Source organism: Thalassophryne amazonica, chromosome 19 (assembly GCF_902500255.1).
Source record: "Thalassophryne amazonica chromosome 19, fThaAma1.1, whole genome shotgun sequence".
In the NCBI taxonomy this organism is placed as follows: domain Eukaryota; kingdom Metazoa; phylum Chordata; class Actinopteri; order Batrachoidiformes; family Batrachoididae; genus Thalassophryne; species Thalassophryne amazonica.
Window position 1 is genome coordinate 2465587 of NC_047121.1, and position 72089 is coordinate 2537675.

The 72089-nt window shown below is 45.2% G+C and overlaps 1 protein-coding gene across 1 annotated transcript; it reads right to left on the reverse strand.

Moving 5' to 3' along the window:
- Positions 1 to 5843: 5843 nt before the first annotated feature.
- On the reverse strand, positions 5844 to 46532 carry LOC117500920 (tripartite motif-containing protein 35). The gene is made up of 6 exons (XM_034159707.1): positions 46016 to 46532; positions 38675 to 38770; positions 32406 to 32636; positions 25911 to 25933; positions 17022 to 17140; positions 5844 to 6469 (listed from the first exon to the last, which is right to left on the reverse strand). Exons 1-6 carry the CDS (start codon positions 46511 to 46513, stop codon positions 5901 to 5903), a joined length of 1536 nt encoding a protein of 511 aa, XP_034015598.1. The 5' UTR covers positions 46514 to 46532; the 3' UTR covers positions 5844 to 5900.
- Positions 46533 to 72089: the final 25557 nt, after the last annotated feature.

A 72089-nucleotide genomic window follows, 5' to 3' on the forward strand; every position in this document is an offset into this window, starting at 1 on the left:
CACGTAACACAATGTGGGTGTGGTTTAGTCTATATGTTACTGGCTCTCACAGATAGGGGGAGCCCTCCCTGTGTCTGACACTTGCACATGCGTGATGGAAGTGAAACTTAACATGTTTAAACTTTAAACCAGATCTCAGAGACTTCCAATCAAATAACAAAGGCTAATATTTGATCACTAACATAAAATAAGGAATTAGCACAGATATTATCTAACAATACTAACTAACTAACTAATTATATATATATATATATATATATATATATATATATATATATATATATATGGTTGCTGATGATTACACAAAATTTGTATCAATGTTGATTAAAGAATCATAATGTTTAGAATTGTTTGTCCCAGTGAGATCTGAGTAATTGAGAATAGAAGGGTAGAATGTGTCAAAGTACAAAAAGAAAGAAAGGAAATAAATAGCTAATCATGGCAGACATGAAGGTTACATTGTCTGGAGAACAAAAATAAGGAAATGACAGAGACGTTCTATTAAGCCATCTATGTGCGGTCCACATAACTTGTGAGTGGTAAGATGGCTGCCAGTTTGCTTCAGTGGTTTGTACAAAGTGTGTGGGCCAGTGAGTTGTCCAGTGTTATATACAGATCAGTGGTCCAAACCATCTCAGTCACCTCTCGGACTTTGTCTCCAAACCGTCCCACCTGAGCTGTCCCTCTGATATGTTCATTCCTAAACCTGTCCATCCTCGTCACTCCCAAAGAGAATCACAACATCATCTTCTGCTCTGCCACCTGTCTTTTTGTTAGTGCCACCATCTCCATACAACAGCCATACAACATTAAAGTTGTATTCTCTCAAAATACTTTTTTCATCCTTTACTGGACTCTAACTCAGTCCCCGGGATCTTCGGCCCTTTAAGCACAAGTCTCAAACCCATGTCCTCTATCATATGATGCCAGATTGTCTTTTGTCCATGGGGAGTTGGGGTTACTTCACTGTATAGCACCACCTGCTGGCTTACATGAAAAATGGGACATGATTTTGAATAAAACTAAGATTCTTCATTATCAAGTTTGTGATAAACGACAAAAATCTGTGACTGAGTTAAAATACTCCAGACTGCTACCAGCTGTGGACATCTGGGGAGTGACATCACAGCTGAAATGTGCTGGAAGCTGCTTTAGAACATCAGTCTTTGAAGACCAAAACTAAAATCCTTATTTTTCCCCTTTTTTACACAAATCAGAAATCTTGGTCCAGTAAGGACCTCAGCTGTCTGGAAGATTTTCATCAATGTTGTCTTTGCAACATCTTGAAGAACAGCCCCCAGGATGACAGAATCCATTTCAGTCTCCCTGATGAAGCCAAGTTTACCAGGACTGGAGTGATCTTCAACAGGAACAACAGCAGTCCACTTATGGCAAAGCTGTGTGATGGTCCGCTGAAGGAAGGAATCCCATGAAGCAGTATGAGGATGTCCTGAACCTCAGGGATCCATGGACCCCAGAGGGTTCAAGCCACCAGTGGCGGTCCTAGAGTGATTTACTCCCCGGGTGAAACCCCCTGCGTGCGCCCCACCGCACACACTAACGTGGCCACCACCTCCGCCCCACCACCCATGAAAACACTAACTTTGTCCAGAACACACACAGTCCCACAAATTAACTCACAACAGCTATTTTCAAGAACAAATTTCCAGTTTTAATGACTACTGCAATAAAACACAAAGAAATTGGCACAATCTAATGTGTCATCATCCATGGACTTATCTGCAATGATCATCTCAAAAGTTTGCAGGAGGCATCATAATTGTTTGCCACAGTGCTCACTATCCGTGATGTGAAATTCCATCCAGTTGGAGCATTTCTGGGCAACCTTGAGCAGCCTGCAGACTCAAGAAAAGACATCCTCTTTGTGGATTTAGAGAAAAATGTGACAAACCCAGAGAGTGATGCAAAAAAATATTCTGCACTCAGATAAGCATTTAGCCCCCTGAGACAGAACCAGATTCAGTCTGTGTGCAGAGCAATGCACAAACATTGACCTGGGGGCTATTGCTTTAACTTTGGCCTGCAAACCATTGAGAGCTGAAGTCATGACAGCAGCCACGGCTTCTTCTTAAGGAAGACTATCAAATGGCTTCACCAAAAACCACAACATTCAAACTGTCTGCCATTATGTGCAGCTTGCTAGCTGGGACTGGCGCGAGGCTCGTGTGAAGTTTGTCCGCCTGTGAGCGCTTTGTGACGGTGGAGGAGCTCAGCAGCACCCGCTGCTCGGTAGGAACAGAAACTGAGATAGAAGTCAGTCTCCAAACACAAGCAGCTACAAAAAAAACACCAGAAATAGAAGCTCGATTTGTCGCTAGTCGTTTTTAACAAAGAAAATGGCACTAAGAGGATTAGGAAAGTCTCCGGTTCAACTCAGAACAGAATGAAAATTAAAAAATGCTCCCACGGATGTTTACACCAAGAGATCGCTGATTCGCTCATTTCGCTGTCAATCAAAAAGGGATTCAGCCTCAGACAGATCATCCAATCATCATGCAGAAGCTGAGCGTCCGGGCCGGCCGAGGCCCTCCCACTGCCCCATAGACCCCCAGACACGCTGAGCGTCCGATGGGCGGGACAAAGCCCAGCATTTATCCAATGACTCGTCTCGTTTCGCTGCAGTCTTTGTGTCGCTACTGTTTAAAGCACTGTGAAGCTGCGGGAATGAGTGAGAGGAAAGCTGCCATGGGACGGGAAGGTGGGGGGCGCCGCTCTGCCGTAACGTAACGTAACCACGAACCCCCCCCCACCCCGTTTTTTTTTTGACCGTTTTTTTTTCCGCACGGTCGAGCCGCCCCCCCCCCCCCCCCCCCCTGCGATGCCGCCCCGGGCGGTTGCCCGGTCGGCCCGCCTCCAGGATCGCCCCTGCAAGCCACTGTCAGGAGCAGCAACAATACCAGCTGGGAAGCAGTTGGTAAAGAGAGGTCCACCTGGAGACTCCTCATCCAGGAGTGGATCACTGTGAACAGCTCAAGTCTCCTTTGAATCTTAGACTCAAAGACAGTGGATGACAATGACAATCATCTTCAGTCCTGATTGATAATCAAGATGGAGGCATTATTTTGAGCCTGAGAAAAAATGAGATGGGATGGGCAAGTGTAAGTTCTTGAAGCTGTAAAAAGTCACTGAAGGTACAAAAGCACAGAGTGAGGAGCATTCTTCTAGAAACATAACTCTGACGTGAGCTTTAAAGATCCTGATGAGTCCAGCCTGGTGACACCAGCTGAAACAAACAGCAAAGTCCACCTATGGACATCAGTCAGACTGCAGAGGACCACCACTGGATCAATATGTGAATGTAGAAACGTTGATGTGGCTTACACAACTTGAATTTGACATGTCGATATGATGTACAGTTCGGATATCATCAGTTGCTTTTTACTTTCCAAATTTGAGTGAGACTTGTGTTCCTCAGCACCACTCAGGGTTCCAGAACTTTATTGTTACTGGAAGCAACACATGAAATTGAGCTTATCAACACTCAGCAAAGGTGCAACTGAAAAAAAAAAAAACCAACACTCACCAGCCACTTTATTAGGCACATGCACTCAATTACTTGTTAACACAAACAGCTAATCAGCCAATCACGTGGCAGCAACTCAGTGCATTTAGTCATCTAGATGTGGTGAAGACGACTTGTTGAAGTTCAAACCATGCATCAGAAAGAGGATTTAAGTGACTTTGAACGTGGCGTGGTTGTTGGTGCAGACAGACTGGTCTGAGTGTTTCAGCAATTTCAATTTCAATTTACTTTTATTTATATAGCACCAAAGTTGCCTCAAGGTGCTTCACAGAAGTAAGGTCTAACCTTACCAACCCCCAGAGCAAGAACACAGGTGACAGTGCTAAGAAAAAAAGCTCCCTCTGATGATTTAAGGAAGAAACCTCAAGCAGACCAGACTCAGAGGGGTGACCTTCTTCTTGGGCCATGCTACCAACACAATTTACACAGAAACGGCTGATCTGCTGGGATTTACACACACAACCTTCTCCAGGTTTATAGAGAATAGTCCAAAAGAGAAGATATCCAGTGAGTGACAGTTATGTGGAGGAATATGCCTTGTTGATGTCAGAGGTCAGAGGAGAATGGGCAGACTGGTTTAGTGGACAGACTGGTTGAATGGACAGACTGGTTTAGTGGACAAATTAATTGAATGGTTGACTGTGTGATGAATGTCAATATGGACCAACATCTCTGAGGAACGTTTCCAACACCTTGTTGAATCTCTGCCACAAAGAATTAAGGCAGTTCCGAAGGCCACATGGGGTCTGACCCAATAGTAGCAAGGTGTACCTAATAAAGTGGCCGGTGACTGTGTTTCCCTGTTAAACAACAAAGCAGCAACAATGCTGAGTTAAATCACTCAGAGTGCGACAGTGAACGAGATACGAGGGTTGTCTGAAAAGGTCGGCCTCCTCCCTGATTATTTTAATAACAAACAACACATTGACATGAATCACGTCTACTTAAATCCTCCAGTGCTGATACTTCTCCAAGTCGCCACCTTCTCTTTCCACACACTCGCACATCCTGTCAGTGATGAAGTCTTGCATCTTGTACACGGCTGTGCACAGCTGCTTGCACCTCTGCATCATCAGGGTGTCTCCGCCCCTTCAAGTCGGAGGGCATTAAATGCAGACTGTACTACGGGTGCAGTAAGATTTGAGCTGCTGCAACGCATCCTGTGTTTGTTGACTCGTGTCTTAATGAGTGAGTTAAGATATGAGTCTTTTCCAGGACGAACCCGCTTCAAGCATGTGCAGCTTTTGCAAAGCATCCACATATGGGTCAGAGTTAAGAGTGTTACTGTGTTCCAAAATCTCTGTGAGGACTATGACATCACACCCACACGTGATGCTGTTCATCTGTGGCGGTTATGGAGCGCCCCCTGTGGGCCTGGTCATGCAGACTTCCTGGATTTTTACCCTTCAAACTCCTCCAACCTCCTGATTGTATAGAGACAAGACCACAGACATCATTAGTCTGTTAGTTTGTTGTCTGTGTGACAGCGTTTGAAAAGAGGTGTCATTTGATTTAAAGTGGTGATTCGTTTTGAAGTTATTAATTCCGGTCGGACTCTAACGTGACTCGGCAGAGAGCGGCGCAGCGTTTGGAGCTGTGCCAACGGAACGCAGGACAATTCTCGTTGCTTGTCTGCAACACGACAAGAGTCCCAGTTAGTGACTTTAAGCCACAGTAAAGTGACTCACAATTGACATATTTTAATGGCTTTGAGAGGGGATAAGAAGCAGAGTTGCCACTTCTGAAAAGCCAAAAAAGCACTGCTTTGTTGCTGCAGAGCCACTGCACAAGTGGTTGATTACAGACCCGCTGCAGTGTCTATAATCAGTGTAGAGAAATGATCATTTTCCTGACAAACACCCTCAAAAACAACAGCTGCTCTGAAGGACTGATAAGGGAATCGTTAAGGAAAAAGGCTGCTGATGTCAGTGGATCAAATAATTTCTTAACGATTCTGGAAAAGAACCGGTTCCTGATACCCATCCTTAGTGTACAATGTAATATTTTTTGTCTGTGACTGCTGTGTGCACGTGTTACGTTGAAAGTGATTCTGCTCAGGTGAAAATGGTTTAGTGCAGCAACGGACAGTCAGTAAAGGTTTATTCTTGTGACAGTTTCACTTTGATGTCTTGCTTGTTGAAATAGTGGTGCTGGAGGCAGAACTTTTCAGTCGACCCTGGTCAATCTCTCCAAAAGCTGAGTGAGAAGATGATAATGAGAAGAAAAACACCACAGCAGGTCGTACTGTATGAGCTGTATAAGTGAAGAGCGGATATGTTTGCGTGTGGTTAACAGCTGCTGGATATTTCTGAAAACATGACATTGTTCTGTTGGCATCTGATGAACACACACGGTGTCACTCCAAGCTAACAGTCACCTTCCCAGCGGCAATCTTCAGTGGGTGTTGGGAACATGTGGTGGACAGGTAGGGCTTCAGGGTGCCGCTCCACTGGTTTTTAAACCTGTAGATCAGGCTGTTGTCATTGGTGTCGAAGAAGGTCAAAGAACCTCGTTCCCAGTCCAGCTGAATCCGGACTCTCCGCGGCCGCCGCCTCAGTTTTAGCGGACTGTTGTGGCCAGGGGATGCACGGTACTCTCCAGACGAGAGGGACACAATCCACAAGCCACTACTGGGTTCTGTGTTTGTGTTCAGTGTCACACTTGGATCCAGATTGGTGTCAGACCACGGCTTTCTGTGGACCATCTCACTTGCCACGCCCAGAGCCCACTGGCTGTTTTCACCCACCTCCACCTCCCAGCTGTGTCTTCCTGAGGTGTAACCTTCTGATCCCAGGATGCTCGGTGGGGACACAAACCTCTCTGGATTGTCTGGAAGAGTCTGCTCCTCACAGATGTACACCCTGGACAGGTCACGTGACATGCCTAAACACGCCGATGCCGTGTTAGGGTCCAGGGTGACCGGAACTGGGGACAGAGAAAGATGAAAACAGAGGAGCAGAACTCAAATCAAACAAATAACCAAATAAGACAAAGACATGTTTAATAAAAGACAGAACACATGAACTGCAAGTGAAAACAGTAAACTTATAGTGGTGCCGCTCAGCTCAGACTTCCATAATAACTGTGCATTTTGTGATGCAAGCAAAGAATAGTCAAAGGTATTTCAAATAAAACTGGACATTTCAATTCAATTTAATTTCATTTATATCACACCAAATCACAACAGAGTTGCCGCAAGGTGCTTAACACAAATAAGGTCTAACCTGACTAACCCCCAGAGCAACAGTGGTAAGAAAAAACTCCCTCTGAGGAAGAAACCTCAAGCAGACCAGACTCAAAGGGGTGACCCTCTGCTTGGGCCATGATACAGACACAAATTACAGAACAAATATACAGGAAATGCTGTTGGTGCACAGGACAGGAGGGTCTCCAGCACAAATATCACACCCACCTCTGGATGGAGCTGCACCTTAAACAGAGAGAAAAAACAGAATCAGGCATCAGAAAGACAAGAAATACAGTATAATCTGTCAGCATTAAACAACAAGAAAAACAGAGAAATACTAAAGTGACATTGAGCCATCATGAATGTTCAGTAGCAGCCATTTGTTGAAATGAAAACTTAAAGATGCTCTAATCATATTGAAAACGACACCACATTATTTGTCTGATCACAGAGATTCTAAAATGCTATAGTTTGGACTATTTATGACTGAATGTTCAGGAGTTATGGGGTGAAAACAGCAAAAAGGATGACAAAGGTCAATTTCAGTTTGTACAGGGGTCAAAGGTTAAAGTTGCTCTAATTTTGGTGAAAAAAAAGGTGTAAATTATTGGTTGAGTTAATAGCATTTTAAAAAGGAATAGTTTGGCCCATGTATCATGCTTAGTTATCATGTTACAGGGAAACATATGTCACATGTTATAGAATCCAATAGATGTCGACCTTGTTTGACCTTTACCTTGCAGAGCAAACATTCAACACAGTCAAAACTATTCCATTTATTAATTCTATTAACCAATAATTTGCATCACTTTTTAACCAAAATGAGAGCAACTTTAACCTTTGACCCCTGTACAAACTGAAATTGACCTTTGTCTTTTGTCACCGTTTTTGCTGTTTTTTTTACCCCATAACTCCAGAAGATTCAGTCACATCATCCACACTAGACCTCTGTGGGATCTTTATGAACAGACAAATAATGTAGTACTGTTGATACTATTCAATACCAACATATCTGCTGCCTTGGAAAGACCGATGACAGCTCCCTGGAGGACTCCAGCAACCTCAAAGACACTAAATCTCAACTTAGCACCTGGCTCAAGGTCATTGACGCCAGTCAGCCGCTAAGACGCTTCAAGGTGTAGTGCCTTCAGTATGGCATCGTACACAGACTGCAATGGCCATTTCTACTGTACGACTTTCCCATGTCACAAGTGGAAGCAATGGAGAGGCTCTGCAGGAAAGTTCTCAATAATGCCTTTAGCTCAGTGAACCTGTACAGCAAGTCTTCCAAGCTCTGCTTACCAGTTTCATCAGTGGCAGAAGAATTTAAAGCCACCAAGGCAAGACCAGTCAGCACACTGCTCCTGTTCAATGATGGGAAAGTCAGACACTGTTGTGTGGGCCGCTGAAGAGGAGGTACTGCTGGCCCACCACCACCAGTCGGCACCCTGCTTGGAGTGCGGGCTTCAAGCATGAGAGGGCGCCGAGACAACAGAGAGTGACAGCTGTCACTCATTTACACCAGCTGTCACCAATCACCACCGTCCCTACAAAAGCCGGATTATTACTCCACCTCCTCGCCGAGAAATCAGCTACCGTCTAAGGTAATCTTCTCTGCTGTGATTATTGTTTGATCTAACATTGTTCTGTGTGCAGCCGTGTTCCTGCGGGCTCTGTCTGAAGCTGGATTGGCGGATAGTGGGAGGGCGACGTTCGTCGCCTCTCACTCCATCCAGGGACGAGACTAACAGGAGCTGCACGGGTGAAATTGTTTCTGGAGGTGGAGGTTTTCCCTCCTTGAAGATCTGTAGGTGAAGGAGTACTGGGTGTGTGGATACACACTCACCATTAACTGTTTTTCATCTTCTGCCAGCAGTACCAGGGTCTGCAACAGAAGACGGTGACCACCTGGGGACTCAGGACTTGGCGGCTCCAGTGTTCTTCAGGCCGTTGGTGGTGGAAGCTGTGTGGGTCCCAGCTCTTCGATCGCCAGAGGTCTCCTATCTTCGAGCCTGCCCGCACGTCACCTTGTGTTTAATTGGCATTATATCTTTGTCTGTATCCAGTTGTGCGTTTCACAACATTAAATTGTTACTCTTTGTCTTATCCATTGTCCGTTCATTTGCGCCCCCTTGTTGCGGGTCCGTGTTACGACACCTTCCCAACAGGGTTTCTCGGCCATTCGTCATGGATCCCGAGGGGCGTCAACCACAGCTTGAACAGCCAATGGGAGAACAAGGAGCACAGGCGTCAGCAGGAGGCGTGGTAAGTGATCTGCAGCAAATCCTTACCGCTTTCACCGCTCAGTTAAATCTGGTAGCCGAGCAGAATGCAGTCCTCAATCGGAGGGTGGAGGCTCTCACCGCCAGAGTGGAAGCGCGCGACTCGAGCGCTGCTGCAGTGACTCCTCCTGCTGGCTCTGGGCCACAGACAGACGTTCCACTGGCCGTTCAACAAACCCCCCCACCGTCCCCTGAAGCTTACATAAGCCCTCCAGAACCGTACAGAGGCTGTGTCGAAATGTGCGCAGACTTCTTAATGCAGTGTTCGCTCGTTTTTGCACAGCGTCCAGTTATGTACGCATCAGATGCCAGCCGGGTGGCTTATGTGATTAATTTGCTTCGAGGTGAGGCACGCGCCTGGGCTACGGCGCTTTGGGAACAGAATTCGTGGCTCCTGATGTCATACGCTGGGTTTGTATGGGAATTCAAACAGGTGTTTGATCATCCCAACAGAGGCGAGACCACCTCGAGCGTGCTGCTGTCAATGAGACAGGGGCGCCGGAGCGCAGCTGATTATGCAGTCGACTTCAAAATCGTGGCTGCGAGGTCCGGCTGGAATAATGTTGCGCTCCGCGCCGCCTTCGTAAACGGACTGTCTCCGGTCCTGAAGGAGCATCTGCTGGCTAAGGAGGAACCGCAAGATTTCGACGGGCTTATCAATTTGGTTGGTTGAATGAACACCATCGGGAGCAGGCTGGGGGGCGTGGTCAGGCTCAAGCCGTCCCTCTTTCCTCCGGGTCCGAAAGGGTGTCGTCGTCCCCACGTTCCACTGCCAGAGGGCTCCGTGTGACAACAGCTCCCCCTGCTGACGAAGCTATGGACACGAGCAGGGCCAAATTAAAATCAAATATCAGACAAAGGAGGCTGGCCCGCGGGGAGTGTTTTTTCTGTGGCTCTTGTGAGCACAGGTTAAAAGACTGCCCCAAACGATCAAACTCCAACGCCCATCCTTAGGAACTGGGTTAAGGGTGGGCCATAATATGTACATGGGGAAAACCCATAAATCAGCACGAATCCCAGTAACAATCCTGAGTGGGGATTTAACCCTTCACGCCCCAGCACTGGTAGACACGGGGTCAGAAGGGAATCTGCTGGATAGGAGATGGGCCAGGGAAGTAGGGCTTCCTCTGGTGGCTCTGCCTTCACCATTGAAGGTGCGAGCACTCGATGGCACTCTACTCCCGTTAATTACACATCAGACACAGCCCGTGACCTTGGTTGTGTCTGGGAATCACAGGGAGGAGATCGTGTTTTTTGTGACACCTTCTACCTCCCGAGTGATTCTGGGATTTCCATGGATGGTGAAGCACAATCCCCGGATTGATTGGCCGTCTGGGGTGGTGACGCAGTGGAGCGAAACCTGCCACCGGGAGTGTCTTGGATCCTCGGTTCCACCCGGAATCACAGCTAAAGAGGAGGTCAAAGTCCCCCCCAATCTGACGGCGGTGCCCGAGGTGTACCACGATCTTGCTGACGTCTTCAGCAAAGATCTGGCACTCACTTTTCCCCCGCACCGACCGTACGATTGTGCCATCGATTTGATTCCGGGCGCTGAGTACCCGTCCAGTAGATTGTACAACCTCTCACGTCTGGAACGCAAATCGATGGAGACCTACATCCGGGACTCCTTAGCTGCCGGGTTGATTCGGAACTCCACCTCCCCGATGGGTGCGGGTTTCTTTTTTGTGGGTAAAAAAGACGGCGGACTCCGTCCATGCATTGACTACAGAGGGCTGAACGAGATTATGGTTCGCAATCGATACCCGTTGCCCCTGTTGGATTCGGTGTTCACGCCCCTGCATGGAGCCAAAATGTTCACCAAACTAGATCTTAGGAATGCGTACCACCTGGTTCGGATCCGGAAGGGAGACGAATGGAAGACGGCATTCAACACCCCGTTAGGTCATTTTGAGTACCTGGTCATGCCGTTCGGCCTCACTAATGCCCCTGCGACGTTCCAAGCATTGGTTAATGACGTCTTGCGGGACTTCCTGCACCGGTTTGTCTTCGTATATCTGGATGATATACTCATCTTTTCTCCGGACCCTGAGACTCATGTCCAGCATGTACGTCAGGTCCTGCAGCGGTTACTAGAAAACCGGTTGTTTGTGAAGGGCGAGAAGTGTGAGTTCCACCGCACTTCTTTGTCCTTCCTGGGGTTCATCATCTCCTCCAACTCCGTCGCCCCGGATCCGGCCAAGGTTGCGGCGGTGAGAGATTGGCCCCAACCAACAAGCCGTAGGAAGCTGCAACAGTTCCTCGGCTTTGCAAATTTCTACCGGAGGTTCATTAAAGGTTACAGTCAGGTTGTTAGCCCCCTGACTGCCCTGACCTCCACTAAAGTCCCTTTCACCTGGTCGGATCGGTGCGAAGCCGCGTTTAGGGAGTTGAAACGCCGGTTTTCGTCTGCACCAGTTCTGGTGCAGCCTGATCCTACTCGCCAGTTCATAGTGGAGGTGGACGCCTCTGACTCAGGGATAGGAGCTGTTCTGTCCCAGAGCGGGGAGTCCAACAAGGTTCTCCATCCATGTGCCTACTTTTCCCGCAGGTTGACCCCCGCTGAACGCAACTATGACGTGGGCAATCGGGAACTCCTCACGGTGAAGGAGGCTCTTGAAGAGTGGAGACACCTGTTGGAGGGAGCTACGGTGCCTTTCACGGTTTTCACGGACCATCGGAACCTGGAGTACATCCGGACCGCCAAGCGGCTGAACCCCAGGCAAGCCCGCTGGTCCCTGTTCTTCGGACGCTTTGACTTCTGGATCACCTACCGTCCCGGGACTAGGAACCAACGATCCGACGCACTGTCCCAGGTGCACGAAGAGGAAGCCAAGGCCGAGTTGTCAGACCCCATCGAGACCATTGTTCCCGAGTCCACTGTCGTGGCCACCCTCACATGGGACGTGGAGAAGACCGTCCGGGAGGCCCTGGCAAGGAACCCGGGGAACGGTCCTAAGAACAGACTCTACGTCCCACCAGAAGCCAGGGCTGCCGTCTTGGACTTCTGCCACGGATCCAAGCTCTCCTGTCATCCCGGAGTGCGTAGGACCGTGGCAGTGGTCCAGCAGCGCTTCTGGTGGGCGTCACTGGAAGCCGACGTCTGGGATTATGTCCAGGCCTGTATCACCTGTGCTAGGGGCAAGGCGGATCATCATAAGATCAGGGGCCTCCTCCAGCCCCTGCCTGTGCCTCATCGCCCCTGGTCTCACATCGGCCTGGACTTTGTCACGGGCCTCCCGGCGTCCCAGGGCAACACCGTCATCCTGACGATAGTGGACCGGTTCTCCAAGGCGGCCCACTTCGTGGCCCTCCCGAAGCTCCCGACGGCCCAGGAGACAGCAGACCTCCTGGTCCACCATGTCGTGCGTCTGCACGGGATACCATCGGACATCGTTTCGGATCGTGGTCCCCAGTTCTCCTCGCAGGTCTGGAGGAGTTTTTGTAAGGAACTGGGGGCCACCGTGAGTCTCTCGTCCGGGTATCACCCACAGACGAACGGCCAGGCAGAGCGGGCGAACCAGGAGTTGGAACAGGCCCTCCGCTGCGTAACCTCCGCGCATCCGGCAGCTTGGAGTGACCATCTGGCCTGGATCGAGTACGCCCACAATAGCCAAGTCTCATCTGCTACCGGCCTCTCCCCTTTTGAGGCGTGTTTGGGGTATCAGCCCCCATTGTTCCCACTTGTGGAGGGAGAGGTCGGGGTCCCCTCGGTCCAGGCCCACCTGCGGAGGTGCCGCCGGGTGTGGCGCCTGTTCTGCCCTGTTGCTGGCCCGGACGAGGGCTAAGGCCCATGCAGATTGCCGGCGTTCCACGGCCCCTACATACCAGCCTGGGCAGGAGGTGTGGTTGTCAACTAAGGACATCCCACTGCAGGTTGAATCACAGAAACTCAAAGACCGGTTTATCGGACCTTTTTCTATAGTCAAGATCCTCAGCCCGGCCGCAGTGAAGCTGAAACTCCCAGCTTCACTGCGGATTCACCCAGTGTTTCATGTCTCCAGATTAAAACCATACTACGCCTCACCACGCTGCACCTCTGGACTCGTACCACCTCCTGCCCGTATCATCGACGGGGAGCCGGCATGGACTGTTCGTCGGCTCCTGGACGTCCGTCGGAAGGGCCGGGGTTTTCAGTATCTGGTGGACTGGGAGGGGTATGAACCCGAAGAACGCTCCTGGGTGAAGAGGAGCTTCATCCTGGACCCGGCCCTCCTGGCCGATTTCTACCGCCGACACCCGGACAAGCCTGGTCGGGCGCCAGGAGGCGCCCGTTGAGGGGGGGGTCCTGTTGTGTGGGCCGCTGAAGAGGAGGTACTGCTGGCCCACCACCACCAGTCGGCACCCTGCTTGGAGTGCGGGCTTCAAGCATGAGAGGGCGCCGAGACAACAGAGAGTGACAGCTGTCACTCATTTACACCAGCTGTCACCAATCACCACCGTCCCTACAAAAGCCGGATTATTACTCCACCTCCTCACCGAGAAATCAGCTACCGTCTAAGGTAATCTTCTCTGCTGTGATTATTGTTGGATCTAACATTGTTCTGTGTGCAGCCGTGTTCCTGCGGGCTCTGTCTGAAGCTGGATTGGCGGATAGTGGGAGGGCGACGTTCTTCGCCTCTCACTCCATCCAGGGACGAGACTAACAGGAGCTGCACGGGTGAAATTGTTTCTGGAGGTGGAGGTTTTCCCTCCTTGAAGATCTGTAGGTGAAGGAGTACTGGGTGTGTGGATACACACTCACCATTAACTGTTTTTCATCTTCTGCCAGCAGTACCAGGGTCTGCAACAGAAGACGGTGACCACCTGGGGACTCAGGACTTGGCGGCTCCGGTGTTCTTCAGGCCGTTGGTGGTGGAAGCTGTGTGGGTCCCAGCTCTTCGATCGCCAGAGGTCTCCTATCTTCGAGCCTGCCCGCATGTCACCTTGTGTTTAATTGGCATTATATCTTTGTCTGTATCCAGTTGTGCGTTTCACAACATTAAATTGTTACTCTTTGTCTTATCCATTGTCCGTTCATTTGCGCCCCCTGTTGCGGGTCCGTGTTACGACACCTTCCCAACAGACACATCAGTAAGTCCATCAGATGTGGCAGAAAATGGAAGCAGTGTCGGACGCAGAAGCATATTGGAGGAACCAAGAGAGTGTCTGCGCGGTCTGCTAAGGTCACATGGGCCTTGGGAATTACATCATCAGGAGCTGGTGCAAGGCCATCACTGAAGATAAGAGACAGCTCGTGACCCAGAGGGTCTGAGAAGCTACAGAAGAGGATCTCCAAGTGAAAGCAGTGGGGCTTGCTTCTCAGGGACAATGGATGAGTGGGAACAAGCTTTTGAGTGACCGCTGTCCTGGAAGGAGCTCTGGGGCACTGACCAAGGCAAGCTGTCCTTCCTGCTATGAGCTGACCCTTTGCCAACACCAAGTAATCTAAAAAATATGGGGGAAGGAGAAAGATCCATCAGTGTGCCGCAACATTTTGTACATTGAACCACATCTTAGCAGGATGTCCAAAAGCACTGGCAGAAGGCTGTTACAGATGGAGACATGACCGAGTTCTGGCAGAAATCCCCCAATGGTTGGAAGTGCAGAGAGTCAGCCAACAGCAGCAGGTCACCCCCTCCTGCAGCCACCAATTCCCAACGCCAAGGTAACCAGGCTCCCAGGATGAAGGCAGCGGCCAAGAACCCACCATCCATTCTGCAGTGTGCAACTGACTGGGAGATGCAGGTGAGCTTGAAACGTCTTTCCGCAAGATGTGGCAGCAACCTCGCTTCGTCCCAACATGGTTTTAATATCCAGGAGCACAAAGACCATCTTAGTAGAACATACCATGCCTCGGGAAGACAGGCTGGCTAGTTCATACCAACTGAAACAAGCCAAGTAGGACTTGCTCGACGATGTTCTCACCAAAGGATGGCACCCAGCCATTTTTCCCATTGAGGTTGGCTGCTGAGGCTTCCCAGCAGCATCACTGTGCCATTTCCTGCAGAAAACCGGTTTAGAGCCAAAGCAGTTGAGGATGGCCATCAGAGAAGTTGCCCTGGCAGCTGAAGCCAGCTCAAGATGGTTATGGTTGAATAGCGGTCACAGTTGGAACCCTTCTGCAGCTGAAGGCTGACCGCTCTTTGCTGCCCCACTGAGGCAAAGCGTACAAGTTAACCGGCAAAATGTTAGTGAACCTGAGATACCTGCTGATGATGCAGGGGGGTTCTCAACAGTGTGGGTTTTCAGACCCCTCCATTTAGGAAGTCCACCAGATGGATATTGTCTCACATATCTTAGTAGCTCCTGCATTTTCTGCTTTTCACAAAGCATTTTAATGTTCACCTCAACTTCAGCACGACTGGAGCAGTTTTCAATTTTACATTTTGAGGGTGGTGGCCAAGTGGTTAATGCGCTTGGTTTCAGTGCAGAAGGTTCTGGGTTCAAATCCCACCCCTGCCACATTTCTCCATGTAATGTGGAGTTGCGTCAGGAAGGGCATCCGGCATAAAATTTGTGCCAATTCAACATGCAGATCCACCTTGGATTTGCTGTGGCGACCCCGAGTACAAACAAGGGAGCAGCCGAAGGGACTTACTTATATTTTGAAGAATGACTGCGGGGTGACATGCTGAAAATTCATGATGGCCCAACATCCAACTATATTTTAAATATCTTTGGCTACATCTGTACCAAATCTGGTGCTTTTATCACAAAATGTACTTTTTTTTTTTTTTTTGCTATGCTGCCCCACTAATAGTGTTTTCATGCTCAAAGTGCTTTATGGTGATGCCTCACATTCACCCATTCACACACATACAGCGTCTTCACGTAATCACCCAGCTTTCATTTCTTCTTATGATTCGTCCATGCAGACCAATGCTTGTGGTGGTTTACCTGCATCTCTTTCTCCAGCCTCCTATGGATTTGGTTGCTTGACAAGTCAGTTAACTGTTCCTCACCAACAGAGACATCCCAGGGGCGTGGCATGTGTGTTCCTGGGACTGCACTCTTCTGGACAGAGACCTCTGATGTTGCTCCTGGAATCTGCTGGAGCCTCTCTTCCAGTTTGGGGGTTACAGCTCCTCGTGCTCCTGTTACCACAGGGACCACTTTGGACATTACCTTCCACATCTGCTCCAGTTGTTCCTTCAGCTCTTGGTACGTCTCTATTTTTTCATGCTCTTTCTTTCTGATGTTGCTGTTGGCTGGGATTGACACATTGATCATTTTCTTTGGGAGGGGAGCTGCCGGGATCAGATCCTCTGTGTCGTCCTTTAGGCCGGACTTTTCTAGCCACTGGTAGGTCTTCTTGATGTCAGCCACGTCCTCTATCTGTCGATGGTACATCCTGTGGAGGGGCTTGGTCTTCCATGATATATATATATATATCTATATATATATAGATATATATATATAGATATATATATATATATATCTATATCTATATATATATATATCTATATCTATATATATATATCTATATCTATATATATATATATATATATCTATATCTATATATATATCTATATCTATATATATATATATATATATATATATATATATATATATATATAGATATATCTATATATATATATATCTATATATATATATATATATATAGATATAGATATATATCTATCTATCTATATCTATATCTATATATATATATCTATATCTATATCTATATCTATCTATATATATATATATATATCTATATCTATATCTATATCTATATCTATATATATATATATATATATATCTATATCTATATCTATATCTATATATATATATCTATATCTATATCTATATCTATATCTATCTATATATATATATCGTGATTGTTATAAAACAATAAGCAATGTGTAAACATCCACGGGGAAGACCACTTTTGAAGAGCAGACTGTGATCCAAAAAGAGGCTTGTATTTGTCTGTACACTAACAAGACAAGTAATTCTGGCTTTTATAAGAAAGTGTTTTGTTTTCTAAGTAGAAACATGGCAAAGTTTTGAAGCAGTTTTAACTTACAGTACTGGATGATACTCTGCATCTTGTCCCAGACACGGTGCTGCAGACAGCCGTGGTGTTTGGCCACATCCACCAATGCTTCATATTCATCTCCAGGCTCCTTGATTCTGCGCCGAACCCTGTGACGATCAGCAGAGCTGATTTGAGGGTTTATGAAATGTGCCTGTGTATCTTACAAATGTTATTCAGACTTATGTGCCAAAACATGTCCTGCAGGCTCAGGAAGCAGCTTTACTCTGTGCTTCTTGGGTTATGAAGAAGTCAGCAAGTCGTACAGCTTTTGTTTTCAAAACCTGCTTATTTAGGGTCTGCTGCTTTCTCTGCCCCTGACCAAGGTAGCGTCTCTACATCTAGAGTTGGTCCCAGGGCTCTGGTCTGTGGCTGACCACTGCTCTCAGTGGTTGAACTTTGTCTAACTGCAGTTAGGATGTTTAAATGCAGAGGACAGTTTTCACTGTGAGTCCATTTATGTGCCTTGACAATAAAGGGCCCTTCTTTTCATCATCTTCTTGCCTGCTCCTGCCAGATGGACAGATTATGTGAAATTTTTTAAAATGAAGTTTAAAATATCTCTTTTCTGGAATTTAAAAAGAGTTCATTCTATTTTTTCTGTTGGCTGATCCTGGTTTTGTTTGGGTTCACGACAGTGGATCCTGTTTGGATCCACATACAGATTTTATTTTTATGTTGATACCAATGTTGATTAATTGTGATTTAAAATTTTTATGTGCACTTTTGTTTTTATTTCTCTGGTTATTGCATGTCTTTCTGATGTGATTTGTTGTTAAGAACAAGCACAAACTGAACAGTGCCTGCAGTGGACTCAGACGCCACTACAGTGCCACTACTGTTAGATCTCAGCGCTGCGTTTGACACCGCGGACCATGGTATATTATTGGATATGCTTGAGAACCACTTTGGGATCATGGAAATAGCCTCTTGTGGTTGACATCCTACTTAAGTAGTTGCTCTCAGTGTGTCTTGTACAATAACATGTTGTCAGATCTCATCCCAGGAAATACACGGTCCCACAAGGGTTCATGCTCTTCTCCCTTTATATAGTGCCCCTAGGACAGAAATTGTGAAGCTATGGGATTACTTTTCACTGTTATGCTGATGACACTCAGCTGTATGTGTTGATAACTGCAGGAAATATCACAGACATGAAGACTTTAGAGGATTGCCTGACTTCAGTGAAAAGCTGGATGTTGAGTTACTTATTGCTTTTAAATTCAGACAAGACTGAAATGATGGTCCTGGGTCCTGTGAGACATAATTTGAACAGCTAACAGTAAACCTAGATTTGTGTGTAATACAGTAGTGTTCAGAATAATAGTAGTGCTATGTGACTAAAAAGATTAATCCAGGTTTTGAGTATATTTCTTATTGTTACATGGGAAACAAGGTACCAGTAGATTCAGTAGATTCCCATTGCTATATTGGATGATGTTGAAATTGAGGATGGCCCAGTGGTTGTTCCAGCTATAGCAAAGATTTTGTGTCTGCTACCTACAACCCGCGTGGAATGTCTCAAACCTACACCTACTTCTAGGCATCTTATATATGCTACTCTGGAACCACCCCTAAATCCAAACAGTTCAACTGTCAACCCCACTGAGGTCCTTAGACTGGGTCTCATTAACATAAGATCACTGTCCTCAAAATCATTGTTGATCAATGATCTAATTATTGATCATCACTTAGATATGATTGGGCTATGTGAAACCTGACTTAAACCTACAGCTGTCCTCCCCTTAAATGAGGCCTGCCCATTAGCATATACATTTAGTCACGTCCCTCGTGATGTGAAGCAAGGCGGGGGTGTTGCTGTTTTTTTTATAAATTTAGGTTTAGCTTATTAGCTGTTGGGGGTCACAAATATCACTCATTTGAGCATCTGATTCTCCGCTCTGCTCAGGATATTATGCACTGTCAAGGTCAGAAGAATAAAAATCAGTCGTATTACTTTGTCACTGTATATAGGCCTCCTGGCCCATATTCTGAATTCTTAGATGAATTTGGTACGTTCATCTCTAACTTGTCAACTAGTGTACATAACATTCTGATCATTGGTGACTTTAACATTCATATAAATAAGCTTTCTGATCCTCTCTGCAAATCATTTATGGAAATTGTGGATGCATTAGGATTTCGGCAATGCATTCGGGATTCGACGCACATTAGTGGAAATACCCTGGATCTGGTTCTCGCACGTGGTATTGCTGTCACGAATATTGACTTCATGCCTATTGCATCAGTGGTCTCTGATCACTCACTTATTAAGTTTACAGTTTCACTGCCGTGTTTAGCGGAACAACAACCTTATATATCATTACGGTGATGCATCAACTCCTCAACTAAGACTGAACTCAAAGCTAGGCTGCCTGATGTCTTAGCTTCACATCTGGCAAATACCCAGTCAGTAGACAGACTTGTGGATAGTTTAAACTCAGTGCTCAAAACTACATTCAACATGATTGCACCACCTGTGTTACAACCACGCTCCCCCAAATCACAGTCACCTTGGTTCAATGATTATCTGTGTGACCTCAAGCATAAAGCAAGAGGTCCAGAACGGAAATGGCGTAGTTCAAAATGAGAAGTATTCCACCTTGCGTGGTGTGATGCTATCTTAGTCTATAAGCATGCATTACTGGCTACAAAGTGGACCTACTACTCTAATTTGATCAACAAAATCAAACATAACTCAAAGTTCTTGTTCGACACGGTGGCAACACTTGCATGGACAACCACCTGTAGTTCGCGCTCCTTTTACACCACGAGATTTCCTGGATTACTTTGGGAAGAAAATAGAAGACATCAGGTTAAACATATCCATCCATCCATCCATTTTCTTCCGCTTTATCCGGAGTCGGGTCACGGGGGCAGCAGCTCAAGCAAAGCCGCCCAGACCTCCCGATCCACACCCCTCCCCCAGCTCCTCCGGGGGAACCCCAAGGCGTTCCCAAGCCAGCCGAGAGATATAGTCCCTCCAGCATGTCCTGGGTCTTCCCCAGGGCCTCCTCCCAATGGGACATGCCCGGAACACCTCTCCAGCGAGGCGTCCAGGGGGCATCCACAAAAGATGCCCAAGCCACCTCAACTGACTCCTTTCGACGTGGAGGAGCAGTGGCTCAACTCCGAGCTCCTCCCGAGTGACCGAGCTCCTCACCCTATCTCTAAGGGAGTGCCCAGCCACCCTACGGAGGAAACTCATCTCGGCCACTTGTACTCGCGATCTCGTTCTTTCGGTCATGAGCCAAATCTCATGACCATAGGTGAGGATCGGAACGTAGATCGATCGGTAAATCGAGAGCTTTGCCCCCCTACTCAGCTCTCTCTTCACCGCAACGGTCCGATACAACGACCACATCACTGCAGATGCTACACCGATCTGTCTATCTATCTCACTCTCCATCCGTCCCTCACTCGTGAACAAGACCCCGAGATACTTAAACTCCTCCACTTGAGGCAAGGACACTCCACCGACCTGAAGAGGGCAAAGCACCCTTTTCTGGTCGAGAACCATGGCCTCAGATTTGGAGGTGCTGATTTTCATCCCGGACGCTTCACACTCGGCTGCAAACCGCCCCAGTGCACGCTGAAGGTACTGATTTGATGAAGCCAACAGAACCACATCGTCCGCAAACAGCAGAAGAGATTCTGTGGTTTCCAAACCAGACCCCCTCTACACCCTGGCTGCGCCTAGAAATTCTGTCCATAAAAATAATGAACAGAACCGGTGACAAAGGGCAGCCCTGGCGGAGGCCAACGTGCACTGGAAACAGGTTTGACTTACTACAATGCGAACCAAGCTCCTGCTGCGGTCGTACAGGGACCGGATAGCCCTTAGCAAAGGACCCTGGACCCCGTACTCCTGGAGCACTCCCCACAGGGTGCCCCGAGGGACACGGTCGAACGCCTTCTCCAGATCCACAAAACACATGTCGACTGGTTGGGCGAACTCCCATGAACACTCGAGCACCCGATGGAGCATGTAGAGCTGGTCCAGTGTGCCGCGACCAGGACGAAAACCACACTGCTCCTCCTGAATTCGAGGTTTGACCATCGGTCGAATTCTCCTCTCCAGTACTCTGGAATAGACCTTACCGGGGAGGCTGAGGAGTGGGATCCCCCTATAGTTGGAACACACCCTCCGGTCCCCCTTCTTAAACAGAGGGACCACCACCCCGGTCTGCCAATCCAGAGGCACTGTCCCCGATCGCCACACAATGTTGCAGAGGCGTGTCAACCAAGACAGTCCCACAACATCCAGAGACTTAAGGTACTCAGGACGGATTTCATCCACCCCAGGAGCCTTGCCACCGAGGAGCTTTCTAACCACCTCGGTGACTTTGACCTGGGTAATGGATGAGTCCGCCTCTGAGTCCCCAGTCTCTGCTTCCTCTTCGGAAGACGTGACGATGGGATAAACATATTAAGGCATGCCTTAATCCAGCCACTACACCCTGCTATTGATGTGGGCGCCACTACTGAGGTATTACCTAGATTTACAGAATTTGATAGTATCTCACTAGGCGTGCTGACGAAACTCGTAATGTCAACACAACCTGTTTATTTGATCCTATACCAACAAAACTCTTTAAGGACCTGTGGTCCACTCTTGGGCCGACTGTGCTGGAAATGATTAATCTTTCTTTAACTTCTGGATCTGTTCCTAAATGTTTCAAATCTGCAGTGATTAAACCATTACTTAAGAAACCTAATCTTGACCCCAGTGTATTGACAAATTATCGGCTGATATCAAATCTATCATTTTGCTCTAAAACTCTGGAATAAGTGGTTTCACTGCAGTTCATGGACTATCTTACTGAGAATAATCTCTTTGAGCCACTGCAGTCTGCTTTTAGAAAATATCATTCCACAGAGACGGCTCTCACTAAAGTGGTGAATGATCTTCTGCTTACAATGGATTCGGACACCACTACGGTTCTGTTGCTGTTAGATCTCAGTGCTGCATTTGATACAGTGGATCATCATATTCTACTTGATAGGCTGGAAAATCATTCTGGGATTACTGGGAGTGCCCTTGCATGGCTGACGTCATACTTGTCCAGTCGTTCTCACTGTGTTTTGTACAGTAACACTACCTCTAACCTTAGTGACATGAAATTTGGGGTTCCACAGGGGTCTGTCTTAGGCCTCCTGCTTTTCTCCCTTTATATAGCACCCCTTGGGCACATATTGTGGCGTTTTGGGATTACCTTTCACTGCTATGCAGATGATACTCAATTATACATGCCGATAACTGCTGGTAATCTCGTTCACATAAAATCCTTAGAAGATTGCCTTGCAGCAGTGACAAGTTGGATGTCTAGAAACTTCCTACTTTTAAAATCTGATAAGACTGAAATGATGGTTCTTGGTCCAGTGAGACATCGGCATCAATTTGACCAGTTAACGCTCAGCCTCGGCTCATGTGTCATACATCACACTGACAAAGTGAGGAACCTTGGGGTAATTTTTGCTCCTTCGTTGTCCTTTGGCCTCCACATTAGAAATATTACTAGGACTGCTTTCTTCCACCTGCAAAATATAGCGAAGATTCATCCCATCCTGTCTATGGCTGATGCTGAGACCCTGATCCATGCATTTATCTCTTCTAGATTGGACTACTGCAATGTTCTATTTTCTGGTTTACCGCAGTCTAGCATTAGGGCTCTCCAATTGATTCAAAATGCTGCAGCCAGACTTTTGACACGAAGCAAAAAGTACAACCACATTACACCCATTTTGGCGTCTCTTCACTGGCTTCCTGTCCCAGTGAGATCAGATTTTAAGGTTCTGCTACTAACCTATAAAATTATTCATGGACTGGCACCTTACTACCTAGCTGACCTAATTAAACCTTACGTACCGGACTTGGCTTTACGTTCTCAGGGTGCAGGACTACTTTGTGTCCCTAAGGTGAATAAGACGTCTGTGGGTCACAGAGCTTTCTCTTATCATGCCCCTGTTCTGTGGAATGATCTCCCTGCATCAATAAAACAGTCAGATTCTGTGGAGACTTTCAAGTCCAGACTTAAGACGCACTTATTTTCCCTTTCATATGGCAGCATACTGGTACAGTTTTGTTTTACGCTTTTTACTCTTTTAATTAATTTATTAGTAATTGGAGCGGGCTGCGCCCTCAACTTTACCTAAATTCTGGGTCTTTTAGTGAAGTTTAGGGCTAGCGGCCGGTGAACATCTTAGTAATTCCTGTTTTTCTTGTTTTTTAATGCTGGCAAATTATACAGTATTTTTTTTGTCTTTCTGATGCCTGATTCTGTTTTTTCTCTCTGTTTAAGGTGCAGCTCCATCCAGAGATGGGAGTTGTATTCGTGTTGGCGATCCTCCTGTCCTGTGCGCCAATAGCATTTCTTGTATATTTGTCCGAGAATTGTTCTGTAAATTATGTTTGTATCATGGCCCAAGCAGAGGGTCACCCCGTTGAGTCTGGTCTGCTTGAGGTTTCTTCCTCAGAGGGAGTTTTTCCTTACCACTGTTGCTTTGGGGGTTGGTAAGGTTAGACCTTGCCTGTGTGAAGCACTTTGAGGCAACTCTGTTGTGATTTGGCGCTATATAAATGAAAATAAATTGAAAAAATTAAATTGAAATTGAAATTGAAGACCAAGCATTCATGATATGCACACTCTTAAGGCTATGAAATTGGGCTAGTAGTAAAAAAAAGTAGAAAAGGGGGTGTTCACAATAATAGTAGTGTGGCATTCAGTCAGTGAGTTCGTCAATTTTGTGGAACAAACAGGTGTGAATCAGGTGTCCCCTATTTAAGGATGAAGCCAGCACGTTGAACATGCTTTTGTCTTTGAAAGCCTGAGGAAAATGGGACGTTCAAGACATTGTTCAGAAGAACAGCGTAGTTTTAATAAAAAGTTGATTGAGAGGGGAAAACTTATACACAGGTGCAAAAAATTATAGGCTGTTCATCTACAATGATCTCCAGTGCTTTAAAATGGACAAAAATCCAGAGACGCATGGAAGAAAACGGAAAACAACCATCAAAATGGATAGAAGAATAACCAGAATGGCAAAGACCCATTGATCAGCTCCAGGATGATCAAAGACAGTCTGGAGTTACCTGTAAGTGCTGTGACAGTTAGAAGACGCCTGTGTGAAGCTAATTTATTTGCAAGAATCCCCTGCAAAGTCCCTCTGTTAAATAAAAGACATGTGCAGAAGAGGTTACAATTTGCCAAAGAACACATCAACTGGCCTAAAGAGAAATGGAGGAATATTTTGTGGACTGATGAGAGTAAAATTGTTCTTTTTGGGTCCAAGGGCCGCAGACAGTTTGTGAGACGACCCCCAAACTCTGAATTCAAGCCACAGTTCACAGTGAAGACAGTGAAGCATGGTGGTGCAAGCATCATGATATGGGCATGTTTCTCCTACTATGGTGTTGGGCCTATATATCACATACCAGGTATCATGGATCAGTTTGGATATGTCAAAATACTTGAAGAGGTCATGTTGCCTTATGCTGAAGAGGACATGCCCTTGAAATGGGTGTTTCAACAAGACAATGACCCCAAGCACACTAGTAAACCAGCAAAATCTTGGTTCCAAACCAACTAAATTAATGCCTCGCAGATGTGAAGAAATCATGAAAAACTGTGGTTATACAACTAAATATTAGTTTAGTCATTCACAGGATTGATAAAAAAAAAGCAGTTTGAACATAATAGTTTTGAGTTTGTAGCATCAACAGCAGATGCTACTATTATTGTGAACACCCCCTTTTCTACTTTTTTTTACTAATAGCCCACTTTCATAGCCTTAAGAGTGTGCATATCATGAATGCTTGGTCTTGTTGGATTTGTGAGAATCTACTGAATCTACTGGTACCTTGTTTCCCATGTAACAATAAGAAATATACTCAAAACCTGGATTAATCTTTTTAGTCACATAGCACTGCTATTATTCTGAACACTACTGTACATCACAGTGACAAAGTGAGGAACGCTGGGGTGATTTTCAATCTCACATTGTCCTTTGACCTACACATTAAAGTAATCACTTGGACTGCTTTGTTTCATCTTTGTAATATAGTGAGGATTTGTCCCATCCCATTTATGTCTGATGCAGAGACTCTGATTCCTGCCTTTGTCTTTTCTAGACTGGACTATTGTAATGTCCTATTCTCTGGCTTACCTCAGTCCGGCATTAGAAGTCTCCAACTGGTTCAAAATGTTGTTGCTTTGACTAGAAGCAAAAAGTCTGAACACATTACTCCGATCTTGGGCTTGCTTGATTGGCTTTCTGTTCCTATGAGGTCTGATTTTAAGATTTTATTGCTAACTTATAAAATTATAAGTTAGATTTTCCTGTGTAGCAGCCTTATTCAGTGAAGAACGTAGATTAATAATCTTTAGCTTTCTCATCTGAATTATTTGATGGTTGTGTGTGGTGGATGTTTTATGTTTTGGATGTATAGAAGTACAAGATCATGAATTAGCATTAGATTCTGCTGTTGGGAGATTAAAAGTAAAAATCACAGGATGCATCACATCACGAGTCTGAACAAACCTGTTTTTGCCTCCAGTGGCCAAAGACTTTGGAGCCACAACACAAGTCTGACAGGCAACACAGAATCAACCTTTATAAAAACCAAAGAACATTTTAAAACATCTTTTTAAAGACTTTGGGCCAAATGTATTCAAGGGTGGCATGTGAAAAAAATTTCTACAAACATGAAAGTTCCTGCAAAAAGACATACATGCTGAATTACTGATGGTGCGCACAGAGGAAATGCTGCACAGCGGTATGTGAGAGAGTGGGTCGGGCTCTAACAAGTCACCGTATGAAATCATGACATCTGTTGAATTCATGCAAAACCAAAGCCAGATTAGGAGCAGGCGGGCTCACCTCGCAGACGTCTTCTTGTAGTTCTGTGAGAAGAAAGAAGAAAAGTTCATATTCAGTCACTGAACAAGATGATAAAAGTCTCACAGCTGCTGTTGGACAAACTGCAGCATTTCTTCTGTATTTGTATGAATACAATAAACACAAAGACACCCAGTGAAGTGCAGTCCACCGCCACGGCACAAAGTATCATTTATTCCACTGTTCGAAACAAACACAGATCATTTCCTGGATCCAGAACAAAATCCAGACTCCTACTGCAGACCAGGTTCACAGGTTTTCTGAGGGTGAGTTTGATCCATAAAAAATAAGCCACTTTTATCAGAATCTGTCATAAACTGTAACACTGTAACATTGTAACATTGTAACAGACAATAAAGTTGTAGGTGCTCGATACCTTTCCAGAGCCAAAAACATTTTGAAAGACTCTTCACATCCTGGACAAAAAATATTCAACCTTATGCCCTCAGGCAGGCGGTACAGAGCCATAAAAACACACGAACAGACTTTTGAACAGTTTTTACCCCAGAGCCATACAACATTTAAACAAATTACAACCACACTGACAACGTTGGGACAATATAGAATAGGGACTGTGCAATAATGGTTTTTTTAACCTATTAGTTTTACTATGTCTAATCATGCATTTGACACTTAAGTCTGTATTATTTATTGTGATTGTTATTATTGTATTATGTGTGTGTGGGTGTCATTATGTGTAGGTGTGTTTGTGCGACGTCTGTGTGTGTTGCTATGCCACTGTGATGAGTCTCAATTTCATTGTATCACTTGTACAATGACAATAAAGCCTATTCTATTCTAACAGAACTGAATTATTGCAGAATAGCACCAAATACTTCATTGTACTCAATGATGATCATTTATGAACATGTGGGATGGAGAAGATTAAAACAGTTAATGTTTTTTGGATTTTTATAGAAAGAAACCTGTTCCTGCATCAACTTGCAGAAATTTTACAGCCAAAGTGAATCAAAATCTCTCGTCCAACAACAAACAACGAACAAAAAAATAAATACATCTCAACAACAATACATGAGCTCCTGAATATGAAAAATCAACCTCTGCATTTTTATCGTCTTTGTGGTCGTTTTGTCGTTGTTGATGTCAGATATGTGTCCACAAACATTTGAAAGCAGAGAGCAGGGTGGACCTTATGTCAGCTGTTTGTACATCTGTGGACACGACAATGACAACACAACATGATTGAGCTTTCTGAGATTTTTATTATTATACTACATCAAATCTACCATTTATTCTGGTTGCAGTGGCAGTAGACCAAGCAGCTCATCCCACACTTCCCTATCCTTGACCAAGTCCTCAAACATCCCAGGGGATCCCGCAGCATTCACAAACCAGATAGGAAATATAATCCCTCCAGTGTATCCTGGGTCTTCAATTCAGCCACATGGGGTGTGCAGCGAGTACACTCTGAGTGCCGTCCCCAAGCCCGGATAAATGAGTAGGGTTGCATCAGGAAGGGCATCCGACATAAAACAAGCCAAAATAAAAATGCAGAGTACATGTCAAATTTCCATACCAGATCGGGCGAGGCCTGGGTTAACAACGTTTGCCACCAGTGCTGTTGCCCAACAGGGTGCCTGCAGAAATTGGGCTATGGCTGGACGAAGAAGAAGAGGAGGAGAACGTATCCAGAGACAGCAGGAGATGAGGAAAACTAGAAGGGTGGAAGTGAGAGTGGGGACTTTGAATGTTGGCAGTCTGACTGGTAAAGGGAGAGAGCTGGGAGACATGATGGAGAGGAGAAAGGTAGACATACTGTGTGTGCAAGAGACCAAGTGGAAGGGAAGTAAGAGCAGGAGCATCGGCGGTGGGTACAAGTTGTTGTACCATGGTGAGGACAGGAAGAGAAATGGTGTTGGGGTCATTTTAAAGGAAGAGTATGTTAAAAGTGTGTTGGAGGTTAAGCGAGTGTCTGACAGGGTGATGAGTGTGAAGTTGGAAATTGAAGGGGTGATGATGAATATCATCAGTGCATATGCCCCACAGGTAGGTTGTGAGATGAAGGAGAAAGAAGATTTCTGGAGTGTGTTAGATGAGATGGTGGAGAGTGAACCAAAGCATGAAAGAGTGGTGATAGGAGCAGACTTCAATGGGCATGTTGGTGAAGGGAACAGAAGTGATGAGGAAGTAATGGGTAGATATGGTATCAAGGATAGGAATGGGGAAGGACAGATGGTAGTTGATTTTGCAAAAAGGATGGAAATGGCTGTGGTGAATACCTACTTTAAGAAAAGGGAGGAGCACAGGGTAACATATAAGAGTGGAGGAAGGTGCACACAGGTGGACTACATTCTTTATAGGAGATGCAAGCTAAAAGAAATCACAGACTGTAAGGTGGTGGCAGGAGAGAGTGTCACTAGACAGCACAGGACGGTTGTTTGTAGGATGACTTTAGAGGTAAAGAAGAAGAAGAGAGTGAGAGCTCAACAAAGGATCAGATGGTGGAAGCTGAAGGAGGAAGAGTGTTGTGTGAAATTCAGTGAGCAGGTGAGAGAAGCACTGGTTGGAGGGGAAGCAAGTGGAAAAGTACTGCAGATGTGGTGAGGAAGACAGACAGGATTCAGGAAGGTACGAGGTGAGACATCTGGACAGTGAAAGGGAGACAAGAAGACTTGGTGGTGGAATGAAGATGTTCAGGAAAGCATAAAGAGAAAGAGGTTGGTGAAAAAGAATTGGGATAGTTGGAGAGATGACGAAAGTAGGCAGGAGACAAGCAGATGCGGCGTAAGGCAAAAAGAGATGTGGCAAAAGCTAAAGAACAGGCAATTACCAAGCTATACAAGAAGTAGAACAATAAGGAAGGAGAAGAGAACTTGTACCGATTGGCCAGACAAAGGGACAGAGCTGGAAAGGATGTGCAGCAGGTTAGGGTGGTAAAAGAAGCAGATGGTAATGTGCTGACAAGTGAGGAGCATGTGTTGAGAAGGTGGAGGGAATATTTTGAGGAGCTGATGAATGAAGAAAATGAGAGAGAGAGAAAAGGCTGGATGATGTGGTGAGAGTAAATCAGGAAGTGGAAGGGTGTGGGTCTGTCCGGTCGTGTGCATTTATTCATCTCTGTGCCGTGGTTGCGTGTGTTGGTCAGGTCTGTCTCTGGTGTGGCGTTCTGTTGTGGTGTATGGGTGCTTGTATGTGTCTCTGTGTCCTCAGGTGTGTGCATGTGGAATCTTGGAAAGTGAGAGGATGCCTGAGGAGTGCAGATGAAGTGCACTGGCTCCAGTTTTTAAGAACGTAGGTGATGTGCAGCAACTACAGAGGTATAAAGATGATCAGCCACAGCATGAAGTTCTGGGACAGAGTAGAAGCTTGACTTCGAAAACAGGTGAAGATCTGTGAGCAGCAGTATGGTTTCATGCAGAGAAAGAGCACATCAGCTGTCTGAATGACCCTGGACCTGAGCAGTGAAGCCCAAAGCCTCATGTCCTCACTCCTACATCAGGAACACACAGGATCTGTAGAAAGGATTCACTCCTGCTGCAGAGGAGAGATACATTTTAAAAATCTGAGTCAATATCATGTGACTGTATAGAGGTGGAGCAAATTACACATGAAGCACTGCATCATGGCAACAGACTCCAACGAGCAGCACGTGTGATCTGGCTGACAGGTGATGTCACAAGTTAGCCACTCCCTCCAGGAACACCTCCACAATGACGTCAGCTACAGCAGATGTTAATTATTGCAGGTTTAAAAAAAAATGGCTGAAAAACTGCTGAAAATGTGACTTTTAGTAAAAAGGAACCTTAAAAAAATGGCTTGAGAAGAGTGACTTGGCATCTCTGCCTGTGCTGATCAACTGAGCCAAGCTTGTTCAGAATGCAGCTCTGTTAATCTGGATCTGAGCTCCAAAGTCACTCCTGTAACCCAAAGCTGGGCCGATAGTCATCCCCCTCTTCCCTAACCCCTAACCCAAAGACCAGTTTAGCAACAGGCTGCATGTCAGAGGCATGAAACCAGAGCCGAGGTCAACACCTCGTTCTCAGGTTCCCTCCTTCAGGACAACAAACGGTCACAGCAGGAACCTCACCGACAACAACAAACCACGTCTCTGTGTCTGACGGTCTCCAAGTCCACCGATGAGGACAGAAAACGAAAGTGTTTGTAAACGTGCACGAGGTGCTGTGATTCAGTTTGAGTTGGGCTGTTTGGCTCCTGAGAGATATGACGGGGTCGTACCTGGTGCCACCTGTACAATCAAAGTGCTTCACCCTCCAAAACATGCTTCAAGTCATTAACACTTCCAGACAAATTAAAAAAAATGTTGTTTTGCATAAATATTTGTTAATAAATAACCTGAAATGATGTGATGTTTTTAAAATGTGCACCTCATGGTGATCTTTCCAAGAAAAACATGTGAGGACGTTGATGTGATAATCAGCCAACTTCTCAGGTTACTTAGTGGTAATGTGATGAGTCAACTCGCCAAACATGACCCTGTTGTTTAATGTCAAATCTGGAAGTGGGACACATAAAAGCCCCCCCGGATGTTGGTCTGAGTGAAGTGAAGCTGTAGTTAGTCATTAGACTGAACAGTGAATGACGCCACAGACAGCTGATGCCCCGCTGCACGCTCCCCACACCACAATATAAATATACAACCAAATATACATCTGTCCATAATAATGATAATAATAATAATAATTCATTCATTTTCTACACCTGCTTACTTCAATTAAGGGTCATGGTGCAGGTGGTGGTGGTGGGGGGCGCTGGAGCTGTGGTACACGCTGACAGGACACCAGTCTATCAGAATAATAACAACAAGCATCATCATCATTAATGTGTATATGTGGTGGACATGAACGAGTGAAGCTCTTCATCATCTCACCGTGTCATTTAGGTCCTTTGTCAGTCACTGCTTCTGAGGAGCATTATTATGCACCTTCAGATTCTGCAGGGCTTTGCTCCCCCCAGACCCCCAAATCACTCACTGTCAGTCAGTCAGTACAGACTGTAACACACAAACTGCACAATAAACAAAAACTGCTACCACAGTTCCACTGAAGTTGGGACGTTGTGTAAAATGTAAATAAAAACAGAATACAATGATTTGCAAATCCTCTTCAACCTATATTCAGTTGAATACACCACAAAGACAAGATATTTAATGTTCAAACTGATAATCTTTATTGTTTTTGTGCAAATATTTGTTCATTTTGAAATGGATGCCTGCAACATGTTTCTAAAAAGCTGGGACAGTGGTATGTTTCCCACTGTGTTACATCACCTTTCCTTCTAACAACACTCAATAAGCGTTCCTTTCTTAGAAAGGAGCTAAAAATGCTCCCGTATGTTATCTTCAACCTGGTCTCATGGCAAGTCCTGATTCAGCAGCACAAAATGTACATTAATCTGTTGGTTTGTGATATTGTGAAGAAAAGTGCCTCATTTTCATCACAGCAGCACAAACTCATTCTAATTCATGCTGTGGTGGCTGCATGAAATTAAAAGTGAAGTGGGGGGGTCAGGTGGTTAAGGTTAGGGTTGGGGGTAGGAGTAGGGTTAGTAAAAAAGTAAGACCCTTCAGCTGCTCCCTTGTTTGCACTCAGGGTCACCACAGCAAATCCAAGGTGGATCTGCATGTTGAATTGGCACAAATTTTATGCCGGATGCCCTTCCTGACGCAACTCCACATTACATGGAAAATGTGGCAGGGGTGGGATTTGAACCCAGAACCTTCTGAACTGAAACCAGGCACTTTAACCACTTGGTCACCACCCCTGCAATAGGAGTAGGGTTAGTAATAGTGAGCTAAAAAAAACCATCACAAAAATTTGACTCATTTTGTCATGGAAGCACAAAAACAAACAAACCGTGAGGCTGTGCTGGTTATCTTCAGCCACGTCTTCATGTCGTCCTCCTGCCTCTCTGTATTTGTAGACAGCGGGATTGTTAATGTTGTAACAGCTGCTGTTTACGTCTCTACGCCTCGTAGAAAGTGGATTTGCGTGAAGAAGCTTCTGCGGGTATTTGTTTTTGCTCTACACAACTACAGGACTTCATAATGGTCAAAAACACCACTCCAGACAGGTGTTTATTTACTGATAGAGCAGCGACCCTCTGACGCCTTTCACTTCATGTTCCTCAGCTTTGCTAACAGCACTGTGTGGATCACAATCCCTCCATTCAATTTTCAATTTATTCAATTTATATCACACCAGATTGTGACAACGTCGCCTCAAGGTGCCTCACATAAAATAATAAAATAGAAAAAAAAAAACCCCAATGTAAAATAAATTTAAAACATCAAAAACACAAAAGTTCACAATAAAACACAATAAAGAGTAAAAGAACTTAAAAGAATTAAAAAGGGATGTTCGCCATGAGCCGTAATCACTCTGCTTCTTCAGGGTACAAAGACTTTTCATGAGTCTGACTCCAAATCAGACCACATTAAACACGTGTCACGCACTGAGTCCACAGAACCTGAGGACTGTACTGAGTAAAGGGGCCTACCTTCAGAAGGAGAAGGTCCCGGCAGCCCAGACTGTCTTCTGTCTCTCTGATGATGTCTGTCAGCAGCTTTATGTCATCACTGATTCTGCTGATCTTCTCGTTCATCCTCTGATCCTTCTCCTCCTCTTCCTGCTTCACTTGTGACATCAGAGCAGCTTCTTCATCGTGTAAGAACTGATGCATCTTCTCAAACTCCTCCCTCACAGTCCGGGATGTTTGCACGGACTGGTCCTGAGAACAGGTGCACCAGGTAGCACAGTCAGACACTTCAAAACACCAAAGCTCACACGTGCTCACACTGGAACCAGAACAGGACCGGAAGATTAGCTTGACTTGTTTTTTTGTCCAAGCTTGGAAAAAATGAGTAAAAAGCTTGATGCAAACCTCAGGAACATACGTGAAGTCTACGTGTGCCTGCTTTGAGCTTTTCAGTTTGAGTTGAGCTTCACGTTGATGGTTTTCCACATTGTTTTAGGACACGGTGAGAAGAATCCAGACACATCCCGTTTACGTACACTGCATCACTGATTAGTGAAATAATCACATATCTCCAATAACATCTCCATTTTGATGTCAACCTGGAGGAGGACACGCTGGGACATTTACCAAGTTATCAAAGCTGCTGAGAGAAAATCTGCCAACAATTATCAGCTTTTTACAGCTTTTTTTTTTTCTCACTTTTGGTTCATGTTGCAATTTAATACAAAAATGTAATATTTTATTTATAAATATTGAACACTTTGCTTTCATTCAGTGCATTCCTTGTTTTCAGTGTTTTAAACGTTTTTATGAAAGGAAAATGAAATTTGTCTCCCCTCTTTTTTTTTTTTGCTGGTGTAAAAATTGATCTGATCCATGACTTTGTCAGTGATTTTAGTGTTTTTAGTCATGGACGCTGTTTGTTCTGTCACCTGATCCATGACTAAAATCACATCTGGTTAGATTTACTGAAGAATTGTAAAAACATTTGAAATACACATTCTTCAGTACGGTTTTCAAACACAGTGTGTGTCAGGTATAATAACAATGTGTGATGATGTCAGATTTATTATTTATTTGATCTGATTTCTGGGTAGATTCAAGCTTTTTTTCACATTAGGTTATAATTAAATGTTTCACTTTCAAACTGTCCAGAAATACGAGGTCTATTAGAAAAGAAACCAACCTTTTTTATTTTTTCAAAAACTATATGGATTTGAATCACATGCAATTACGTCAGACAAGCTTGAACCCTTGTGCGCATGCGTGAGTTTTTTCACGCCTGTCGGTTGCGTCATTCGCCTGTGGGCAGGCTTTGAGTGAGGAGTGGTCCACCCCCCTTGTTGGAATTCCTTTGTCTGACTTCTTCCTGAGAGACTGGCGCTTTGCTTGATCAAAATTTTTTCTGAAACTGTAAAGCACATCCAAGTGGACACCATTCGAGAAATTCAGACGGTTTTCGGTGAAAATTTTAACAGCTGATGAGAGATTATGGAGTGTTACTGTCGCTTTAAGGACAACCCACGGAGCCGAACGGCACGCCGCGCCCCGAGCCGCCGTCGCCAGCCTGTTTCAAGCTGAAAACTTCCAAATTTAAGCCTCTGTTGACCCAGGACGTCGTGAGAGAGCAGAGAAGTTTCAGAAGAGGTCGGGAACAGCACTTTATCCGGACATTCCACTGTTAAAGGAGATTTTGTAATGAAAGACGTGCGGACGGATTTGCGCGGCACCACCCAGCCGCTCATCACACGGCACCACAAAAAAACACCTTCGTGTTGATAACCATTCGTAAGATTCAGGCGGTTTTCGATGGCTTTCAGTCGAGTGAGTATCCGAGAAATTGTTTAACAGCTGGGCATGTTCAAATTTGTCCTGTAAGGCTTCCAACGGAAGGTGCTGTGCGATGAGCGGCTGGGTGGTGCCGCGCGAATCCGTCCACACGTCTTTCATTACAAAATCTCCTTTAACAGTGGAATGTCCGGATAAACTGCTGATCCCGAGCTCTTCTGAAACTTCTCTGCTCTCTCACGACGTCCTGGGTCAACAGAGGCTTAAATTTGGAAGTTTTCAGCTCGAAACGACGGCGGCGGCTTGGGGCGCGGCGCGCCGTCTGGCACCGTGGGCTGTCCTTAAAGTGACAGTAACACTCCTTAATCTCTCATCAGCTGTTAAAATTTTCACTGAAAACCATCTGAATTTCTCGAATGGTGTCCACTCGGATGTGCCTTACAGTTTCTGAAAAAATTTTGATCAAGCAAAGTGCCAGTCTCTCAGGAAGAAGTCAGACAAAGGAATTCCGACGAGGGGGTGGACCACTCCTCACTCAAAGCCTGCCCACAGGCGAATGACGCAACTGACAGGCGTGAAAAAACTCATGCATGCGCACGAGGGTTCAAGCTTGTCTGATGCAATCACACGTGATTCAAATCCATATAGTTTTTGAAAAAATAAAAAGGTCAGTTTCTTTTCTAATAGACCTCGTATGTTTAAAATCATTTTATTTATGCACCTTCAGAATGTGAATGCAGGTTTCTGGGGGGGCATCAATTTTTTTTATGGGGGGAGCATTTAAATAACTAAAAAATTAAAACAAACAAAGAAAAACAAACAAAGTAGCCCTAAATTCTTGAGAAGAATAACAATTCATTCATTCATTATACTAAGGGGTGGGGGTGGGGTGGGGAGGGGGGTGCTTGAGCCTATCCCAGTGATTATTGAATAAGAGTTTTCAAGTTCACCCTGTACAGACTGATAATAACGACACAACACTCTTGTCATTTAAAAGTGAAATATATTGATAAATTCACTCTTATTTTGGTTCTGAAACAGGTCCAGATTTAACCATCAAAACGCAATTCAAAATAATCCCTTAATTACCCCCCCACCACCACACACACACACACACACACACACACACACACACACACACACACACACACACACACACACACACACACACACACACACACACACACACACACACACACACACACACACACAATGTAACCACAAGAAAAAATATGCAGCTCTTACTTTTCCCAACTTTTCTGTTTCTTTCTTTCATAAACTCCCTGTAGGTCCATTTAAAAACAACAACAGAACAAACAGCGGCACACAGCAATGAATTAGTTGTACAAATTGTTTTAAAAAAGTTTTTGTGTTGTGTGTGTATTCGACTGGCAGAGGGAGGAACTCAAGTATCTCAGGTTTTTGTTCATGAGTGGAATTAAATTGGCGCGTGAGACCAATAAAGTTTATCTTAATGTGAGCTGCACAGATGCATTGGGGTTGAACATGAGGTCCTGTGAACGCTGTGCTGGACAGTCATGAACAAAGAGCTGTCAGCACCTCTGACCGCATATTTTATGTTCTTATCCTCACCGATGGTCATGATGGAAAGAACAAGGTTGTGGATTCCAGCAGCACAAATGAAGAACCTCCATCATGTGTTTCCACTCAGGGACACGGTGAGAAGCTCAAAAATCTGGGAGGGACTCCGAGTCGAGCTCCTGTTTCTCTACACTGAAAGGAGCCAGCTGAGGTGGTTCAGTCATCCGGTGAGGATGCCCCCTGGTTGTGTCTCTGGGGAGGCTTTCCAGGCATATTCAAGTGGGAGGAAGCCCCATGGAAGACCCAGAACACACTGGATGGATTACATCTCCCAGCTGGCCTGGGAAAGCCTGGGATTCTCCAAGAAATGGGAGAGGACTTGGCCAAGGAAAAGAAAGTGTTGGTTGAGCTGCTTAAAATCAGCTGCTACCACAACCAGGACCAGGATAAGTGGCAAAAAAAAAAAGTCACCTGATGAGACCTCCCAGTCTGATGGTCCTGAGGCAGGTAATCTACGAGGTGGAACTTATAGATGATTAAAACATCATGAGCTACTGCCAGCACCCAAACTCATCTTTCTACTTCTCTTTTGTGGGCAACTTTAAAACAAACTGCTTGGGAAGGGTTTTACATGGTGATTGATCAAATTTTAAAAAACTGATGAAATGCACGGGGATTGTTTCTATAAAAACGTTTGTCTGGAACTGGGTCTCACAGTTTGGGTTTGGACTTGAGGGTTGAGTACTGATTGTGTTCCAGCTGCGTTGGACCAAATGTGGAGCACTTTGAGAACTGTGAGAGTGCTTCTGCAGACTTCCCATCCGGAGCTTGGTTCCACCACGGAACCAAGTGGTGTCTGTCCACCTATCTGCTGCAGCCGGGTGAAACATGGGCGTCCCCTTGCTTTTCTCCAGCTACTGGGTTCCTCAACACTCAGGCACTAGTGTGCTGGATCACACATCAAGAAACAGGCCACATGGCCAGAGTGTCATAGCTGACACTCTCTCACAATGCCAGTGATCCTCCTCATCCTAGTCTCTCTCAGTAACCACTCATTTGACACAAAGTCATTCCAGTGGTAGTTGATATTCAAGACTGGCTCTGGATCCTGCAGCTCCCTCATTTCACTGCCAGGAGGCGGGCCATCTCTCCACACTGCAGGCACCCCAGGACAGCACCTTTATTTATTATAAATAAATATATTTTCCTTTGTACTCTTCTCCGTGTCCAGCTCCCTGCATTTGGGTCCATTGCCTGCAACGGTTCGGTTCCACCGGAACTTCTAACCATAACACACACGCCTGACCAATCAGCCAACATCTGTTGGAATGCCCCTGTTGCCAGGAAGCCCAGCGTGGTCAGCACCTGTGTGGGTACAGACAGCCCCTGGCTCCTCGCCATACTGCGCTCGGGGCCAACTGCGCTCGGGGCCAACTGCAGTTCTGCGCGCAACTCTAGTAACAGTGGCGTTGGTAGTCGAAATCGGCTTATGAGCCAATTATCATCATTTGCAAGTAAATTCTCATGTTCCCTGAATACTCATTCACCTTGGATTGTACCAATTGTAAGGTCCTCTTACAATGCTAACGCAGCCACTGTTAGTGCCATTTTCCTCATCACTGTGTGCAGGCTTTTATATCCACCCGTGTAATTGCAAACACGTGGGTATGTTAATTCTTAATCAGTGTGTCTCTGATGTTCACATCACTCTGATGACTTCATGTTTCCACACTATTAACAGTTCCCAGCATCACCTCTACGTGTCAGCAGAGGAACAACAGCCGTAGAAACATGCATATGCCAGCCAGGATTTTTGCGTGATGCACCACACATTTCCATGGTCATTTGACTTTTGATGCATCTGAACATTTGGGTGGAGACGGACGTACGTGTTTTTGTGCGTACACAAACTTTGTACATGAGGCCCCTCGACCTTCATTCTCCTGCACAGGTATCAGCATCAAAAGCCACTCTGACCAGACACCTCGTGACTTATTAAGATCTTCCCAGGACCCTCTCAATCTCAATGGCCGAGGATCCAGAGGTACATATGTCACTGCTGAGATAAGGGAATGTTGACAAGTTCAACACTTTCACCACATAGAGATATTACACTTCTGATGGTTGAGTCCAGGAAGTCATTAAAAACTGGAATCTTAGTATTGGTCCAGGGCAATCTCAAACCCAGACACTCGGATTCCTCATTCAACTTCTCAAGTGCTGCAATCGGAGCATCCATTGACTGTGCAAAGTTCACAGCATCATCCACAAAGGCAGGGTCAGTAAGCCTTTCCAAGCCATCAAAACCACCCATGTCCCTGGTTTCCACAATGCGACCCAACATCCTGTCCATGCCAGCATTGAACAGTAAAGGATCCAGAACACACCCCTGATGAACTCCATTTTTCAGTGGGAAAAACCCAGAGTCTCTGCCTCCACTCTGCACAGTATCTGTGTATTGGCCGGATTTGATGTCCGGTAACTTCTTGGGGATCCCGCAGAGTGTCAGTATGTCCCAGAGAGCAATCAAAGTAACTGAATCAAACACTCTGCAAAAATCAACAGAGGCTGTAAGGAGGCACGTTTGTGTTCTATTAGTACTCCCAGGGCTAGAATGTGGTCAGTGTTGACTTCTTGGGAGTGAAGCCAGATCAATCAATCAATCAATCAATCAATTACTGTCACTGAGCAGTATGTAGCTGGAACTGAAACCAACAAAGAATAATCCTTGCAAGCACCTTCACCGGCACAGAGAGCAGTGTGAGACTGCTCTGATCATTAGAATCCATATGAAGACCCTTTCCTTTCCAGACTGGGACACGTCCTTTCTTATAAATGTGTTTCCCAGACTGAAACAAAAACAGCAGGAGAACAGCATCTCCACCTGCCTGGAGGACCTCAGCTTTGGTGCCACAGATACCACATGTGGATAAACATGTTCACGGAAACAGTTTCAGTACCTTAATGTGAGCAGAGATGTCCTTCCAGGTCTGTCTGATGGAGCTCAGACGTTCCAGCTGCTCATGGAGCCTTCTGACGTGAGATCGCAGCTCAGTCTACAGACAAAATATCACAAACATGTCTTCAGAACACAGTCATATATCATGAAACCACAGGTCAGACTCAGAATCATCAGACAACATAAAGCTGTAGGGTGACCTTTCCACTCTGAGTTCAAAATTTGAGGAAATCCAGCCAATTAAAAAAAGGCAAAATTTGTATGTAATCAGAGTTCTTACTGTGACCTTCTGTAACCCGCTTCTTTTCTATGGCATTTCCCAAATGGGCAAATGTATCTCTGTTTCCTATTCTATTATTTTTATTCCATTTTTTTATTCTTTTTATTGCTTGCTGCAATTTTATTGCTATTTTTAACTTATGTATGTATTTACTTATTATTGGACGTAACCTGGCGCCCATTTTTATTGTCCAGTATTTTGGTCGACCGCTGTCATTTAAATGTTCTTTAGGAATAAAGTTTGAGTTGAGTTGCTGTTTTTCATCACTGGTTACACCAGAGTCCTCATGTTTCCAGAAAGCCAAAATGTTGATGTTCAAATCTGGAACGTGCCTTCTGCTGAAGAGCGAGATGTGCTTCATGTTCTGGAGGAGGATCTGCTCAGAGATCGTCCGGATTACTTCATAATCTACTTGATGACCCTCTTTCACAGATTGGACACAGACTAATCCCATGATGCCTCAATTAAATCCATTTTTTTGGATCACAGTTTATCTTGATGTCATGAATATTTTAAACATGTTTTCCTGTGATGGGACGCCACAAACCACTTTCAGAATCCTGGATATAGAAGACGTCTGTGGTTGTCGTGGATTTGTGGTTTGTTTCTGCCCTTATTTGTTATTTTGTATTCAGATGGAGACTGAGAGAAATTCAGGGTTTACTGATGAAAACCTGTTCTTGACCAGGTTAGGTTTACAGACTAAGTTAACACAGTAACCGACTTGCCTCTACTGGTGGTTGGCTCTCACTATGGTATTGTATCACTTCCTGTTCCGGAGCACAGCGGTGTTTTTCTGTATCTGTTAGCTGTTTAATCTGCGCAGTTAGATTGATCTAGTTATCTAGATGACGATTTGTTTCCCAGTGTAATCTTTACGTGCCTTAACTAAAGCACTCCCTCTGCTGAATCACCTCTAAATTATTTACACATTATTCACTTTGTGTGTTTTTAGGAATCCGCTAGCTTAGCGCAGCTACTAGCTCTTAGCCGATTTAGCATGGCGGCTTCTCCTGTCTCTCCCGCACTTTTCTGCTCTGGGTGTGAAATGTTTAGTTATTCCTTGGCCTCCTTTAGCAGTAATGGTACTTGTAATAAGTGTAGCTTATTCATAGCTTTGGAGGCCAGGCTGGGCGAATTGGAGACTCGGCTCTGCACCTTGGAAAATCCTACAGCTAGCCAGGCCCCTGTAGTAGCTTAGCCGCGTTAGATGTCCCCCATCAGATCCCGAGCAGCCGGGAAAGCAGGCCGGCTGGGTGACTGTGAGGAGGAAGCGTAGTCCTAAACAGAAGCCCCGTGTACACCACCAACCCGTTCACATCTCTAACCGTTTTTCCCCACTCGGCGACACACCCGCCAAGGAACAAACTCTGGTTATTGGCAACTCTGTTTTGAGAAATGTGAAGTTAGCGACACCAGCAACCATAGTCAATTGTCTTCCGGGGGCCAGAGCAGGCAACATTGAAGGAAATTTGAAACTGCTGGCTAAGGCTAAGTGTAAATTTGGTAAGATTGTAATTAACGTCGGCAGTAATGACACCCGGTTATGCCAATCGGAGGTCACTAAAATTAATATTGAATTGTATTGAGTTGTAGTCTTACACACCTCTCTGCAGCTTCTCTCCCCCTGCCATCCCCTCATTACCCCATCCCCGTAGAGACGGTGCCTGCTCCCAGACCACCAATAACCAGTAAAAATCTATTTAAGCATAAAAATTAAAAAAGAAAAAATAATATAGCACCTTCAACTGACCACCGACTAAAACAGTTAAATGTGGTTTATTAAACATTGGGTCTCTCTCTTCTAAGTCCCTGCTAGTAAATGATATAATAATTGATCAATATATTGATTTATTCTGCCTTACAGAAACCTGGTTACAGCAGGATGAATATGTTAGTTTAAATGAGTCAACACCCCCGAGTCACACTAACTGTCAGAATGCTCGTAGCACGGGCCGAGGCGAAGGATTAGCAGCAATCTTCCATTCCAGCTTATTAATTAATCAAAAACCCAGACAGAGCTTTAATTCATTTGAAAGCTTGACTCTTAGTCTTGTCCATCCAAATTGGAAGTCCCAAAAACCAGTTTTATTTGTTGTTATCTATCGTCCACCTAGTCGTTACTGTGAGTTTCTCTGTGAATTTTCAGACCTTTTGTCTGACTTAGTGCTTAGCTCAGATAAGATAATTATAGTGGGCGATTTTAACATCCACACAGATGCTGAGAATGACAGCCTCAACACTGCATTTAATCTATTATTAGACTCAATTGGCTTCGCTCAAAATGTAAATGAGTCCACCCACCACTTCAACCATACTTTAGATCTTGTTCTGTCTTATGGGATGGAAATTGAAGACTTAACAGTATTCCCTGAAAACCCCTTTCTGTCTGATCATTTCTTAATAACATTTACATTTACTTTAATGGACTACCCAGCAGTGGGAAATAAGTTTCATTACAACAGAAGTCTTTCAGAAAGCACTGTAACTAGGTTTAAGGATATGATTCCTTCTTTGTTATGTTCTCCAATGCCATATACCAACACAGTGCAGAGTAGCTACCTAAACTCTGTGAGTGAGATAAATTTTCTTGTCAATAGTTTTACATCCTCATTGAGCACAACTTTTCTCAATGAGGATTTCAGCTCCTCTGAAAAAGAGAGCCTTAAATCAGAAGTGCCTGACTCCGTGGTATAACTCACAAACTCGCAGCTTAAAGCAGATAACCCGTAAGTTGGAGAGGAAATGGCATCTTACTAATTTTGAAGATCTTCACTTAGCCTGGAAAAAGAGTCTGTTGCTCTATAAAAAAGCCCTCCGTAAAGCTAGGACATCTTACTACTCATCACTAATTGAAGACAATAAGAACAACCCCAGGTTTCTTTTCAGCACTGTAGCCAGGCTGACAGTCAGAGCTCTATTGAGCCGAGTATTCCTTTAACTTTAACTAGTAATGACTTCATGACTTTCTTTGCTAATAAAATTTTAACTATTAGAGAAAAAATTACTCATAACCATCCCAAAGACATATCTTTATGTTTGGCTGCTTTCAGTAATGCTGGTATTTGGTTAGACTCTTTCTCTCCGATTGTTCTGTCTGAGTTATTTTCATTAGTCACTTCCTCCAAGCCATCAACATGTCTATTAGACCCCATTCCTACCAGGCTGCTCAAGGAAGCCCTACCATTAGTTAATGCTTCGATCTTAAATATGATCAATCTATCTTTATTAGTTGGCTATGTACCACAGGCTTTTAAGGTGGAAGTAATTAAACCATTACTTAAAAAGCCATCACTTGACCCAGCTATCTTAGCTAATTATAGGCCAATCTCCAACCTTCCTTTTCTCTCAAAAATTCTTGAAAGGGTAGTTGTAAAACAGCTAACTGATCATCTGCAGAGGAATGGTCTATTTGAAGAGTTTCAGTCAGGTTTTAGAATTCATCATAGTACAGAAACAGCATTAGTGAAGGTTACAAATGATCTTCTTATGGCCTCAGACAGTGGACTCATCTCTGTGCTTGTTCTGTTAGACCTCAGTGCTGCTTTTGATACTGTTGACCATAAAATTTTATTACAGAGATTAGAGCATGCCATAGGTATTAAAGGCACTGCGCTGCAGTGGTTTGAATCATATTTATCTAATAGATTACAATTTGTTCATGTAAATGGGGAATCTTCTTCACAGACTAAGGTTAATTATGGAGTTCCACAAGGTTCTGTGCTAGGACCAATTTTATTCACTTTATACATGCTTCCCTTGGGCAGTGTTATTAAAAAGCATTGCTTAAATTTTCATTTTTACGCAGATGATACCCAGCTTTATCTATCCATGAAGCCAGAGGACACACACCAATTAGCTAAACTGCAGGATTGTCTTACAGACATAAAGACATGGATGACCTCTAATTTCCTGCTTTTAAATTCAGATAAAACTGAAGTTATTGTACTTGGCCCCACAAATCTTAGAAACATGGTGTCTAACCAGATCCTTACTCTGGATGGCATTACCCTGACCTCCAGTAATACTGTGAGAAATCTTGGAGTCATTTTTGATCAGGATATGTCCTTCAATGTGCATATTAAACAAATATGTAGGACTGCTTTTTTACATTTGCGCAATATCTCTAAAATTAGAAAGGTCTTGTCTCAGAGTGATGCTGAAAAACTAATTCATACATTTATTTCCTCTAGGCTGGACTATTGTAATTCATTATTATCAGGTTGTCCTAAAAGTTCCCTGAAAAGCCTTCAGTTAATTCAAAATGCTGCAGCTAGAGTACTGACGGGGACTAGAAGGAGAGAGCATATCTCACCCATATTGGCCTCTCTTCATTGGCTTCCTGTTAATTCTAGAATAGAATTTAAAATTCTTCTTCTTACTTATAAGGTTTTGAATAATCAAGTCCCATCTTATCTTAGGGACCTCATAGTACCATATCACCCCAATAGAGCGCTTCGCTCTCAGACTGCAGGCTTACTTGTAGTTCCTAGGGTTTGTAAGAGTAGAATGGGAGGCAGAGCCTTCAGCTTTCAGGCTCCTCTCCTGTGGAACCAGCTCCCAATTCAGATCAGGGAGACAGACACCCTCTCTACTTTTAAGATTAGGCTTAAAACTTTCCTTTTTGCTAAAGCTTATAGTTAGGGCTGGATCAGGTGACCCTGAACCATCCCTTAGTTATGCTGCTATAGACGTAGACTGCTGGGGGGTTCCCATGATGCATTGTTTCTTTCTCTTTTTGCTCTGTATGCACCACTCTGCATTTAATCATTAGTGATCGATCTCTGCTCTCTTCCACAGCATGTCTTTTTCCCGGTTCTCTCCCTCAGCCCCAACCAGTCCCAGCAGAAGACTGCCCCTCCCTGAGCCTGGTTCTGCTGGAGGTTTCTTCCTGTTAAAAGGGAGTTTTTCCTTCCCACTGTAGCCAAGTACTTGCTCACAGGGGGTCGTTTTGACCGTTGGGGTTTTACATAATTATTGTATGGCCTTGCCTTACAATATAAAGTGCCTTGGGGCAACTGTTTGTTGTGATTTGGCGCTATATAAATAAAATTGATTTGATTTGATTTGACTCTGAAACAGGTTTGGGTTCCCACTGTTTCTCAGGTTTGATTAACCTCCCCTTCCGAAACAGAAAACACAGAGTTCCCTCATTTTAGGGTTAAAACCTCAGATTTTTTCACTCGTCCTGGTTTCTGAAACAGGCCTCTGAGCAACACAACCTGCAGTGATGCACCGTGTGCAGTGGTGCAGCTCTGGGTGCTGGAACCGTGACCCAGCACCTTGTAGTCTCTGCCTTTTGGACAAGTCAAAGAGCACAGAGTCACTGAGCAGAATGCCTCAGTCACTGCAGTCACATCGTGCAGAGACCAGACTCCAGAGCTTCAGCACACACACAAGACCTGCCACATCCACTACTTTGGATCAGCCACACACATGCAAACCAAAAAAAACCTGGTGCACCAAGTCGGCTGATTCCAGCCCTGCATGCTGCAGGAAATGCTGTCACAGTAACAGACAGGCTTTGAGATGCCCTCTACACCAGTGGAAGATGATCCTGATGATCCCTGACCCTGCTGAGAGACCAGACATTCCACATGTTCACCCAATAAGCCACCTCAGGTTTGGACCTGGGCATCTCGGTACCACAAACATCACCTGACACTTCCCACTGCTTTGTGGATTTCAGGGATTGGCTCAGAATGTCTTTGCCCCACCCACTTCCTGATTCTGAGACAGCAGCAGCATTGCTCCCTCAGAGGACACAATCAAGTCTTCTGCTTCAGCTCTGATCTGGATGCTCCTGTGTGGAAACTGAAACTCAGTAAGTACTGATGTCATGCCAGGCCAGCTGTGTGCAGGAACCGTCCTGTGTGGAACTTTATCATCTCTGGGGGAACTGGCAGCAAGCGAAAGCAACCGTGTAAAACAAGAACCAAATCCATCCTCTTCTGCTTGTCCTATGATGGTTTTAACCACAACATAAACAAGCTGCAGTAAAGTGACCCACCCACTGACATTATCACGGAAACTATTGTATTACCTCAAAAGTGTTTACCCCCCAGATGAAGTCAGTCCTTTACGGCCCTGAGGCCCCTTGCTGCAGGTGCTTGTCTCCGGATTCTGCAGAGTGAAGCAGGTGGGAGTCTGTGGCTCCCTCTGGATGGGACACCAGTCCAACCCAAGTTGGTTCCCCAACCAAGGCCAACACCCAGTTCCAGCTGGGTGGACTGAGACAATGCAGATGACTGTATTTTTCAGAGGAAATGCCTCTTCAAGAGGAAAAAACAAACAAATCAAGTGTGTATAATTCACTCCTTTTTAACACAGCGTTTTCGATAAGGGCAAATTTAGCAACGGACAGCTCAGTGTAGCATGTGTGCACACCACAGCATGTGCAGTTACTTAACATAAGAACTTTTAAATTTCAAAAATAAGCAAGATGGACAAATACCTGTGCAATGGACAACACACTGGATGTTATGTGATGGAGATGAACAGGGACTGTAGACCCACCGCACTGGAAACGCCACAACGAAAACGTGAACCCATTTAATTTTTTTAAAATCTGGATTTTTGTGCATTGTTGTTGTGTACTCTTATTATAGGCATTTATTCTTTTATTATTGGAGATTGTTTTGTTTGTGAGTTGATTCCTGGCAAAGTCCCATATAAATATTTATTATTATTATTATAATTAACAAACATAATTTTTCTGTACAGAACTCACAGGACCTCCCAAACTAGTAGAAAACTTATAAAACATACAGTAAGTGTCTTATCCAAAGCCACAGGCAGGTGGCGTGAGTGGGATCCCTATAGTCAGTGTAATTCAAGGTTTCTAGACAAGCACCTCTGACCCCTAACCACACTTGATGGTCATGTTTCTGTATTTGGCAGACAAACACTGAGGACTAACTGGGCCGGCTCCTGGACCACCGCACACACACCGAGCCTACAAACAGGACAGACAACAGCTGGACGTGGTCCGACAGAATCTTGCTTTTCTATTTACTGGTTTAAATTAAGATATTAAGTGGGACTGGTGGTCCTGTGTGTGACCTTGCAGTCCACGATGGCCTCCCGTAGGACGCAGTGCTGGTGGTCCTCGTGCTCCTGGCTCGCACACTGCTGGCAGATCAGTTCTTCCTCATCCAAACAGAAGAGACTCAAAGCTTCGCCATGCTGCAAGCACAAGTCTTCTTCTTCCTCAGGCCCGTCCGCTCTGTTCCCCGTGCCCGTGGCATCGTCTCCCTCAGCCCCGGCTGCAGTCCTGGGTCTCCTGGGCTGGCCTGTAAAGAGAGTGTCCAGCAGAGTGTGGAGAACCGAGTCCATCAGCTGGGAGCCGTAACAGATGGTACAGCCGGCCTGGCCCAGCTCCTCCTGGCTCAGCTGGATGCACGCGGGACACAGCTTGTGACCGCAGGGCAGCGTCCGGACACCCACCGCCTCACAGCCGGGACACACGGCGTCTTCTTCGCCGTGCTCACAGACAGACCGCTGATCATCAGGCAGCTGCGGTCCCAGCTGCTCTTCTTCGTGGTCGGCCTGACTGTCCATGTAAGCAGGCGGGACGATCTGGCAGCGTGTTCTGTCTGATGCTGCAGGATCATCCAGCAGCTGCAACTGCCTGATAAATGACGTGAGCATAAGCTCCTCCCACTCAGCTCAACATGCAGGCAGCAGGACTGTGATAAATAATCATACAACTAAAATAATGACTCATCCTAAAGGATGAAATATACACTGGAAATAACAAATACCAGGATCTGAAAAAGATGTGTGAAAGAATGTGAGTGTTGTGTCCTGTTCAATCCCGGGCAGGTTATGTGTTTCTGTACGGGTCGAATCCAGTCAAGTTATTTTGTATTCCTCGTTTATTGCCTGTATCACGACTGTGCACGTGCCTTCCTGTTCGTCTGCTTGTGGGCGTGTCTTCTGCTGCTTGTCAGTATGTGGTCTGTGATTGCGCACGCCCCCTCCTTACTGTGTTTGTGAATCCCCGTATGAGCGTACGAGCGTGTGTGTCTTTGTATTACAGGTGCCTGAGAGTTCACTCTGTGTGTGTGTGTGTGTGTGTGTGTGTGTGTGTGTGTGTGTGTGTGTGTGTGTGTGTGTGTGTGTGTGTGTGTGTGTGTGTGTGTGTGTGTGTGTGTGTGTGTGTGTTCCCTCCTGGTCTTGTGTTAAACTACCCTCATGTGAGTCCTGGTTCTGTCGTCACGCTGATTGATCCGGTCTGTTCTCTGCCTTGTATCTGCTTGTTGCACGTGATCCTGTGCTTCATTGTGATTCATTATTTCTCCCTTTGATTATGTTCTGATTCTTCTCGTGTGGCGTTTTTCTCACGTGCATTCTGAGTCTTTGTGTTCATTTCTATTCCCGGGTTTTTGTGTGGTGGTCTTAGTTAGTTTAGTTGTTCTGGTGTTCAGTTCCTTGTCTCTTTTCTCGTGGTAATATTCACGTTTACTACTCATGGTTGCTTTTCGTCTCTTAGTAGGTTGTTCCGTTGCTGCCCTCTTGTGTTGTGGTTTTGCTATTGCACATATTTCTATGTGCTTTCTTGATTATCCACACCTTCTCACTCATTAGTGTGTCCTTGAAAAGCCACTCCTGATGTTCTGTTCATCTGGAGGTCCACTATTTGTTTGAAGGTGGTCTAAGAATTCGGTCTTGTGAGTATTTTATTGGTTCTTATACACTGCTCAGTTCTTTTATTTTTTTCTTATATGGTTTAGAATTCACTTTGTGTTTGTGGACTGCTTATCTTGTTTTGTCTATCAGCTTCATTAAATCACTTGTGATTTTTGCAATAAAGTTTTGGAGTCCTGCCTGCCTGCTTTTGGAGTTTCATCAGTTCTAGTTCCTGGTCTCTAACCTTAACAGTAATATTCATAAAACACATCGATACTGTTGCTTGTTCTTTTTTAAACAGATGTTCCTGATCAACAGCTGGCTTCCACTGCTCTTTTGCTGTCAGACACCGCCATCTGCTGGTCAGGAAAAGGACTGTTTAGACCGCATCATTATTCTTCTGTTTTTCACTGGAAACAGCTTCCTAAATTTATACCCGGATCATGTTCACAACATGGAAAAGCTTAAAAGAGCAAATTATGTGAAATAATCCAAGAGTTTTAGAACAGTGAGCCGACTGGTTAACTGCAGCAAATATTAAAGGATTGTTAAATGAGTGTGAGACAGACTCGTCAATCTGATATTTTCCCGTAGAGACCGAGCAAACGAGACTATGTATATATATATATATATATATATATATATATATATATATATATATATATATATATATATATATATATATATATATATATACACACAGTGAGGAAAATAAGTATTTGAACACCCTGTGATTTTGCAAGTTCTCCCACGTAGAAATCATGGAGGGGTCTGAAATTTTCATCTTAGGTGCATGTCCACTGTGAGAGACATAATCTAAAAAAAAAAAAAAAAATCCGGAAATCACAATGCATGATTTTTTTTTTTAAATAATTTATTTGTGTGTTACTGCTGCACATAAGTATTTGATCCCCTACCAACCAGCAAGAATTCTGGCTCACACAGACCTGTTAATTTTTCTTTAAGAAGCCCTCTTATTCTGCACTCTTTACCTGTATTAATTGCACCTGTTTGAACTTGTTACCTGTATAAAAGACACCTGTTCACACACTCAATCAATCACACTCCAACCTGTCCACCATGGACAAGACCAAAGAGCTGTCTAAAGACACCAGGGACAAAACTGTAGACCTGCACAAGGCTGGGATGGACTACAGGACAACAGGCAAGCAGCTTGGTAGAAGACAACAACTGTTATGATTATTTATTAGAAAGTGGAAGAAACACAAGATGACTGTCAATCTCCCTCGGTCTGGGATTCCATGCAAGATCTCACTTTGTGGGGTAAGGATGATTCTGAGAAAGCTCAGAACTACACAGGAGGACCTGGTCAATGACCTGAAGAGAGCTGGGACCACAGTCACAAAGATTACATTAGTAACACATGATGCTGTCATGGTTTAAAATCCTGCAGGGCAGCAAGGTCCCCCTGCTCAAGCCAGCACATGTCCAGGCCCGTTTGAAGTTCACCAGTGACCATCTGGATGATCCAGAGGAGGCATGGGAGAAGGTCATGTGGTCAGATGAGACCAGAATAGAGCTTTTTGGAATCAACTTCACTTATCATGTTTAGAGGATGAGAACAACCCCAAGAAAACCATCCCAACCGTGAAGCATGGGGGTGGAAACATCATACTCTGGGGGTGCTCTTCTGCAAAGGGGACAGGACAACTGCACCGTATTGGAGGGAGGATGGATGGGGTCATGTATTGTGAGATTTTGGCAAACAACCTCCTTCCCTCAGTAAGAGCATTGAAGATGGGTCATGGCTGTGTCTTCCAGCATGACAATGACCCCAAACACACAGCCAGGACAACTAAGGAGGGGCTCCGTAAGAAGCATTTCAAGGTCCTGGAGTGGCCTGGCCAGTCTCCAGACCTGAACGCAATAGAAAATCTTTGGAGGGAGCTGAAACTCCAAACCTGAAAGATCTAGAGAAGATCTGTATGGAGGAGTGGACCAAAATCCCTGCTGCAGTGTGTGAAAACCTGGTGAAAATCTACAGGAAACGTTTGACCTCTGTAATTGCAAACAAAGGCTACTGTACCAAATATTAACATTGATTTTCACAGGTGTTCAAATACTTATTTGCAGCAGTAACATACAAATAAATTATTAAAAATCATTAGGGCGGTTCAAAAAAATAAAAGTTGGAAATTCATTACTCTCACCCCTTCATTTTATGATACTTTGGGAAAAACGAAAGCCTGTCAGATATTTTTGTCATACATTAATATTTAGAGGTAGCAGATCACAGCTGAAGGTTGTAAATATATCAATTATCGCTGCCCGAGTGCCCGTGCAATAGGTTATCCATTATCCAGTATCTAATCACATCACTTATAAAGAGGATACAAGTTAACCACCTGAGTGTAACTAAAGTATAATTTTATATTCAATTTAAAACTATACCTGGGTTTAAATATTTCTCACAAACAACATACTTTCAAAAATGTTATTTTAGGCTACAAGCTGAAAATTTTGCTTCAATTCACAGCTTCTTTTCTTTCAGATCTTTGGTGATGGTGAATCTAACATGAGATAAATGTAAAAAGAGACACTTGCTGACTTAACATGCTTAACCATTAACTGGAAACTTCAGTAAAACATGTCAGCTACTAGAAGTAGAACATTTGTATACCTTATTGGTTCCACCGGCTGAAATAAAGGGAAACAAATTGCCCTCAAATGGGCAAATACTCAAGGTATTTTTCTTCAAACACACTGATTTGAAGAAAACTGTCCATGATGCTGCTGTGACCTCTATAGACATGGCAATTCCTTTTTGGGAGAGAGCTAGAATCCCACTGAGGGCAAAGCAGCATCTGATCACAAAGTTAGAAAAGGTGTTCGGAAAATGGAAAACATTGAAAAAGACCAAGAATCGCAATACAGACAAGCAGAAGAAAGATGAAACAGTGTTTTGTGAATCTTTGAATGGCTTGTTTGACATGGCACATCAGGATGTCCTAACAGTGATAAAGACTGAAGACTACAAATACATTGTGAAAGCATTTCACTAGATAGTCTCAGTCCATTTACCATGTTTTAGGTGTTCAGTATATCAAGTCATTATCATGTAAAGGATATTCTCTTATGTTACACAGCTGTATCAGTGGTTCTTGTGCTGATTCATACATTTATTTTTGAATATTAAGTACTGCAAGGCATAAAGAACATTATTGTTTTGAGCTAGATCAAAATATGTGTAAATATATAAAGCATAGATTTATTTAAATTTATCAATAATGAAACAGTATTTGATCAATAAAATGAAAATACGCTTGACTGTTACAAAATCTTCGCTACCCCAGTATGTAGGTATTGTAGGAGCATGATACATGTACAAGAAGAACTGCATCTCACAATTCATGTTTTAGTGGTTACTATTTTTATGGGATATGAAAAGAATTGATTTTCCAATGTATTACCATAATTTCTGTCCTGACATATCAATATTAAACTGGCAGAAATAATTTGGAAATATTTGGAAATTACCATACTATATATGACAAAGTTATTGCGAGTAAAATCTCTAAGGGCTGTGTGCTACCAGTAAAAATTATTAGATTTTTATGAAATTGTACATGATGTGTTTTTATGTTAGGTACAACAAATTTGTACCTAAGGGTGAGACTTGATGTTTTTGGAAAAAAAAAAAATTGACCATTTTTATGGACCACCCTAAAAATCATACATTGTGATTTCCAGATTTTTTTTAATTTTTTTTTTTTTTTTAGATTATGTCTCTCACAGTGGACATACACCTAAGATGAACATTTCAGACCCCTCCATGATTTCTAAGAGGGAGAACTTGCAAAATCGCAGGGTGTTCAAATACTTATTTTCCTCACTGTACATATATATATATATATTAAAGGCATAGGTATTAAAGGCACTGCGCTGCGGTGGTTTGAATCATATTTGTCTAATAGATTACAATTTGTTCATGTAAATGGGGAATCTTCTTCACAGACTAAAGTTAATTATGGAGTTCCACAAGGTTCTGTGCTAGGACCAATTTTATTCACTTTATACATGCTTCCCTTAGGCAGTATTATTAGACGGTATTGCTTAAATTTTCATTGTTACGCAGATGATACCCAGCTTTATCTATCCATGAAGCCAGAGGATACACACCAATTAGCTAAACTGCAGGATTGTCTTACAGACATAAAGACATGGATGACCTCTAATTTCCTGCTTTTAAACTCAGATAAATCTGAAGTTATTGTACTTGGCCCCACAAATCTTAGAAACATGGTGTCTAACCAGATCCTTACTCTGGATGGCATTACCCTGACCTCTAGTAATACTGTGAGAAATCTTGGAGTCATTTTTGATCAGGATATGTCATTCAAAGCGCATATTAAACAAATATGTAGGACTGCTTTTTTGCATTTACGCAATATCTCTAAAATCAGAAAGGTCTTGTCTCAGAGTGATGCTGAAAAACTAATTCATGCATTTATTTCCTCTAGGCTGGACTATTGTAATTCATTATTATCAGGTTGTCCTAAAAGTTCCCTAAAAAGCCTTCAGTTAATTCAAAATGCTGCAGCTAGAGTACTGACGGGGACTAGAAGAGCATATCTCACCCCTATTGGCCTCTCTTCATTGGCTTCCTGTTAATTCTAGAATAGAATTTAAAATTCTTCTTCTTACTTATAAGGTTTTGAATAATCAGGTCCCATCTTATCTTAGGGACCTCGTAGTACCATATCACCCCAATAGAGCGCTTCGCTCTCAGACTGCAGGCTTACTTGTAGTTCCTAGGGTTTGTAAGAGTAGAATGGGAGGCAGAGCCTTCAGCTTTCAGGCTCCTCTCCTGTGGAACCAGCTCCCAATTCAGATCAGGGAGACAGACACCCTCTCTACTTTTAAGATTAGGCTTAAAACTTTCCTTTTTGCTAAAGCTTATAGTTAGGGCTGGATCAGGTGACCCTGAACCATCCCTTAGTTATGCTGCTATAGACGTAGACTGCTGGGGGGTTCCCATGATGCACTGTTTCTTTCTCTTTTTGCTCTGTATGCACCACTCTGCATTTAATCATTAGTGATCGATCTCTGCTCCCCTCCACAGCATGTCTTTTTCCTGGTTCTCTCCCTCAGCCCCAACCAGTCCCAGCAGAAGACTGCCCCTCCCTGAGCCTGGTTCTGCTGGAGGTTTCTTCCTGTTAAAAGGGAGTTTTTCCTTCCCACTGTAGCCAAGTGCTTGCTCACAGGGGGTCGTTTTGACCGTTGGGGTTTTACATAATTATTGTATGGCCTTGCCTTACAATATAAAGTGCCTTGGGGAAACTGTTTGTTGTGATTTGGCGCTATATAAAAAAAATTGATTGATTGATTGATTGATTGATATATATATATATATATATATATATATATATATATATATATATATATATATATATATATATATATATATATATATATGTGTGTGTGTGTGTGTGTGTGTGTGTGTGTGTATGTATGTATAAAAGGCAGTGTATATTTTGCCGGACCCGCAAACTTAAAGCTAGCGATGTTTTGTCGGATCTCCTATGTGATTGGTTAATTCAAATGACGTAATCGGTACCAGAACCTGTGATGCAATCAGCTACGGCAAAGTTGAACTGGATTATATTTTGCCGTACGCGGCACCAGCAAAATAGCGGTTTGCGCAGTTTTGCCGACCGTCTAAATTTATTCATGATGGAACAGTCGCGGTCGGGCTGGAACTTATATGCGATCGGAGTTTAAGATCTCCTTATTTCACTTTCATGATTGTCGCTCGATATTGGTGATTTTCATTATTGAAAATTGGCATATTTTACCATTCACTACTTTCGGGGGGGGACATCGATCGAAGGTTTTGTTGACATGACACTGACAGAGGAAAAACAGGATAAACACACATGCTGACGTGGACTTCTGTATTTTCGTTTTTATTCTGTCTTGAATTTGCAGGTTTTGGAAATCACAAATCTAAGAGATTATTTCTGTTTCCATGGCATTTTGAATGTTTTATCATGTTAGCAACACAAAATTAAGGCCAAATAAATAAAAAATAAAAAGTTGTTTATCATCCCCGCCCGACATAGAAAATTACCAAGACTGCAAAAATGATTTCCACCGTGCCTGAAATTATTTACACCTCGTTGCAAAAAGCGCCGGTGGAAATAATTTTGGGCACAGCTATGCCACGTTTTTGAGCTGCTTTTAGTGTCCAAGAATCCCTCCGTAAGTAGGTGATTTTCTGTTCCGATTCAAACGACTTTATGGCACCCAAAACAGCATTTAAAGATGAAAAATTAGCACCAACACTCATTGCTGAGGGCGCCGCCATGTTGAAATACCCTCTGCAATGATGTCATTTGAACTAGCCAATCAGCGAGGAGATCCGGTCAAATATCGCTAGGTGCACGTTTGGTGTAACCCGGCAAAATATACACGACCTATATATAAACACGTAAACTTGCAGTATCGCCCGAACATGCTTCTGACGTTTGCTTTCTTCACCTCCATGAAGAACTTGCTAACAGATGGTCCACTCATTAGCTGGTAAACTTTCAATCTGTGAGTTTTTTCCGATGCTGTTTAGATATTTATGGAGTATGTTCGTGTCTGACTTGGTTTTTCTAGTCATATTTTTAGCTTTCTGGTTTGTCACAAAAATACACATTGCAGTCCGATTGTCATGGTAACTGGTGCAGATATGGGAATATAGCCGACCCGTAATCAGCCAATCAGAGTGCACATAGAGTTGCAGCTGTATAACAAAAGGCGTTATGTAACAGCTGAGTGGATCCTTGTCATTTGATTGGTGGTTTGTATGTCATATGACATGGATTATTCGTACCATATGCCATCGTGTTTCATTTACCATGCAATAGTTCATCTTTAAAGTGCAGTTTTAGTGCTATTTGAAATGTGCTATTGCATGCCCCGACCACCAGGCGGTCACACTACCGGGAGCGGAGTTTAGCTAAACATGGTGGAGTTTGTTTTGCTGGCGGATGACAATTTGAAGAAGCTAATTGACGCTGCTAATTCTTCTAACACTAAAAACAAACAAATCCACGGCGCCTGTTAAAATGGCCAGTTTATTCTGTTTGTTGTGTTTATGTGCCCTCTAGTGGTGTATTCTGTTCAGGCACATTCCCGGTTACTCCTCTAGGACCCACGTTAGTAAAGTGAAGAAGAAGTGGTCCAATATTAGTGTTTCTCCTCACAAAACTCATCAGAATGTCTGTGCGTGCATTAGCACATAACTTATCAAATGTGAAGACGTGTTTCTGTGTATTGAAGTAATTTAAATATATGAAATAACATTTGTAGTTTGATGCATTATAGATTCATATGCTAATTGCTACCTCTAATATACCAAAGCACGAGAGATTATACTTTTGTTTTACTTGTTAGTTATTCATTTATTTTTACCTGTATCTTACAGAAACCACACACAGATTAAATCTGATGAAATTTACAACTGACCTGATTCTTCACAAATGGACAAATATTATGTTCTAACCGACATATTCAGTTTAACGCCATAAACCCTCAGGAGGTATGAAGAGGATGAAGTTAGGATGAAAAGCAGGACAAATTTCTTACGTGATGTTTTGCTATACTGAGGAAGTCTTTTTTTTCTGAGATACATAGACTACATCATCAGAATTATTTTTGGACTAACAGTTTTTTCCAAGTTGACTGAGAACAATTTTTGACTCCTATTTAAAGTTCGTGTTGGACTGTTAAGCACCAGTGACGAGCACCAAAATGTAAGTCCTTTTTCTGTTGTTTATAAAATGATACCAAATGACAATGATCTATTTTAGCTGTTATACAAAACAAATAATGACTGTTTTTCATTCTTTCAATGGAACTGTCAGGTTTCATCCCCGTTATGGTCTCTGTTCTCTTTTTGTTTGTTCTCTGGTTATCTTACTTTAGTCATGTATATATTGTTTTCGCACACTCTTTGTTTTTTCCATTGTGTTATGTTTTTGTCACTGGTTTTATTTTCTGCTTCTCATTATACGTATAGTCATTAGTTGTATCATTCCTTTTTTTCTACACATTATACTGTTGTCTCAGGTTTTGTTTTCTGTTCTTTAACTATGCTGTTTAGTTTATAGGTTACTTTGTTATCTTTATTATCTTTTAGACTTTTAGCCATGTCTTGAGTTTAGTTTGTTATCTAATATAGTCACTGATGGTTGTCACTGTTAGTATTTCATTCACTTACACTCTTGCACCTGCCCGTTTCATCTTTGTCTCTGTCTGCCACGATCACTCCCTCTCTCTCTTGCCTCTCTTCCCGCCTCTTGGATTCACCTGACCACACCTCCCTTCCGGAACATTCCCTGACACGTGCATCTTATTTCCCTACTTACTGCACCTGTGTTATTTAAACCCTTCACTTTCTCCGCTCCCCTACCAGCACGTTGATCTCCATATCCTCGTTCCAGCCTTTCTTCACAGTCCTGTTTTGTTGTAACCTTTATTTCACCAGGTTTGTCCCACTGAGATCAAAAGATGTCTTTTTCAAGGGAGACCTGACCAAAAATGGCAGCAATACACAGTTTCAATAAACAGTCACACAGGCTCAGTACAGTACAAATGTGGAATAAAAATCAGCTAAAACAATGACATTCAGAAAGTTTGCAGTCCACCCTTTTAACTGCAGATTTAAAAACAGTCAAAGACACAAAGTTTTGCAATTTAAATTCATACTGCAAATTATTCCATGCAGTGGGTGCAGAAAACCTAAAGGCCTTCTTTCCCAGTTCAGTTCGAACTCTGGGAACAATAAACTGTACAAAGCTCGATGATCTCAGGTTGTGTAATTCATCCTTTAAAATCAATAAGGAGGAATGGTAGTCGGGAATTTTCCCAAGAATGGAATTGTAAATAAACACAAATGTCCTAGATGGCATGTACTTAGAGATGTCCAGCTAACTTTAGAATATAAAGTACAGTGATGAGTTAAAAAAACCCATAAGATGTTCTAAATCTCAAAGCTCCATGGTACACACTATCCAACATTTGCAGACTCTGGCATTCTTACACTCAACAAAAATATAAACGCAACACTTTTGGTTTTGCTCCCATTTTGTATGAGATGAACTCAAAGATCTAAAACTTTTTCCACATACACAATATCATCATTTCCCTCAAATATTGTTCACAAACCAGTCGAAATCTGTGATAGTGAGCACTTCTCCTTTGCTGAGATAATCCATCCCACCTCACAGGTGTGCCATATCAAGATGCTGATTAGACACCATGATTAGTGCACAGGTGTGCCTTAGACTGCCCACAATAAAAGGCCACTCTGAAAGGTGCAGTTTTGTTTTATTGGGGGGGGATACCAGTCAGTATCTGGTGTGACCACCATTTGCCTCATGCAGTGCAACACATCTCCTTCGCATCATCCGTGAAGAGAACACCTCTCCAACGTGCCAAATGCCAGTGAATGTGAGCATTTGCCCACTCAAGTCGTTTACGACGACGAACTGGAGTCAGGTCGAGACCCCGATGAGGACGACGAGCATGCAGATGAGCTTCCCTGAGACGGTTTCTGACAGTTTGTGCAGAAATTCTTTGGTTATGCAAACCAATTGTTTCAGCAGCTGTCTGAGTGGCTGGTCTCAGACGATCTTGGAGGTGAACATGCTGGATGTGGAGGTCCTGGTCTGGTGTGGTTACACGTGGTCTGCGGTTGTGAGGCTGGTTGGATGTACTGCCAAATTCTCTGAAACGCCTTTGGAGACGGCTTATGGTAGAGAAATGAACATTCAATACACGAGCAACAGCTCTGGTTGACATTCCTGCTGTCAGCATGCCAATTGTACGCTCCCTCAAATCTTGCGACATCTGTGGCATTGTGCTGTGTGATAAAACTGCACCTTTCAGTGGCCTTTTATTGTGAGCAGTCTAAGGCACACCTGTGCACTAATCATGGTGTCTAATCAGTATCTTGATATGGCACACCTGTGAGGTGGGATGGATTATCTCAGCAAAGGAGAAGTGCTCACTATCACAGATTTAGACTGGTTTGTGAACAATATTTGAGGGAAATGGTGATATTGTGTATGTGGAAAAAGTTTTAGATCTTTGAGTTCATCTCATACAAAATGGGAGCAAAACCAAAAGTGTTGCGTTTATATTTTTGTTGAGTGTATATAACACATCGCCATAATCAAGGAGGGGTAAAAATGTAAACTCCACAAGTCTCTTTTTGACATTAAAAGAAAAACAAGACTTATTTCTATAATAAAAACCTAATAAAACTTTCAGCTTTCTAACAGCATGCTGAATATGTCCTTTAAAAGGTTTTCATCCAATAGAAACCCAGATACTTAAAAGAGGATACAAGCTCAATTTCATGCCTGTCGATATTCACAATTTTTCCAGACCATTTTCCTGTTGTTCTTGTGGATGAAAACGACATAGGTTTAGTTTTCTCCACATTCAGAACAAGTTGCAGCTGCCTAAGCTGATCCTGAACAAAATTAAAAGCATGCTGAAGATGTACAAAAGCTAGTGCAGGTGTAGATGCACAACAGTAAATCACCATATCATCAGCATAAAAATGAAAGTTTGCATTTGGAACATCCTGTCCCAGGCAGTTAATATAAATAGTAAATAAAAGCAGTCCCAGAACTGAACCTTGAGGCACACCTTTATGTATATACAGTACCTCAGATATGAAACCATCTGACTGAACCACCTGGGTTGTACCAGAGAGATAATTTGCAAACCATCTGTTGTGTGTTGGGGGGCTTGGCTGGACACTGTTTTGTGGTTTTCGTGTTTGTTTTCCTTCCCAGGTGGTCTGGGACTGACCTCTGGGAAAATTGTGCTGCAGAAGAGTCTCTCACCTCTGTGATGATTGGTTGCACCTGTTGCATCCTCGTGCGGCTCTTTATCAGGATGATCTGCAACACCTGTGACATTCACGTGCAGACTAAGGACTCTCAGCTGGCGTCAATGAAGAAATGAGAAGTTGCATTTAAGCCAGCAGTGATGAGGGCTGTTTGCCGGAGAATACAACATTGTTACGACCTTGTATCGACCGTTGGGGACGCTGAGGGCCGCTCCAGAGTTTGACGTTACGTCTGTGAAGGAGGACTAGGGTGAGAGGCAAAAGCTGTCAGCACACGTCAGAGGTGATTATCTTTAAAGGCTTATTTGTGAATATAATGTGGTGTTTTTTTGCACAGCTAAATTTGAACATTGAAGAAATTGTCTTGTTTGCTCCTCGCGGCTGAGGTGTGCGGAATAATAAACCTACACAAGCCGTGAGCAGCTGTTCATCTGAATTAACTCTGAAACCTGAACTGAAGGTGTTGCTGATAAGTGTGCCTTTAATAGCTTTCTGGTAATAGTATCGAATAATCTCACATCTGTTCCCCCTCCACAGAGTACAGTTCTGGGAAAAGCCACCTGGGGGGTGTCGGCGGAAAACCTGAGTCCAGAACGTTCGGGCTCCGGTCCGTTGAGGCGCTGAGAGAGCGCGCAGCCTCTTCACCCCACCAGTATTATTTAATTTGTATTTCTTGTACAGTACCGAAGGGTGATTAGAAAATAAAATTGTTTCTTTTGGAGCTGTTTCTGGTTATTTAGCGCTGGGTTCAGTCAGACGCTGGACCGCTCCTCGAGCCTCGTCCCAAACATAACACCATCCAACTGCCTGCTCTGAGAACCCAGAAGCCTTTAGACCAATGGTGGGCAATCATGTGCCATGAAGGGCCAAAACACTGCAGGTTTTCCTTTCTACCAATCACCTCAGCAGGTGATTTCATTAAAGATCAGGTGTCTCAGCAGGTGATTTCATTGACTATCAGGTGTTTATGTTCAGAGGAGAAGCTCATCAGCACCCACCTGCTCAGGTGACTGGTTGTAAGGAAAACCTGCACTGTCTCGGCCCTCGTTGCCCACCCCTGCTTTAGACGGTCTAATAGGATACAGTGATCCACAGTGTCAAAAGCCTTAGAAAAATCAGTAAAAAGAGAAAGGCAACACTGTTTATTGTCTAAGGCCTCTAAAACATCATTCACTACCTTCAAGGCAGCAGTGGTAGTGCTGTGGTTTTTCCGAAAGCCTGGTTGAAATGGAGACAGAATAGAGTTAGAGGCCAAAAAATATTTCACCTGATCATTGAGCAAAGTCTCAAGCATTTTAGATAAAACAGAGAGTTTGGATATAGGTCTATAATTATTTCAAGCTGTAGAATCACCACCTTTAAAAAGGGGGACCACAAGGGCTTGTTTCCAAACTCCCAGAATTTTATTACTAACCAAAGTAAGATTAAAAATATGGCACAATGGTTCAGCAATAAAATCTGAGGCAAGTTTTAAAAACAGGGGCTCTAATTTGTCTGGACCAGCTCGTTTATGAGGATTCAGATTTTTTAAAACTGTTAAAACATCTGAAGTTGTAACAGGAGTGAAGTTAAAAGCAGGTATTTCACGACTGGTCTCCCCCTTAATTGGAGACACCAAGGGGAAATTATCCTGTTTAAATAAAAATCCTGAGGATATAAAATAATTATTAAAAGCATTCAGAATGTCTTTTTTGTTTGACATTCTATTGCCATTAGTAATAATATTAGTGGGAAAATTAGTAGATTTAGAATTATTGGACATGGATTTGATAATGCTCCAAAACTTCTTTGGGTAATTTAAATTTTCAGTTATAGAAGTAAAGTAATAATCAGTCTTGGCCTTATGAACTGAAGATGTAAAATTATTTCTTAATTGTCTAAAATAAAGCCAGTCAGAATCTTTACCCGACTGTTGTGTGGGCCGCCAGAAGAGGAGGTACTGCTGGCCCAACACCAGAGGGCGCCCTGCCTGAAGTGCGGGCTTCAGGCACGAGAGAGGGCGCAGCCGCCTCACGGGAGCAGCCGGGAGTGACAGCTGTCTCTCATTACCACCTGACAGCTGTCACTCATCACCACCTCATCATCATCTTCTCCATAAAAGCCGGGCAGCGACTCCACTTCCCTGCCGAGATATCTTCAAGCCAAGAAGGTAATCTGCTCAGCCGTTTATGAGTCATACGCATACAGTTTTTGCTTCTGTACTTTTTGCAGTCGTTCCTGTGAGTGCTTGCAGCTGGAGGCTGGGTTTGTGGTACGTGGAGGGCTGACGTCTTCGCTCCCCACGCCAAACTTGATAAGTACTCACAAATACTGCACATGCCGAGTTTCTGGATTGGAGATGGAGGTCATTCAACGACCCCCCCCCCCCCACCATCCCCTGAAGCATACATAAGTCCCCCAGAGCCGTACGGAGGTTGTGTGGAGACATGCGCTGACTTCTTGATGCAGTGTTCGCTCGTCTTTGCACAGCGTCCCGTGATGTATGCGTCAGACTCCAGTAGGGTGGCTTATGTGATTAATTTGCTTCTAGGTGAGGCACACGCTTGGGCTATGGCGCTTTGGGAGCAGAATTCACGGCTCCTTACCTCTTATACTGGGTTTGTGAGGGAGTTCAGAACGGTGTTTGATCACCCTAACAGAGGCGAGACCGCTTCAACCATGCTGCTATCTATGAGACAGGGGCGTCGGAGCGCAGCTGAATATGCAGTCGACTTTTGCATCACGGCTGCGAGGTCCGGCTGGAATACGACTGCGCTCCGCGCCGCCTTCATAAGCGGACTGTCGTTGGTCCTGAAGGAGCACCTGGTGGCTAAGGATGAGCCGCGGGATTTGGACGGGCTTATTGATCTAGTTATACGATTAGACAATCAGTTAGAGGAACGCCGTCGGGAGCGAGACGAAGGACGTGGCCGGGCACGCGCCGTCCCTCTCCCTTCCGGGTCCAAAAAGGTTCTGCCCTCCCCACGCTCCACAGCCTCGGCGCTCCGTGTGGCAACAGCTCCCCCTGCTGACGATGCTATGGACACGAGCAGGGCCAAATTAAGATCATCTAACAGACAGAGGAGACTGGCCCGCGGGGAGTGCTTTTTCTGCAGCTCAAGTGAGCATCTGCAGAGAGACTGCCCCAAGCGGTTAAACACAAACGCCCGCCCTTAAAAACTGGGTTAAGGGTGGGCCAAACCATTCACGTGGGACATACATGTATTTCTACACGTCTCCCAGTTACGATCCTGAGCGGGGATCAATCAATCAATCAATCACCTTTTTTCTTATATAGCGCCAAATCACAACAAACAGTTGCCCCAAGGCGCTCCACATTGCAAGGCAAGGCCATACAATAATTCTGAAAAACCCCAACGGTCAAAACGACCCCCTATGAGCAAGCACTTGGCCACAGTGGGAAGGAAGGGGATTTAACCCTTCAAGCCCCAGCACTGGTGGACACGGGGTCAGAAGGGAATCTGCTGGACAGCAGATGGGCTAGGGAGGTAGGGCTCCCTCTGGTGGCGCTTCCTTCGCCATTGAAGGTGCGGGCGCTAGATGGCACCCTTCTCCTTTTAATCACACACAAGACACAACCAGTAACTCTGGTGGTGTCTGGGAATCATCGGGAGGAGACTGAGTTTTTTGTTACTCCTTCTACCTCCTGTGTGATTTTGGGCTTCCCGTGGATGGTAAAACACAATCCCCAGATTGATTGGCCGTCTGGGGTTGTGGCTCAGTGGAGCGAAACCTGCCACCGGGAGTGTTTAGGATCCTCGGTTCCCCCCGGTTTAATTGCTAATGAGGAGGTTAAAGTCCCCCCCAATCTGACGGCGGTGCCGATCGAGTACCACGATCTTGCTGATGTTTTCAGCAAAGATCTGGCGCTCACCCTTCCCCCGCACCGTCCATACAATTGTGCCATTGATTTGATCCCGGGCGTTGAGTACCCGTCCAGCAGGCTGTACAACCTCTCACGTCCTGAGTGCGAATCAATGAAGACCTACATCCGGGACTCATTAGCTGCCGGGCTGATCCGGAACTCCACCTCCCCGATGGGTGCTGGTTTCTTTTTTGTGGGCAAGAAAGACGGCGGACTCTGTCCATGCATTGATTACAGAGGGCTGAACGAGATTACGGTTCGCAGCCGATACCCTTTGCCTCTGTTGGATTCTGTGTTCACGCCCCTGCATGGAGCCCAAATTTTCACCTAATTAGATCTTAGGAATGCGTATCACCTGGTTCGGATCCGGAAAGGAGACGAGTGGAAGACGGCATTTAACACCCCATTAGGTCACTTTGAGTACCTGGTCATGCCGTTCGGCCTCACTAACGCCCCCGCGACGTTCCAAGCTTTGGTAAATGACGTCTTGCGGGACTTCCTGCACCGATTTGTCTTTGTATATCTGGACGATATACTCATCTTTTCCCTGGATCCTGAGACCCATGTCCAGCATGTACGTCAGGTCCTGCAGCGGTTGTTGGAGAACTGGCTGTTTGTGAGGGGCGAGAAGTGTGAGCTCCACCGCACTTCTTTGTCCTTCCTGGGGTTCATCATCTCCTCCAACTCCGTCGCCCCTGATCGGTGAGAGATTGGCCCCAACCCATAAGCTGTAGGAAACTGCAACAGTTCCTCGGCTTTGCAAATTTCTACAGGAGGTTCATTAAGGGCTACAGTCAGGTTAATAGTCCCCTGACAGCCCTGACCTCCCCAAAAGTCCCCTTCACCTGGTCGGATCGGTGCAAAGATGCGTTTAGGGAGTTGAAACGTCGGTTTTCGACTGCACCAGTTCTGGTGCAGCCCGATCCTTGCCGCCAGTTTGTGGTTGAAGTGGATGCCTCTGACTCAGGGATAGGAGCCGTGCTGTCCCAGAGCGGGGAGTCCGATAAGGTTCTTCACCCTTGTGCCTATTTTTCTCGCAGGTTGACCCCGGCTGAACGGAACTATGACATGGGCAACCGAGAACTTCTTGCGGTGAAAGAGGCTCTTGAGGAGTGGAGACACCTGTTGGAGGGAGCTTCGGAGCCATTCACGGTTTTCACAGACCATCGGAACCTGGAGTATATCAGGACCGCCAAGCGGCTGAACCCCAGGCAAGCCCGCTGGTCACTGTTCTTCGGACGTTTTGATTTCCGGATCACCTATCGCCCCGGGACCAAGAACCAGAGATCGGATGCCTTGTCCCAGGTACACGAAAACGAAGTCAAAACAGGGCTGTCGGATCCACCAGAGCCCATCATTCCTGAGTCCACTATCGTGGCCACCCTCACCTGGGACGTGGAGAAGACCGTCCAGGAGGCCCTGGCACGGAGCCCAGACCCAGGAACCGGTCCAAAGAACCATTTGTACGTCCCACCAGAGGCCAGGGCTGCGGTCTTGGACTTCTGTCACGGTTCTAAGCTCTCCTGCCACCCAGGGGTGCGAAGAACAGTGGCAGTGGTCCGGCAGCGCTTCTGGTGGGCGTCTATGGAAGCCGACATCCGGGAATATATCCAGGCCTGTACCACCTGTGCCAGGGGCAAGGCAGACCACACTAAGACTCAAGGACTCCTTCAACCACTTCCGGTGGCACCCCTGGTCCCACATCGGCCTGGATTTTGTCACAGGCCTCCCGCCATCCCAGGGCATGACGACCGTCCTCACGATAGTGGACCAATTCTCCAAGGCGGCCCACTTCATGGCCCTCCCGAAGCTCCCAATGGCCCAGGAGACCGCAGACCTCCTGGTCCACCACATCGTCCGTCTGCATGGGATACCAACTGACATTGTCTCGGATCGTGGTCCTCAGTTCTCCTCGCAGGTCTGGAGGAGTTTCTGCAGAGAACTGGGGTCCACTGTGAGCCTCTCATCCGGGTATCACCCACAGACAAATGGACAGGCAGAGCGGGCCAACCAGGAACTGGAACAGACCCTCCGCTGTGTGACATCTGCGCACCCGACGGCCTGGAGCAACCATCTGGCCTGGATCGAGTACGCTCATAACAGCCAGGTGTCTTTTTTGCCACCGGCCTCTCCCCATTTGAGGTGTGTCTGGGGTACCAGCCCCCATTGTTTCCCGTGGTGGAGGGAGAGGTCAGTGTGCCCTCGGTCCAGGCCCACCTGCGAAGATGCCGTCGGGTGTGGCACACCGCCCGTTCTGCCTTGTTGAAGGCCCGGACGAGGGCTAAGGCCCATGCAGACCGCCGGTGTTGCCCGGCCCCTGCATACCAGGCCGGGCAGGAGGTGTGGTTATCTACAAAGGACATTCCTCTCCAGGTGGACTCCCCGAAACTGAAGGACAGGTACATTGGCCCCTACAAGATCCTCAAAGTCCTCAGTACGGCCGCAGTGAAGCTGGGAGTTGGAACTTCACCCGGTATTCCACGTCTCCAGGCTCAAACCACACCACATCTCACCCCTCTGTGCTCCCGGACCGGCGCCGCCTCCTGCCCGGATCATTGACGGGGAGCCGGCTTGGACGGTTCGCCGGCTCCTGGACGTCCGTCGGATGGGCCAGGGGTTCCAGTACTTGGTGGACTGGGAGGGGTATGGACCTGAGGAATGCTCCTGGGTGAAGAGGAGCTTCATCCTGGACCCGGCCCTCCTGGCCGACTTCTACACCCGTCATCCCGACAAGCCTGGTCGGGCGCCAGGAGGCGCCCGTTGAGGGGGGGGGTCCTGTTGTGTGGGCCACCAGAAGTGGAGGTACTGCTGGACCAACACCAGAGGGCGCCCTGCCTGAAGTGCAGGCTTCAGGCACGAGAGGGCGCAGCCGCCTCACGGGAGCAGCCGGGAGTGACAGCTGTCTCTCATCACCACCTGACAGCTGTCTCTCATCACCACCTCATCATCATCTTCTCCATAAAAGCCGGGCAGCGACTCCACCTCCCTGCCGAGATATCTTCAAGCCAAGAAGGTAATCTGCTCAGCCGTTTATGAGTCATACGCATACAGTTTTTGCTTCTGTACTTTTTGCAGTCGTTCCTGTGAGTGCTTGCAGCTGGAGGCTGGGTTTGTGGTACGTGGAGGGCTGACGTCTTCGCTCCCCACGCCAAACTTGATAAGTACTCACAAATACTGCACATGCCGAGTTTCTGGATTGGAGATGGAGGTTTTCCCTTCGTGTGAAACTAAAGACTGTTTTTTGCTGACTGTTTGCTGGGTGTGTGCTCACACCCACCCTTGATTGTTTCTGCTTCCTGCCAGCAGTACCAGATCTGACAGCCGGAGACGGTGACCACCTGGGGACTCGGGACTTGGCGGCTCCAGTATTCTCCGGGTTCGGTGGCGGTGGAAATTGTGTGGGTTCCGGCTCCTCTCTGGACAGACGTCTTCTATCCTCGAGCCTGCCCACACGTCACCTTTGTAGATTGACTACATACAAAATTCTGTAATTGTCTGTATTTCGTTGTGCACATTCACAACAGTAAAGTGTTCTATTTTCGGCTCATTCATTGTCCATTCATTTACGCCCCCTGTTGTGGGTCCGTGTCATTACACTTTCCCAACACTGACTTCCGTGCTCTGGCCCAGGCAGAGTGACGCTCATGCAAAAGGCCTGATAATTCGCTAGAGAATCATGGATTATCACGCCCTTTAACTCTAAATCTGCGGATAGGTGCATGTTTATTAACAATTTTAATAAAAGCAGAATAAAAATAATTCCAGGCAAGTTCCACGTCATCAAAGAGGGCAACTCTGTCCCAACGAAAACCATAAAGATCATAAATAAAAGCCTGTTCATTGAAATTTTTCATATAATGTTTTTCAGTAAAACGTGGGACACTTTTCGGGATCCTCGTGTCTCGAATAACACCTGTCACACAATGATCACTAATATCATTGGGAAAAACACAAGAAGAAATATATTTACAGGGCTTATTTGTGAGAACCAAATCAATCAATGTAGATTTCTGAGGACATTTTAAGTTTAACCTCGTAGGAGACAGTATTAACTGTGTCAGATTTAAGTCATTACATTGGGCTTTTAAAACCTCAGAAGTCTGTGAAAGCCAATCCCAATTTAAATCCCCAACCAGCACTAATTCATTAAATTTTAGTTTGGAAAGAAACATAATGAGGGTGTTTAGTGAACAACTGGGGGCAGATGGAGGCCAGTAACAACCCACCAGCCTTTCTCTGGCGGTCTGCACGGAACACATTATAACCTTCAACAAAAATCTCCTTATCAGAGACTTTTTCAGCCATGTTTCAGACAAGACAACAATGTCCACATTTGTTGAGTTGATCCATATTTTTATCATGTCTAACTTGGAGAGCATACTCCTTGCATTGATATGTATTATTCCAAGACCGGATCTTGCTTTAAAATCAGCAGGTGTAAAACACTGTGCAAATGTGTTTGGGCCAGGGTTGGGTTCAGTGTTTCCAGAGAGCAGTAAGAGCATTAAAACTAAAATTTTGCGCTTAACGTTATTTTTTCCAGGATGAGCTGCCGAAGCAGATGGAGAGGGTGCAGCTGAAAGACCAGAGCAAGATATAAAATGATCTTTAATGATGAGTAGACAGTACAAGTACAGTGACTCCATGTCTTGGGCCAACCACGTTACTATATCCACAGTTGGGATCACAATGGATGCACTGTCAGTTGCAATCTTTCCTTTATAGGCGGTGACTGTGGAGCAGAAAGCTGGACTGGAATTATTATTCCAGTGACAAGTTTCCTCAAGGATGGAGAAAAAAGACAAACACAGAAAAGCAGCAATCCGCCACCATTTCAGTGTTGCCTCCATCGTTGAACAGGCACCAGGATAACCGAGACCCAGGAGCACTTTCAGCTGAACACAGGAGCAGACACAGAATCCAGAATCCAGGTCAGCAGCAATGGTTTTGCTTCTCTGTGTATCGACCTTGCTTTGTTTTTTGGACCTCGCTTTTGCCTCAGCCCATGTTACAGTGTCTCTCCGTACCTTTGAACCCAGCCTGTTTTTTGACCATGTATTTGCCTCGTACTTACCTTTACCGCTGCCTGCCTTCCTGTGTACTGTACTCCAGCCTGTTTAGATGATAAAGTCTGTTTTTTTACTTCCAACGCTTTCTCACTGAGTCTGCATATTGTGTCCTCCCACTTTCTGTGTCATGCTGCATCCTCGAGCCTTGACAGAAACAATATTTCATGAGGTGAAAGATGGAACGTACCATTCAACGAGCCTTGTCGAATGGTACGTTCCATCTTTCACCTCATGAAATATTTTCCATCGAAAGAATGAAAAACTGATTGTTTTTATATAACAGCTGAGTGGATCCTTGTCATTTGTCATTTCACTTCATGAAATATTCATACTATTGAACTCATAAACATTCATTATTTGTATACTAAATCCTTATGTGGATAGTTACTGCCCCCTACTGGTTGCATAACAATTGCTGCATCGAGAAGTCTAGCACCACCATCTGGCACCCTGGAGGAATTGCACCTGAAACACATCCTTGTGGTGGGAGTTTTAAATTGTAAGTGGACTTTATGTTTAAGACTCTTTAGTGTCACCACGAGGCCAGGGTCACCACTAGGCCAGGGTCACCACTAGGCCAGGGTCACCACGAGGCCAGGGTCACCACTAGGCCAGGGTCACCACGAGGCCAGCATCACTGCGAGGCCAGCATCACTGCGAGGCCAGTGTCACCGCGAGGCCAGCGTCACCGCGAGGCCAGGGTCACTGTGAGGCCAGCGTCACCGCGAGGCCAGCGTCACCACGAGGCCAGGGTCACCATGAGACCAGCGTCAACGCGAGGCCAGCGTCACCACGAGGCCAGCGTCACCGCGAGGCCAGCGTCACCGCGAGGCCAGGGTCACCGCGAGGCCAGGGTCACCACGAGGCCAGCGTCACCGCGAGGCCAGGGTCACCGCGATGCCAGGGTCACCGTGAGGCCAGGGTCACCACGAGGCCAGCATCACCACGAGGCCAGGGTCACCGCGAGGCCAGGGTCACCACTAGGCCAGGGTCACCGCGAGGCCAGGGTCACCACGAGGCCAGGGTCACCACTAGGCCAGGGTCGCCACTAGGCCAGGGTCGCCACTAGGCCAGGGTCACCACGAGGCCAGGGTCACCACTAGGCCAGGGTCACCACGAGGCCAGGGTCACCACTAGGCCAGGGTCACCACAAGGCCAGGGTCACCACAAGGCCAGGGTCACCACGAGGCCAGGGTCACCACTAGGCCAGGGTCGCCACTAGGCCAGGGTCACCACGAGGCCAGGGTCACCACTAGGCCAGGGTCACCACGAGGCCAGGGTCACCACTAGGCCAGGGTCGCCACTAGGCCAGGGTCACCACAAGGCCAGGGTCACCACTAGGCCAGGGTCACCACGAGGCCAGGGTCACCGCGAGGCCAGGGTCACCACGAGGCCAGGGTCACCACGAGGCCAGGGTCACCACGAGGCCAGGGTCACCACTAGGTCAGGGTCACCACGAGGCCAGCATCACCACGAGGCCAGGGTCGCCACTAGGCCAGTGTCACCACGAGGCCATTGTCACCGCGAGGCCAGGGTCACTGCGAGGCCAGGGTCACCACGAGGCCAGGGTCACCACGAGGCCAGGGTCACCACAAGGCCAGGGTCACCACGAGGCCAGGGTCACCACGAGGCCAGCATCACCACGAGGCCAGGGTCACCACTAGGCCAGGGTCACCACGAGGCCAGCATCACCACGAGGCCAGGGTCGCCACTAGGCCAGTGTCACCACGAGGCCATTGTCACCGCGAGGCCAGGGTCACTGCAAGGCCAGGGTCACCACGAGGCCAGGGTCACCACGAGGCCAGGGTCACTGCGAGGCCAGGGTCACCACGAGGCCAGGGTCACCACTAGGCCAGGGTCGCCACGAGGCCAGGGTCACCGCGAGGCCAGGGTCACCATGCCTCAGCTTTTGCATCGCTGATGGTGAGATGACGTTGCAGTGACTGACTGAAACTTTCCAGTTCATCAGTCAAAGCTTCCAGTGTACAGCAGTGACATCTCATGGTCAAAGTGTGTGACAACAACAAATGAGAATACAGTGAACAATCCTGAAGCTGTGTCGCCCTCTGGTGGTGAGGCCATAGAACAGGCACACTGACGACTGGAGGGCCTTGTGTTTGTGTAATTTACTTTATTTCTTGATGTTATTTTACACATCATTGTGATATTTTGTTCTTTACGCTTTGGCAACACTTTATGTAAACACACACTTTGACTTGATGACAGAGTGAGAGAGCAGCAGTGATCGAGTGAGTCCTTCAAGAAACCTTTTGGTGTAATTTAGTGCATTGGAAGTGTAGTTTGAGCAGCACTGAAATTGTCCAATATTTTTCCTTTTTAACAAACACGATGTTCCTGTTATTAACTTTTGTTCTGTTTTCCGTCCGAGCTCCAGCACGCTGCACGTCTGGTGCAGCCAAACTGTGTTAAACTCACACACCGGATCTGTTGGACCCTGGGATTGTGCCTTAAAGCCTCATCCGAACTTCAGAAGTAACTACGTTGCAGGACCACCAAGAAGGAGTTCTTGGACACATAATGTGTTGATATATGTGGGGACTCAAATTAGGGAATAACCCTGTTGTGTCTGATGATTTGCGGATGCTAATGCTGGATTTAATGGTCGCAAATTGAGTTTTAAAACCACCAGTTGTTGTTGTTTTTTTCTTTCTTCTTCGTGTTTAATGGCGGTTGGCATCCTCTCGCTTTCAGCTCACAGTGCCATTACTGACATCTGTGTAGCAATGCGTGCGGTCAGGGTGCAGAGTAACACATTAAATGTGAAAAGGTTTGAATATTTTGCCACCGTTTATGCGATATTTTATGGTCTGAAATCTCACATGATTAAGCAATCAGATTTGTGAAAAAAAATGTAATTGGATTAGAATGTAGTATTTGGTGTTGAAAGAATGAAGGATGTTGTGTAGGTGGGGGATGGATGTGTGACACTCTCATCCATACGTGGTTTAAAACACCGACCCTTATGTTCAGTCTACAGTGGAACTCTTGAATGCAGGAACTGATGTTGATGGGGCGGGGGGGGGGGCACTTTGGGGACGTCTGTGTGGGAGATTTTACAAAGGTGAAGAAAATTAGACATGTTATGGAGCGTGCTAATATTTAAGAAAAGGTGAGATTTGATGTGTTGGTGGAGGAACGCAGTTCCTTCAGATAGTGTACTGTGTGTATCAGAGTGCAGAAGATTTCTGGAGTCATTTCATTCATAAGAAGCTGGACTCTCGCTGTTTTTCACCCAGTGCAGCTCTCTGTTTCTTCATCGTCAAAAATCCCTTGGAGCAGAATGACAGCAAATGATATGCAGCACTGTCAGAATCGATCCCATGACCTTCTTGCTGTGAGGCGACAGTGCAAACCACTGAGCCACTGTCTCAGTTTCAGCCACAAGTTTCCACACTTATGAAAAAATCTTCACACATCAAAGCTTTTGAATTTTAAAGTCTTTATTTAGACATATCAACTCATAATACAATGCACATATTTATTATACACACACACACACACACACACACACAAACTCAGGTGTCAGCAGAGGCAGAACATCCTCCTGACAGCCTGAGTCAGATGTCTCCTCCAGGTGGTCCTGGTCTCTGCTTGTGCCTCTAAAAATCACACAGAAATATTTTGTTAGGTTGAATAAAGCAATAAAGATACGAAGACTGTGGAACATCTGACTCACCGGGCTGGATGGCTGCTGGTTCTTCTTCCTCCTCCTGCACGATGGGGGTGACATCCTCAGTCTGGTCCAGAGTTTCCTCGGCCCAAACGAGCGGTTCATGTGTCTGCCGACTGTCCTCTAGCAGGAAGGGGTGTTCCAGAACAGCAGCAGGTCTGATCCGCTGTTCTGTGTCGAGGCACATCATGCAGTTAAGAAGGTCCACAAACTGACGACCCTCCTTCTCTATTGTGTTTGTGTCCATCAGCTGGTGAAGCAAGAAGACAGAAAAACATGTCACATGAGCCAAATGGCTGGTGGTCATCATAAACCCTGTAGATCCTGGACAAACCCTCTGTGACATCACCAACGGGTTTTCTTTAAAAGGGTTCTGAAGCTCAAATAATGCAGCTTTTGATGTTTCCATTTTGGTTGGTGAAGAGGTGCAGGAGCAGATTCAGGATTTTGTAAAGGTGTGTGTGTGTGTGTGTGGGGGGGGGGGGGGGGGTGTATTTGAGAATGTGCCTCATTTTGGGGTCATGCCCCCAGAAAATGTTTAATTTTTAGTTACCATTTCCTGCATTTTGGTGCATATTTGACTATAAAATTCATTCACAGAGAAAAGTGACTTTATAACCTGTTTTTTATTCATGTGAATTTGTGTTGTACGATCCTGAAGGTGATGCTGTGATGACAAGGAACAGAAAACATTTCAACTGTCTTTGGCTTGAAAGGTGAGCGACCTTACAGAATCATGGTCTGGTACAAATTTATCTTCAATAAATCTGATCCATGAAAAGGGGGGCCGTACGGAGCATCCCACCCCCTGCATCTGCTCCTGAGGTGGAGCAGAGCGACACTGTGCAGTACCAGTCTACAGTACCCAGCTACAGTACCAGTATACAGTACCAGGCTACAGTACCAGGCTACAGTACCCGGCTACAGTACCCGGCTACAGTACCCGGCTGCAGTACCTGGCTACAGTACCCAGCTACAGTACCAGGCTACAGTACCCGGCTACAGTA

Coding starts and splice junctions, on each gene's coding strand:
- LOC117500920 (XM_034159707.1), bottom strand. CDS start 46,513: ATGGACAGTCAGGCCGACCACGAAGAAGAGCAGCTGGGACCGCAGCTG. Junction 38,771..46,015: donor AGGCCATCGTGGACTGCAAG/GTCACACACAGG, acceptor TTTTGTCTGTAG/ACTGAGCTGCGATCTCACGT. Junction 6,470..17,021: donor GCAGAGTATCATCCAGTACT/GTAAGTTAAAAC, acceptor CTCTGTCCCCAG/TTCCGGTCACCCTGGACCCT.